The sequence below is a fragment of the Protopterus annectens genome, chromosome 6.part0 (assembly GCF_019279795.1).
Source record: "Protopterus annectens isolate FY-2018-M chromosome 6.part0, PAN1.0, whole genome shotgun sequence".
Lineage (NCBI taxonomy): Eukaryota > Metazoa > Chordata > Ceratodontiformes > Protopteridae > Protopterus > Protopterus annectens.
The window spans coordinates 1,249,569,991-1,249,642,079 of NC_056737.1; positions in this window are offsets into that span (position 1 = coordinate 1,249,569,991).

The window sequence follows — 72,089 nt, forward strand, 5'->3', positions numbered from 1 at the left end:
GCTAACTTTGCAGATAATTGCAAATTAGGAGCAGTCAATGAATTCCACACTGATATAAATGTTCTCCAGGAGGGGCTGATACAGACACACAACTGGTGTCAGCATCATGGACTAAAACTAAATGCCAAGAAATGCATAATATTATCCTTTGGGAAGTCATCCATGTCTGGTAACTATCATATTGACAACACACCCCTTAGAGTTGACCCAGTAGCCAGGGACTTAGTGACACACATAGATAATAATCTAGCCTTTGACAATCGTGTGTCTACAGTAGTGAGGAAATCATTCTATGTTGCGTAACTTATAAACAAAGGTATGGCATCTAAGTCCAAGGAAGTCATTGTTCTACTGTATTTAGCATTCATGAGACCTATCATTGAGTACAGTGTCCTCTATGGTATGTACCTAACCAGGCATATTTAAAACCTGGAACATCCACAGAGGTTCCTCACTAAAAGAATACAGTTCCTCCTAAGCCAATTCAAGTGCAACTTGGATAGTTGGATGGGGAACAGGAAATTCATCCCTGGTTTGGCACCTATGTCTCTAATTGACACAGGCAACCTGTAAATGACTCATCAAATATTTCATCTCCCAAATCCCTACTTACACTTATAAAGGGCATCAGAACATGTCAGAGATTTGAGATGCATGGCTAGGCTTAAAAAGGCCCTTGTGGTTGTTAGCCTAGTAAAAACCTCTGAACCTATGAACCTATAATAATAACTAAGTATAATGATAAATAGATTTTTTTAGATAAAACCACATAAAATAAGCATGAAATTATCACAGGATAGCTAAAACTATAAAATGTCAACTGTAAGATCAAATAAATAAGCATTTAGGGAATTTGTAAAAATGGGGACTCCCTCATCCAACTAAGTATGTTTCAGAGATGCAGACATTAAAAGACGAGGGCACATATAACAGAATATTCAAGATATGGCTCAGGAAAAGTAGTCAGACTCAGACTGGTTGAGTCTAGTGAGCAAACTGGCTAGTAACAAGCAAGAAGGTATCTTATGTAAGGAGGGACCAAAGTCATGCAGAATCAAATATACCAGGACTAGATTTCAAATGGGAAACCAGTGCAGCTCACACAGGAGTGGTGTGATGTGCTGGGAAGTTGACAGCTTTGCAAGGAACTGGGCTGTGGGGTTATTACTAACTGTAGGCTGTAAATTTCATGGTCAGGAAGCCCAAAGTGCAGGCAAAACGTGTGTTTTTAAAACCTCTATAATATATATTTACCATCGCAAATGTGCTTACTACTCTCTGTACTCTTCTTTTCTAGACCTAACACCACTCTTAAGTATTCAACTGCAGTACCACCTTTAACATTCTTGTAAGAAAAGCGCAGTCTGGGTCTGAAATGTCTGCAAACAGCTACAGTTAACTTTGTGTATGTGTCTACCTGTTTGAGCCAATATTCATTTTCCCCTGGAGAGCACTCTGCTTTGGTTGTAAGCAGCCCCCCCCACCACACACACACACACACACACACACACACACACACACACACACACACACACACACACACACGCACACGCACACGCACACACACACACACAAACACACACACACACATCTTCCACTTTCTCTTATTCCCTTCTGTTAGCAAATAGTATCCATAACTGATCAATACTGTGTGTTTGTAAATTTAACCTATGACCACAGTAGCCTGCTGATACAAGGTTATCCTGTTTTTCCACCTGAGAAATTAAGAAATGACTTACAGTTTCACAGCAGTCCTTGGTCAATTGTGATTGTTTCTTAACACATACTTGTCTTTGCTTTGTGATTGTTTCCAGCCCCTCATACGAGCAACTAACAGGGTCTCTACCACTTCTCCCCACCCTGCCCCTATTCCCTCCGCCCCGGTGGTCCCACCTTTATTGTACTCAAACCCCTCCCATCTTTCTAATAGCCAACCACAGCACTAACCCAACATTACCTCCTCCATCTTCCCACTACTATCACACCTCCTCAACTAACATGTACAAGCATACCTTTCCTATGCTCACTGCATGCACTCTTCTTGCATATCTTACATCCTACCAAAGCTCCATCATTCCCCCACTCAACCACTACCACTGTACTACTACTCACACCACCACTCATGTCTCACCCACACTCAGCTCCCCTCCCACCAGCTCAAGAACCATCCCTATGCACCCCCCACATATTCTACCAACTATATTACTCAAACATAAAGCATCCCTACACCTTAACATAGTAACCCTCCCACCATACCTATTACCCACAGAGCACAATTATAAAGTTTCCCTTATAAACAAACATATTCAAAAACTGAGAAAACTAATAATCTCATGCTTATCAAAACTAGCCTTAGTGGAGACATCCACCCCAACCCTGGCCCAACCATCTCCAACCTCAATCTTCATAATCAGACTAGAAACCACAACTTCTCCCATATTACAGCCAATAGAAAGCCAAGTGACTTCCTTCTACTATGCCTAAATATTAGAAGTATATCCAACAAAGTCCATGAACTCCATGCCACCATAGACTTGTACTCCCCAGATATAGTCATCCTGAAAGAAACCTGGCTAAAACCTCACATTATCAGTGAGCAAATATTCCCTACAGGTTACAGCATACTAAGAGTAGACCGGCTAAACAAAAAAGGAGGTGGTGTAGCTATAATATTTAAACAGCATCTAAACATACAGATCTTAAAATCATCAGCTCCACAAATAGGCAATGAAGGAATAGTATACACCAACCTCAAAATTAACCAAAACAAAACCATTAACATAATTGGATGCTACTTCCCACCTAGCCAAAACATCCCTCCCCTAGAAAACCTCCTCAGCTGGTCTACCCACCATCTCCCCCAAGAAACTATCATCTTAGGTGGTTTCCATATTGACTGGCAATCCTGTTCTGGCAACATTCCAACCCATCATGTACACCTTCATGGCTTCACTCAACTAGTCCAGTCACCAGTCAGGAAAAATAAAAACTCCACCAAGCACACTACCCTGGATTGTATACTAGTCAGTAAGAGCCCCCAGTCATATATAACAGGCTGCTTATCAGATAGCCTCAGTGATCACTCCCCAACATTCCTACTCAAAAAATACCTATACCAAGCTAAACCTGTCATCTACCGTCAAATACGTAAAAAACTAAACTTTAACCCACTCACATTCATCTCATCCCTCAAAGAATGTAACTGGCATCCTCTAAAGTACCTCAGTCTAGATGATGCAGTTGAATTTTTTAATACTACCTTCCTGAACATCCTTAATTACCATGCCCCCATAAGATTCTCCAAAACCAAAGCACAACCCTCCCCATGGCTATAGAAAACCACTAAGTCAGAAATGAAAAACAGGGATAAAGCCTGGGAGCACTGGCGCAAAACCAAAACCCCCTCAGCTAGACAGAAATTCCTAGAACTACGCAATAGAGTCAAAACCCTAATAAAAATGGACAAATCCCAATACTACCAGTCTGCCCTAGACTCCTCACAACACAGCCCCAAACAATTCTGGTCCTCCATAAACTCCATCCTCCACCCAGGTAAAGTCAGTACCCCTCCTCCTAACATCCCTCACTCCTCAGAAAATATTGCTACCTCATTCAACACACACTTCGCCCAAACCATACTATCACTAGCTAAACAACACAACCCCCCTCCTCTCCAACCCACACCTTCAACTAGTAATCTCCCCACTGCCTTCTCTTTTTCTCCTGTACCTACCTCCAACATAAAAAAACTCTTAACTAAACTTAAACCCACCAAATTAGCAGCAGACAGCCTCCCAAGTGAATACCTACAAATCGCAGCTGATGCTCTAGGCTACCCAGTATCCATCTTGATTCACTGATCTCCGTCAGAAAGTTACGTTCCCACACTGTGGAAAGTATCACATATAATTCCCCTCCACAAAGGCGGACCCTCCACAGAACTAACCAATTACCGCCCCATAGCTATTCTCTCTCCACTCTTCAAAATACTAGAGAGATGCATACACTCTCAGGTCTCAGACTACCTCCTTACTAACAACCTCCTTTCCAGTACTCAGCATGGTTTCCAGCCGAACCATAGCACCACCACTGCCTTACTCTCCTTTACTAACACTATCCTTCAGCATAAAAACAATGGCTATCTCTCCTCTGCTACTTTCCTAGACCTATCTAAAGCATTTGACATGGTCCCACACAAACAACTTATCTCTGTCCTCAATAACCTATTCTTCTCACAATCGGTCACCAACTGGTTTCAGAGTTACCTGTCTGACCGCCAACAATCTGTTGTATGGCAGAATGACATATCTCCCCAACTACCTGTCTCCATAGGGGTTCCCCAATGATCCATCTTTGGACCCCTACTCTTCTCTGTTTACACCAATAATCTAGCCTCTGCCACCAAACATGGCACACTCATACAATACGCAGAGAACTCGACCATCATCTGCTCAGCCCAGTCCCTACCAAAACTGCAAAAAGTCACACAGGAAGCCTTTTCCTCTGTTGAAACATGGTTATCTCATGCCTTATTAATATTCAACCCAAACAAAACTAAACTACTCATCTTCCAACCCACCAAACATACTCAAAACAACTCTCACTTTAACATCACGGCAAAAGACAACACCACTATATACCCAACTGAACACACCAAATTGCTAGGAGTGGAAATAGACAATAAACTAAAATTTGACATTCACATATCCATGACTATAAAACAAGTCCACAAAAAACTAGGAGCGTTATACAGAAATAAGCAATTTCTCACCAAAGCAGCAAAGATTTCAATAGCAAATTCCCACCTTATCTCCACCCTACTTTATGCCTCTCCAATATATACCAACCTAAGGCAATGTGATCTAAACAAGCTAGAGACCTGCTACAACAAAATCGCCAAATTCACCACAGGGGCATCCTACCGTAGTCACCACTGTCTCTCACTTGCTGAACTGGGCTGGCTTGAACTCCCCTCACCTCCTTCAGTGATATCAACTCTCACTCGCCCACAAACTAGTAAACCATCCACTAAATGTCCCATCCCTCCAGAATCTATTCCAACCCTATCGCACCACCAGCAAAAATCACTTGCAGATCACTAAAGCCAATAACTCTGCTGGTGAAGCACTATTCTCTTGTGCCATAGCCAAATTATGGAACTCACTCCCACCCACAATTACCTCCATACCATCATGCACCCACTTCAAAACTTTACTAAAAGTGCAACTAAAAACATGCTGGCTATGCCCTTGCAACTCCCACTCTAATATCATCCACCCCATCCAACCACTACCTTTCTTTCCACGCCATTAACTACCTTGATTATACCAAGCTCAGATGCACATAAGCCAGTACTTATTATACAGCACAAACTTCTTTTTGTAACATTTGTTAATGTCTGGTATGCACTTCACAGATAAAGATTCTAGTTGTCTACTGATGTACTATGTTCTTCATCTGTAAATATGTTGTAAGTAATTGTTATGTAAATTGTTAATCACTATGTAATCCAATGTAAATACTGTCTGTTTATTTTAACTGTGGAGCTTTTCTCCCCAGGCCTCCGCTGAAAATGGACCTACATCCAGTCGGACTCTCCCGGTCAACAAATTTAAATAAATAAATAAATAAAATAAATAAATAAAAACAATCAGGTAGCCCAAGGTACAGGGCAGTACAGCCATGGGTCCCAAGGTACAGGGAAGTGCAGACAGGGAATCCCAAGGTACAGGGAAGTGCAGACAGGGATCCCTAGGTACAGGGAAGTGTATATGGGGATTTCTAGGTACAGAAAAGTGCAGCCAGGGAGCCCTAGGTAAACAGCAGTACAGCCAGGGAGCCCTAGGTACAGAGCAGTACAGCAAGGGAGCCCTAGGTGCAGTGTACTGCAGATAGGGATTCCAAGGTACAGAGCAATACAGATAGGGATTCCTAGGTACACAGCAGTACAGTGAGGGAGCCCTAGGTACAGGACAGTAGAGACAGGGACTCTTAGGTACAGGCCCAGGCAGTCACGAAGCCCTAGGTACAGTGCAGTACAGCCAGGGAGCCCTTGTTACAGGGCAATGCAGACAGGTATGCCCTAGGTACAGCCAGTAGAGCCAGGGAGCCCTTGTTACAGGGTAATGCAGATAGGTAGTCCTAGTTACAGGGTCAGGCAGTTATGGAGACCTAGGTACAGGGCAATGCAGTAATTCAGGTGGGAGAAGAGCAGGGCATGTACCACTACTGGAATGTCTGCAGAAGGAATAAGGTGTTATATAAGGGTGCTGTTTATCAGGTGAAAATAGGAAGATGTGATAACAGCTAAAATCTGGTTCTTAAGTGTTAGTGTGTTGCCAAAGACTATAGGCAAATGTGTACTGGCAGGCACTGAAACTCAGACAGAGGGAAAGAGAGACAGGAGTTAGGTCAAGGACACTGCTCAGTTAGGTATTCAGAGTAAAGCCTATTCTTGAGTATGGATGGTGTAGGCTCACATCTAGCTCAGCAGCACATATTTCCTGCATGCCGTTCTGTCCAGGCTAGGCCACACATAAGAAGGCAGTTCTAAATGTATCTATTTTATATAAAAGTGTATTATTTCTCAGTTGGAATGAATTGTCACTAATCTCTATATACAATAAATAATAATAATAATAATATATATATATATATATATATATATATATATATATATATATATATATATATATGGATCTAGGAATTTTGATTGAAAGATCAAAAGTCCAAATCCATTATCACCGAACATACTTCACCGAAAACGCTTTCACCGAAAAGCACTTATAGTAAAGTATGTTTAAAAAAAACAACAACATTAAATTTACTTCTATGCAGGGGGGCAAGCCCCCCTGCACCTCCACACCCCCCACTTTAATATTCTCACTCCAAGGTCGCACTACAGTGGGAAAAAGGGAATTTTCCGTTATCCGCACCATAGTACGACCGGCACAATGAGCATACTTATCCGACAGTGCTGCTTCGGTGAAAAGCACTTTCGGTTAAATATGCTCAGTGATTTCTGCTTTGGTGAAAAGTGCATTCGGGGATCTGTGCATATAAGTGACTGAATATGGAGCAATTTATTTCTGCAATAAATACATTTCCCTTAGTGTATGTACAAAAAGAGAGTTACATTCTTTCATTGAGCTGACATAAATCATGCATATTTTATTTAGAAGTTCATATGACCTACATATCTCATGTTCATAAATTATACCAACCATTTTATGTGGCTTATTTTTACAGATTCTGCATTATGTTTACATTCATCTGATTCTTATATCCAGTATCTCTCTTTAGTCTTCTCTTTTTATATTTTTCATTGTTAAAACAACCCATAGGATACAGAAAAATTGTCATCACTTGGTGAGGAATCAATGAGAAAATGTGATTCAAAGAGCTATGACCACAATGAGAAAGATCTCATTACCAACTCATTAGCATATCTCTGAATTGCACTCTAGCTAACACTAGTCCTGACAGACATGATGGTAATGCTCTCCCTAGCATCTCTTGCATTGGTGGTAAAGGCACTACTCATAGACATACACACACACACACACACACACACACACACACACACACACACACACACACACACACACACACACACACACACACACACACACACAACAAACGAGTATTATTAGCCTGTACCCCAGGTTTCTGCATTAGTGTGCAGCTCTATCAGTGCGACTGTCCTCCATGTTAAGGCTGCCACTTGTGGGAAACCTCAGTGTCAGGGCAGTCTAGGAATCAGAAGATTATAGCTAGTAGGAAAACAGCTGTGCTAAGGCTTCTACTCATGGTAAGCCTGTCTGAATACCAGCCTGTATAATTTTTCTTTCCTATGCTTTTACATACATCTATTACCTTGTAATCACAATCCTTCCACCAATACTATCTGTCTCTACTCTTTAAAATGTTTAAGGATTCCCAAATGAAACATTTGAAAATGTTAGAAATTGTATTTTAATTGATATAAGCCCTTTATACAAAGTGTATTCCATACTAGGTATATGCTTCTTTAACTGCATAAACAGCATAATTATTTATACATGTTGATACTTTGTAAATACTTCATATTTTGTTTTTATGTTCTTTTTATCTGATTATATAAATGCATTTATAATGACACTGTCTGCCTTTCAGTGTCGACTGGAAGTTCATTCCAACTAGTAGCAAATGAAAAGGTAAGTAAGCTGGTAATTTTAGAACTGGCAAAAGAGGATAATTTATTTCCTTTTCATTTGCTACTAGTTGGCATGAACTTCCAGTTGACATTGAAAGGCAGACAGTGTCATTATAAATGCATTTATATAATCAGACAAAAAGAAGATAAAAACAAAATATGAAGTATTTACAAAGTATCAACATGTATAAATAATTATGCTGTTTATACAGTTGAAAGAAGTATATACCTAGTATTATTATTCTCAGCTGGAATTAATTGTCGGGCGGCCATGGTGGTGCAGCGGTTAGCGTTGCTGCCTCACAGCAAGAGATTCTCCAGTTCGATCCTTGGCTGGGGTGCCTTCTGTGCGGAGTCTGCATGTCCTCCCTGTGGTCACATGGGTTTTCTCTGGGTGCTCCGGTTTCCTCCCAAAGGCATGCTGTAGGTGGACTGGGCATTCTAAAATTGGCCCTAGGTGTGAGTGTGTGCCTTCTGTGGAAGGTTGGGTGCCAGGCTGGCAACTCCACACTGTAAAACTCCACTGCCAATCAGGAGCAGACAGGTGATCTGCTGTGGTGACCCTTAACTGGGAAAAGCTGGAATGAATTGTCACTAATCTATTTTGAAAAGGCGCAGCACACAGGTGGCCTATCCCATCAAACAAATGCAAACAAACATAAATAAAATAAATTAGAAACATAAATTAAAAAAATATTTGCTCTGTGGATTCACAGATGTGCTATAAAATGCCCAAAAATATAGTTTGTTTTCTTTAACTAGTGTGAAAGGAATCCACACTCTACAATGTTACCAATCTGTCTGGATTAAATGATGTATAACAGTGGCCATGCCTAAAGGTAATATACAGCTGCTGATTCTATAAAGAAAACATTTAAAAACAGCAACATGCATGTTTTCATTTTTTTTTTATTTTGCCAGTTAAATCAAGCACACCTGTGACAAACTAATCATCAAATGCACCTTGGTCTATTACCCTGCTCATTATCACTGAAGATGAAAAACATGACCAATGTCCTCTAATCAACTGTACTCAAACACACACGCACACACGCGCACACACACACACACACACACACACATGCACACACGAACACATGCACGCACGCACGCACACACACAAATATTTTAACACTTATCCAAACATTGACGTGAATAAATAGTTCCACATCTGGCATATAGAACAATGCCACAGTACAGTAGCATTTTACCAATGGGTTTTACTCTGAGTTGTTTTACTGAATATAAAGAACAATATCTATGAAGTGAAATGGCTTCCTTCAATCTGTGCAACATTACAGATTAACATGATGTCTAATGAACTTAAATCCTGCCATCATGAATCTTCTTACCAAAGCTGCAGTGTTTCTCCATGCCTTAAACTGAGGCTTATGCAAGTGCTGAAATGGGATCTGGTTGTCTCAGATAAGGATCTCTGTTATACCACAGTGCAGCCTGCTACTTTCAGCAGCAACACCTATCATGCTGTATTTTAGCAAACCCTCTGTGACATGTCGGATATTGCTTTTTTAGACCAAACTGGTTTGAAAGTTGCTTAAGAATTTCATTCAAAGCTTTTTATATAGAAGGCATTTAATTTACTGAAAAAAATGAAAATGTACTAGAATATCTTGATATTTTACTTGAGCTTGTATAATTCTGTAATCCACATTAGTGATATACATGTCTATCTAATTTATTTATTTATTTACATTTGGTAACCAGGAAAGTTTGACTGGGTGTAAAACCCGTTTTCAGCGGAGGACCGGGGAGAAAAGCTCCACATGCATCTCGAAAGTACAAATACACACTATTACAGACATTTTACAGCATAATCAATGACATTTTTCAGGCAATACATAATTCAAAAGACAAATTAAGAGATATGCTGTACAAATTGAGAGATACAGTAAGTACAAGTTCTTTAAAGTAATAACTCAGTTAAATACAACAAACTTAAGAAAGTTTAAATATAGTAATTAGCTGGAAAGAGCTAGAATAGTAAGAACAGTGGGAGTGGTAAGCACTAGGTAACCTATCTACCACATAAGGAGTGGTTCTGACCCAGAAACTGTAGTTATTGGCCGTTTGGGCAGTTTTTCCATCTCTCTCAACTTTCTGATTTAAAAGCCCACATTTGCACTTGTTTCTTTCCTGTAACTAGCCTAGTTCAGATACAGATTCTTAGTTTTAGTACTTGAATTTGCTTATTCTTGCTCAGCACTTGCTCAGAACTTGTTGTAAGCACTAAATAAGCTACAAATTACTACAGCACTTAACCTTCCTCATTACCTAGAGGAAAACAGTTTTTGTACTTACTTTCCTCACTTGCTTAGAGAAAAACAGCTCTTGTACTCACTTTCCTCACTTGTCTAGAGGAAAATAATTTTTTATTCAGGCATTTTTCAAGGGTCAGCTCCTAGTGTTCTCTCCTGTCTATCTGATGAATCTGGGCATCTTGGGGCAATGTAGCAATTGCCTCATGTACACAGACCACCCTCTCATCCTACCACCCAACACAACATCCTGTGAGCGATGTACTTATCTAGCCAAACTGGAGGAAAACCGCTCTCCAACCAAGACTGAACTTGACAGTCAAGAGGAGAAGATAAACACCTGTACCACAACACACTCATCACATAGTCCCACTAAACCTACACCACCAAAATCCACACACAGAAACACAAAAACATTCATGGAGGTTCTCAATAATAATCTGTTCAAGCAACAGAGATTTCCAAAGCAGAAACGCAAGCAACCTCCAACCCCCAACACAACACAAATGACACATAGCACACAGACTCAGTGTGCCACTCAACCACAGCCCATAAGGCAAAACAATGTACCCAACATACTAGTCATAGGTGACTCTATAGTCAGGCACACTGATGTCCCACTCACCAGGCTAAACAAGGAGAAGGTTACTGTCAGCTGCCTGTTGAGTGCCAGGATCTGCCACATAACCCACGCACTCAGGTCACTCCACAACAAGTACAACTATGACTCTGTGATTGTCCATGTTGGTGTGAATGATCTGAGATGTACCTCCCTGGACTACATGAAAAGAGACATGGAAGAGCTCTCCGATCTTGTAGCCCAGACAGGTATAACCCTACCCCTGAGGAGCATTCTGCCATCATTCAGAATGATACCAGAGTACAAGGACAAAATGACTGGCTTCAACAATTGGCTTAGCTTCTGGTGTCATTCTAAGGGGATCCAGCATCTGTCTGTCTGGGATGACATGGCTGACAGACCATGATGCTTTGCCAGAGATAGCCGATACCTGTCACCCCTGAGATTCAAGATACTGGCTAAGGCTCTTGCCGCCCCAATAGTGCCTTTTTTAGGCAAGGTTCAAATGATAAATTCACCACTGTAACAGTAATGTGACTCAATGCTAGAAGTCTAAATCTCAAAATGCACTCCCTTGAGGCACTCCTTACAATGGAGAACATCGATATCTGTGCAGTGACTAAGACCTGGTTCAAGGCTCCAGAGACCACCCATGCATTACCAGGCTATAACTCATACCACACTTTTCGGCCACCTAACCTGGACTGGAACACCAAAGGTGCAGGTGTGTCCATATTCATTAAGGATATCCACACCTACAGGCTAGTTGCCCAGCATAATGCATCTGAGGTTATCCAAGTCCAACTAACTCTGGGCAAAACTGCAATCCAAATTGTAGCTTGCTACAGATCCTCCACCATGCCCCAGGATTCCCACTCCCCTTTTCTTGATATACTGGAAAATATTAGGGTTCAACCAAACACTCTAATAATGGATGATTTAAACTGCCCCACCATTAACTGGGAAAACTACTCATGTAGAAAACTCCTTCATTCAGCTTTTCCTGGAATTCATAAACTCCAATGCCCTGGATCAACTTATCCACATCCCCACTGGAGGCAACAATATCCTAGACCTAGTCATACCAACATAAGTGACCAGTGTTCCACACCTGAAGTCAACTTGTCATTGGTCAGATCCGACTATAAGCTAATCACCCTAGATATCCACATCCTGCCCCCACCCCCATTAAGGAAACAATGGTAAAAAATTTCTCCAAAGCAAACTTCATGCTTCTTAAGACAGAAGTGGCGAACTTCATGGCACCCATGCAGATGGACAATACAGTTATGACTGCTGAATCCTACACAAATGCACTCTATAAGCACTTACATGAGTGCATGGATTATGCTATCCTAAAAAGAACCAAGACGTTATCCTCCAAAAAAAAGAAGCCATTTTGGTGGTGCCCTGCCATAAACAAACTCTACAACAGAAGAAAGAAACTGTTGCATAAGAGAGTAAAATCCCATGAGTGGAGAAGATCCCTGGTCAGCCTCAATAAGAAGCTGAGATCCCTTATAAGATCCTCCACAGCTAGCTATGAAAACAAAATCAAAGAATCTCAATGGCAACACCCAGATCTGCTCTGAGTTACAGCACAACAGCACGAAAATTACAGAACCAACTGATATTGCCAACATCCTAGCAGATAGATTCAGTGCTATCTTTAACCCCCCTCTCACCCTGTATAGGGCCTGTATCTATACAGGAAGAATGCAGAGTCCCTGTAATCACAACTACACAGGTAAAGGCTGCACTCTCTAAAGCCAAAAGCACAGCATCCATGGGACTGGACAACATCCCAGGCTGCGTTTTACATGAACTTCAGAATGAACTGGCTCCCCACCTAAGCACCATGTTCAATCATAGCCTCACATCAGGCTTTGTGCCCACTGAATGGCACACAGCAACAATTATCCCACTCCACAATGGGTTGGGAGGGTGGCCTAATGGTTAAGGTGTTTGCCTTACAAACACAAGGTGCAGGGTTTGAGTCACAACAATAGATAACTAGTTAGGGCTTGGCTCACTCACAAGGGCAGTTAGCTTAGTACTAATCTATGAGCCTATGAGCCACCACTGATCCCAGGAACTATTGCCCTATTAGCCTGACGAGCCTGGTCTGTAAGGTCATGGAACGTATCATCATGGAACTCATAAACAAAGACATTGGTAACCTCCAAACTCTGGACCCCACCCAGTTCAGGTTTGTGAAAGGCAGATCATGAGTCCTGAACCTGATCGACTTCTTTGAGGCAGTCACCAAAGCTGTAGATGAGGGTAAGGTGGTTCACACAGCCTATCTTGACCTCACCAAGGCTTTTGACACCATCCCCCATTCTGGAATTATAGCTAAACTCACTAAACTAGGTATAAATCCCTACATCGCAAGATGGGTTGCTAACTAGCTCACTGACAGAACCCACACTGTAAAAGTTTCAGACTCCAAATTTGACTTCAAACCAGTGACAATTGGAGTACCGCAGGGTTCAGTCCTGGGACCTCTCCTGTTTAGTATCTGCTTCTCTGAAGTACAGGCTAACACAGAAGGCCTTTGGCTAATGAAGTTCACAGATGACTGCAAACTAGGAGCCATAGTCGAGTCCCCAAATGATGTGGACATCCTACAGAAGGGCCTCACTAAGACAGATGCCTGGTCAGAGCCATGGCCTCAAACTCAATGCCAAAAAGTGCATTGTCATCCCCTTTGGTAAAGACTCTGTACCCATGAACTACTATATAGGTGGCAGTCTACTTAACACCGAATGTGTGATAAGAGACCTTGGGATACAGGTGGATCGTAGTGTCTCCTTTGATAATCACATCACCACAGTAGTCATCAAATTCTGCTACATGGTGCAGCTCATCAAAAAAGGTTCTCATCCAGGAAAAAAGTGGTCATTGTTCCCCTCTACTTGACACTCAGACCCAATATAGAGTATAACACCCGTTTTGTAATGTACCTCCCAAGACATCTGCAGCAGCTAGAAAGGCCACAGAAGTACCTCACAAAGAGGATTACTGGCCTCAAACAGATGTCCTACACTGACCGTCTCACAAAACACCAGCTTTACTCCATAGCATATCAGCTACTCTGAGGTGATCTCTGCCTAACATATAAAGCTATGTCAAACTGAGAACTGTTGGACATGATACACCCAAAGAAATCCCAATCCCTCCAAGCTACACACTCTAAGGACCTAAACCTTGTCACCACAATAAACAGGACATGTTGGAGGGATAGATTCCTGTCCTAGAGACTTCCTATACTCTGGAACAAGCTACCCATCTATGTCAAGCAAAGTTCCTCATTAGCACTCTTCAAGAAGAATCTTGATGAGTGGATGGGAAATAGGAAATACACCCCAGGGATCAATTCTGTGGCTCTGCTCGACAGAGGCTGGCTTGTACATGAACAGGAAGTGCATGGTAGTCAATGAACTGAGGCATGATTGCCCTACTGAAGGTTGTAGGTAGATCTAAACCTGACATGCAGTTTGTATGAAGTGCTTTATTGCTGGTGTTAGAATAGATATAGGCTAGAGGACAACCCAAGGTTTCACTTAGTAAGCAGTGACAAAATGAAAGATAGTCCCTCTTAGAAAATTAAGTTACACAGCCATTGTCTGCTGCACTTTACAAAGGTCATAAAATAAAGTGCTTAGCACTGAACTGATGAAAGAACGCAGAATCAGCTTGGTTATGGCATCTTTAATTATTACTTCACATGTAAGAAAATTCTCACCGCGGTGGTGGTGCTCGCTGGTGTCACCTCAGTCAGTATGCTGTCAGTTCAATTCTCAGCTAAGCGAAGCGTCTTAGCGAGAGACAGATGAAGTACCTTCATTCCTTCTTCTGAAGGTTGTGCATCAGGCTGCTGTAAGCTGGTATGTAAATATCAACTGCCAATCATTAGCGGACCGGAGTTCCGCTGTGGCGACCCCTAACTGGGAAAAGCTGAAAGACACAAACAAATGTAAGAAAATTCTCAAGATTATAGACACTTCTTATAGGTTTTCTATACTACACTGCTGATGAGCTGACACTTGGTGTAATAATGATTTAGAAGGAAACCAAAATGTTTAAATTACATGTCTTCAGTAACAATGTTACGATGATTGCTAATGTGAGACTTAATGCATTTGCTCATTAGGGATGATAATACTAGGAAGGCTGGCATTGAGAGATGTAAGGGATTCTCTTTAGCAGGTTACAATAATACTACCAAGCCTGATGATGTAAGGCAATGCGATCTGTTTAGCAGGGATTAAGTCAAAGAATGTTGAGCTTCCAAGATGGTTAAAATGAATGCTTTTTAAAGCATGCAAGGTGTTTTTCACACCTGGGGTGGTAGAGATAAAACAAAGTACAGACAGCAATCACTGAATGTGGGAAAACAGGTTTGTAATATGTGCTTTACCATGGGTAACCTTAATTTTAGATTAGGTAATGTCTCTGGGTGCAGCCATTGATTTGTGGCAAGAGCTCCAATCTGGAGAGTTAAACTTCATGTGGTGAAAATGTACATAGTTTAGTGTGTGTGTTCTAAAGTGATGGAGGGTTCTGAAAATTTATTATTGTTATTTTGCTTGTATAATAGATCAGCCTGCTAAACAGTGTGTGCATGCAAGACAGATGTTAGAAAAACATATTCAAAAGAACCATCATGTATAATAGGAGTCATCAACGGCTTTCTAACATAATGGATACTCTGCCCATATTATTTTGGATTATAAATAGCCTAACAGGTATAAACAAAAAGGAAAAAGTATTGAATTATATTAAGAAATGAAGGATGCAAATAGTTATGTTGTAGGAGACACATACATATCTCTCAACCTCTTAGTGTAAGGAATCTGGACAAAGCCTGTCAAAATGGAGGGACAAAGGCCCCAAAATAGGGACATGGTTTCAATATTACTCTTATAAACGTATAAAGCTGCTAGAGTAACAAGGTTTGTTTTAACATACATTTTCTGAAGGATTTGAAGTTTGAAACTCAAATGTATGTCATTATTTAGTGACTTTAAACCTCAGATTATCCCAGTAATTTGCCAGAAAAATGCAAATTTTATGAGGAACAGATCAAAAATATCTGGGCATTCTACAAAAATCTGGACAGTTGAGAGGTATGGAGACAGATGGATATAAATGAGCCTGTGAATTTGACAAATAAACAATTTTGGGATGGATATAGAGCAAATTATTAGGGACAAAAGAAAAGGAAGAGTAATAATACTGATTTCTAGAGGGGCTCCAACAGTGACAGAAAAGGAAAAAGACAGTGATGGTAGATTTGTGATAGTAGGGGGCTATTATCATGGGAGGAGGGTTATACTGACATGTATTTATATTCTGCTCAAAACTATTATGAAGCTTAGGGAAATTTTGGAAGAAGTAATTGGCTTTCTGCAGGGAATATTATTTATAGTGGGGACTGGAACTTGATTTGCAGTAGTCATGATGTTTCAGTGGAACCTAGAAGGGAAAGTATAACAAATGAGGGTAGATTTCTATAGAAATTTATGAATATATTTAGTATGGAAGATAAGAATTCAGTAGCTGGAAATCAGATAGAGTTTACATATTATTCCCTAAGGTACAACAACTGAGCTAGACTGGATAGAAATTATATTTCACAGGAGCATCTGCATTTAAATGAAAGCTTCAACATACATTCAGTAACTATTTCAGCTCATGCAATAATGAGATCTGCAATACAAATGCAGGGAAGTCTCCAGGAATGCATGGAATTCCTGTGGAAGTATGGAAGTTCAGAGGGAAGAAAGGGATAAGGATTTTGAAGGTTTTGTTTAATAATATTTTAAAAGGAGCAAAATTACCAGCATCTTGAAAGAAACCTGTGGTGGCTATATTATGCAGAGGATAAAGACCCATCAGACCCAGCTTCATATAGACCCATTTCAATGTTAAACCATGATTATAAAGCTAAATGTACAACAAAGAATAAAAAGAAGTTATGTACTCACCATAACGTTCCATGTTTGTTGTCTGTCTCACCGTTCATTCTTACAATGATGGGTTCAGAGCCGGTCCTCGGCTCCAACTCAGCCGAATACTTAGCTGAAAGTCTCAAACCTGGCTTGTGGCAAGAAGGTATCCCACAATGCAGTGGTGTAATTCCCCAGATCTTGTTTGCTGCTAATACTGAGCAATATGTACACTATATACATATCTACAAACATATACATATAAACATGTATCCAAGTCTATACTATATGTACTGGAAGGAGAAAACAGCTGAGACAAAGAACTCCTGAAAGTAGTAAAATATCTACCAGGTCCACAAGGAGTCTTTGGTAGGGGGAAGGAGGGAGGGTTCGGAAGAATGAATGGCGAGATGGACAACAAACACGGAACGTTATGGTGAGTACATAACATCATTATGTTATGTTGTCCTATCTCGCCTTCATTCTTACAATGATGGGACAGCGTCCCTAGCACCTTTTCCCTGAGTGGCTCACTGGGGTACACCATTCAGCACCGTGGAACCAAAGGATGCCCTGTCCCTGAAGGCCAAATCCACTTTGTAATGAGTGATAAAAGTATGTGGAGTAGACCAAGTAGCTGCTGCACAAATATTATCCATGGGAATTCTGGCTTGAAAGGCAGATGATGTAGCCATTGCTCTAGTGGAATGAGCCTTCACTTTGAAAGGTAAATCTTTGTGATTTGAGTTATAGATGAATGTAATAAATTTGAAAGCCAATTGGAAAGAGTAGTTATTGAGACTGAGGATCCTTTTTTTTTTTTGCATCAGAGAAGGATACAAATAATTGGTTTGATTTTCTGAAGTCTTTGGTTCTATATAATTAGAACCTGAGTTGCCTATGCACATCCAGTTGATGTAATTTGTACTCTGCCTTGTTGCTATGGTTAGGAAAGAACACTGGAAGTTCTATGGATTGGTTTATGTTGTTTGGAGAAGAGACTTTAGTTAGAAAGGATGGGTTTGTACGTAAGGATACCCTATCCTTAAGAAAAATCAAATATGGCGGTTTAATAGAAAGAGCTTGCAATTCTGACACCCTTCTAGCAGAAGTTATAGCCACTAGAAACAAGGTCTTCCAGGAAAGGAACTTGAGGTCTGAAGATGAAGAGGGCTCAAAGGGAGGTAACGTGAGATGAGACAAAACAAAATTTAGATCCCAATGAGAAAGGGGTTCCTTAAAGGGAGGTTTTAATAAGGAGGAACCTTTTAAGAAGGCTCTACACAACCTATGTGACATTAAGTTGGAAGTAGACTCACCGATATGAAAATCTGAAATTGTAGCAAGTTGAAACTTGATTGTTGCTGCAGCTGAGCCTTGTTGAAAAAGTTCCGCCAAAAATTCCAAAATAGAATAAATAGGTGCAGAGAAAGGATCAATGTTCCTATCTTGAGCCCAAAGGGAAAACCTCTTTCATTTACTAGAATACAACTTTCTAGTGGAAGCTTTGTGCGAGGACATTAAAATATTTCTAACTGTAAGAGTGAGATTGTGAAGCCTGACTAAATTAGGAAGTGGAGCAGCCAAGCTGTCAGTTTTAGGGTGTCGAGAGAAGGATGAAGCTCCCCTGACATATGAGTCAGCAGATCTGGCACTGGGTGCAGAATCCAAGGCTTCTCCTGAAGATGAGGCCAAAGGAAGGGGAACCAAACTTGGCGAGGCCAGTAAGGAGCAATGAGAATTATCCTGCTTCCCAAGCATTGTGCTTTCTGAATTACCCTGGATATAAGAATAAACAGTGGAAAGGCTTATAGAAGTCTCAAAGGCCAATCGTGAGCAAGAGCATCTCTCAGTGTCTCTCCCAGAGGGGATTAGGGTAAAGCAGGTGCTGCATGTAGCATTCATGGGAGTTGCAAAAAGATCGTAGCAAGGCTGTCCCCATGTTTGGAAAATCATTTCCGCTACATTGTGATTGAAAGACCACTCATGAGGCATTAGGATTGCTCTGCTCAGCTTGTCTGTTATCATATTGGACTTCCCAGGAATGTGCATTGTAATTAGAAAGCACTGGGAAGAAACTGCCCATTTCCATACTCTTAGGGCTTCTCAACAAAGGGGGTAAGATCTGGTTCCCCTCTGCTTGTTTATGTTCCAAACCACAGACATATAGTCTGACTGAATCTCAATAGTCCCTAGTGGGAGAGAGTCTTGAAGTGCTTGCAACGCAAGGAGCACTGCTCTCATCTCCAGAACATTTATATGTAAGTGAGCTTTGTGTTCTTGCCATGTACCTTGGACTGTTCTTCCCAGATAATGCCCCCCCCCCCATCTGGGAAGCGGCCATGGTCACTGTAGCTATTGGTTGATATGGAACGAAAGGTCTGCCTATTGTCACCTGAGTGGAGTGTATCCACCATCTTAAATCGTTCTTGCAAGATTCCATTATTCTGATCAGATGAGACATCGGAAGCTCCTGAAGTGAGTATTGGGAGAACAATAGCCATTGAAGAATCCTCATGTGCATTCTGACAAGAGGGACTAATCTAATCGTGGAGGCCATTGTGCCTAGTAAGCTTAGAATTATCCTTGCTTTCACTTTGGTCTTGGGAAGGAGGTGAAGTATTTGCTGTCTGAGTGCTATAATTCTTTCTGTTGGAAGATATGCATTGCTACCATAGATGAAGTGTCTAGATCTGTGCCTATGACTGTAATATGCTGACAAGGCAGCAAGGTCGATTTTTGAAAATTTACTGTAATGCCTAGCTGATTGCAGATATCCAAGGTTAGATCCCTGGCTTGTAGGAGTAGATGCTTGGTGGTGGCAGATAGGAGCCAGTCATCTAGATAGGGAAACACTCGGAATCCTAGATGCCTCAGGTGAGCTGTGACTGCTGCCATGTATTTGGTGAACACTCTGGGGGCTGTAGTGAGACCAAAGGGCAGAGCTCTGAACTGGTAATGGCTGGCTCCCAGCCAGAAGCGTAAGTACCTCCTTGATGTCCTGTCCATTTTTATGTGGTAGTAAGCATCTTGAAGGGCTATTAAGCACATCCAATCATCTTTCCCTAAAAAGGGAAGTATAGAGTGCAGTGTCACCATTCGGAACTTTGACTTCTTGACAGATTCATTTAACTTGCTTAGGTCTAATATGGCCCTCTAGTCCCCTGTTCTTTTCGGCACCAAAAAGAATCTTGAGTAAATTCTGAATCCTATTTGGTCTGTGTGGACTTCCTGGATGACTCTTTTGTGGAGCAACGTTTGAATCTCTATAGTTGCTTGCTCCTTTATATTGGGTGGAACATCTGGGATTGTTTTGGTTTGTGGAACAGGTTTGGAAAAAGGGATGGAGTATCCTCTGAATTTATATTTAGTACCCATTTGTCATTTGTGATATTTTTCCAGGTTTCTGGGTACATTGATATACGTCCCCCGACTGCCTCCAGAGTAGAGCAGTCGGGCCTCCTTTAAGGAGCGCTGATAAGGGCATCTGTGAAAGGAATCATGGTCACCTTGGTTTTGCGGGTCCCCTCTGCCTCTGGGGTGGTATCTACTTGTTATTACCTCCCTCTCTGCCTCCGGGGAAGGTATCACCTCGTGCGTCTTGGAAAAATATCTGGGATCTTTTGAACCATATCTTTCCACTCTTCTGACCTTTAGGATAAGGTCTTGAAGGAACAGAAAAACATACTCCAATGGAAGAGAGAATTTTCCCTTCCTGCTCACACCAGGTTAGAGTGTCTTTTACTTTAGATCCAAACAGTGAGGAACCATCAAAAGGGGCATTAGTAAAGGTAGATTTAAAGGGCTCTGCAAAATTGCACAACTACATTCAGGAGTGTCTCCTAAGGAAAACTCCAGAACCCGCTGCCCTGCTTGCTCCATCTGCTACGTATGATATGAGCCTCATAGAGGAGTTGACAATGAAATTTAAGGTGGACAGCTGGAAGGAGACCTTCTCATTCACCCCCGCAGCTAATGAACCTTGTAGAGTATCTCCAAGCTCTTTCAGGAGATCTCTTTGTATCCTCGTAAAATGGGATAAGTAGTTCAGCAATAGCAGTGAGAACGTTGCTGAAGAAAAGATATGCTTCCCATATCTGCCCATTGTTCAAGAGTCTTTATTCAGAGGATGAACAGATGAGGAAGTCTCTGCAAGTTCCTTCTTGATGGCTGCTGCCACCACCATAGCATCTACAGGTACCCCTTTGTTAGATGTTTCCTGCCTGAAGGAGCTGACAAAAATTTGTTTGGCCTGCGTGGGACTGGTTCCATAGTGTCAGGTGACTCCCATGCCTTTTGACTAACCAGTTCCATTAGTTCATCAAAAGGCGGAGATGCCCAGGAGGCTGAAGGTTGAGACCCAAAAGCCTTCAGGTATACTGACTCCTCATCATAAGGGGTGGTGGCCTGCCAGCCACCTCTTTGCCCGAGGATCTCTAGAATATCTGCAAATGAGATATCATCAGAGGATGACCATGGGGACCCTTCCGACTCATCGAGGTCAGTGTCTGAAGTGATGGACTCATCTGGGGAGTCAACATGCTTCCTCTTGCAGGTTCTCTTTTAAGGTGGTCCTCAGAAGGATATTCTGGGTAGGCCTCAGAAGAGAGGGGTTCACTCAATGGGGGATCCTGAGGCTCTAGATCTCTGCTGTCTTGAGGAATGGGTGGAGCTGAGACAGTAGCTAGTGCCTGGGGGGATGAGTACTAGTATCCCTCTGTGGTGCTGAATCGGTAGACAACACACTCCTCATCAGCTCAAAGGCAGATCCTGGCTCAGAAGACTCCTCCAGCTCTAAGGAGACAGAGGAAGGAAATGGAACCAATGAGATCAGACCCGAGGCTGATGTAGGAGCTGAGCTAACCCGGCTGATGCTCCGAGGAGTAGACTCAGCACTGAAGAAGATCTGTGCTGAAACCCCCCCCCCCCCCGAGGCTGACCAGGGAACCGCAGCTCCCAGACTCACCGGACAATGCCAAGAGAGTCGGAGCAGATGTCGGCTCCATGAACACCGAAGGGAGTCCTAGAACAGACAGGTCCACAGTAAGTGGTACCAAGCACCCTGGCTCTGAAGGACCAGCTTGTCTCAGAGGAGGAACAACAGTGGACACAGTAGGCTCTGAGACCAAATGGGTGGGAGCCGAGAATAATTTAGTCAGCGCCGGTGACTTGAGGAGTCTACGCACCACCCGTGCCACATCACCATCTGATAAGCTCCTTGTAGACCTGAAAGCTAGGGAAGGAAATCAAGACCTATGGAGGATTAGCGATCTCAAAGTCAGAGAAACCAGCAAAATCTCAATGGACCGGCTCCGAGTGGAGGTATTTTGTGACTCTGAAGGCTTTGGAGCTGAAGAACCAGGACTATTAACCAAAAGGACTTCTGATGGCTCCCAGGACTGTGGAGCCAAGGAGGTAGTGGCCTTTTCTGAGGAAAGGAGATGAAGAAGAGGGGAAAGAGCTATGAACGGCTTCCTCAAAAGAAGGCTTTAAGAGGCCTTTTAGAATCAACTTGTTTCTCCTTTCCTGAAGAACTCTAGCACTAAATGAATGACAGAAGGTGCAGTCTTCTTGGAGATGAATGGCACCAAGACAATAAACACAAATAACATGTCCATCTGTGATGGACATTTTTTGCGAGCACTTTTGACATTTTTTAAAGCCGAAGGCTTATGCTCTCTCTCTTTTAGGTCTTTAGACATTTTACAGATAAGACCCTAAAGGCGATAGCAAAAAAAAAAAAAAAAAACAACAGCAAAGTTTTATTACCTAAAACTAATATGCTAAAGTTAAAAGCAAAGGTCACTACAGAACAACCCAAGGAGCAACAACCAGGGGAAGAAAAATAGAACCTCTAACTAAAACAGTTTTATTTTTCACACAAAACAATAAAACAATACAAGCCCTCTAACTTAAATGGGCGTATAGCTCTCTAACTTAAATTAGCTATAAAGACACTAACAAACGAACAACAACCACTACACGGGATACCAAGAGGGCCTAGAAAGCGACAGCAAAAGCCATGCTAAAGGGGAAAAAACTATCACTATTTAACAACAAGCAGCAAGGAGACACAACGAGTTAAACCTAATATGACTAAAGCTAAATATATGCAAAAATAGCAAATTTTGACAAAGGTAATAGAAAAATATATCACAACTTAGCCACGGCCAAGATGAATGCATCCAACTGCATTGTGGGTTACCTTCTTGCCATGAGCCAGGTTTGAGACTTTCAGCTAAGTATTCGGCTGAGTCAGAGCCGAGGATTGGCTCCAAACCCATCATTGCAAGAATGAAGGCGAGATAGGACAACATAACAGCAAATGTTTTGCCAAAATGGAGAGATATGAATTGGAGTGGTTTTGTGCAGGAGAGGCAAACATTTGGCAACATTCATAGAACAATGATTTTCAAGAGGGGAGCAGAACACAAGAAAATACTGTTGATGTTGCTAGGTTTTGATGCAGGGAAAGCATTTGATAGAGTAAGCAGGGATTTTATGAGCAGAGTGGTGGAAGCATTTACATTCCCTGATACAATAATAGGGTTAATTAGGATGATATATGAAAGATCGAAGGCAAAAATAAGGTGGGAACAGTCCCCACCGGTAAGCTGTGTTTGAACAGAGGAACCAGTCAGAAATAGAATCTTTCCCCTTTGGTATTTGCTTTATAGTTATAGTCAATGGCAAAACAAAAGTATGGGGGGGGGGCAGATTTATGGATATAATTGGTACGGTAATGAAGAAAAGTTGGATTTAATTTGCAGATTATATTATTTTGTACTTGTTAAATCCAGAAAAGAGCATCTCATTCTTGTGAAGCATTTTGAGACAGTTTGATGTCTTTTAGGGATCTAAAAATTAATAAAGATAAAACAAAGGTTATAGTCATAAATTATGTACCCACACACAGATTGGTTCAGCAATAGTCATACTTATGGGGACACAATAATACAAAGCATTTAGGAGTATGGATTAAAACAATTCCTGTTATGGCAGTTGATATGTAGGATGGGACAAAACAAAAGATAATACAAACACTGTGAAACTGGAAACTCTTGTCTAAGGATACAGACAGTAAGATACAAACAGTAAAAGTGTATTAGTCCCTTTAGTTTTATACACTTGCTTATTTTTATCAACCAGAGAAGATGTTATGGACAATAAATAAGAAAGAGTTGAAGGGGTATTTTTGTGGGGGAAGAAGGCAAGAGTTATATGGATTAAGCTGATTCTCCCTATAGAACAAGGTGGTTTAGGATTATCACATTTGAAGGGATATTTTAGAGCTTTATAGTTAAGGCTCTTATACATAACACAAGCAGAAGGATATCATTTAAAAGAAAAATGATGATGATGACTAAGTGGGGGATCAATAAATAAGACGATAGTGGGATTGGGATGCAGATCCTTAAGGAAAATAATAACAACATGTGTCGGAGAAAAGAGATTTTACCGGTGGGGATAACTGCAAGTAGGAGTGCAGAAAATAAGCAAGAGGGGACTGGAATTTTTTGGAGAAAACCAGAAAATGATCCACGGTATTGAGAAAACAACTAGAGAGGAAAAGGTAATAGTGTGGGATGGTTCCATGAAGAAGATGTTTGGACTACAGATCAGCATATACGTAAAGAAAAGGAGACAGGAGAGACCTGTGTGAAAGAAATGCTCTGGTAGAGATTTCAGTAGAATTTAGAACAAAATCTGCTGATAAACAAGGATAATTGGGAGAGTATATAAAACATTGCATGACTGAAATAATAATAATAATAAATCAGAGGAGGTTAGAAAAGATTGTGAAGAGACTCTGGGAAGATAATTTCCAAGGGAACAATGGAAGGACATATTCATGTCTCAAGAGTATACAACAAAGTCCAGAAGGTTTAAGATTTTTTGCTTGGAAGTGTTTGCATAGGTATTTTTCCACCCCCAATTAAATGCCAAATATTTTTTTCTCAGGTTAATATAAAATGTTGCAGCTATCATGAGGAAGAAAAAGATTTTTTTTTTTTGGGGGGGGGGGGTATAACAAGTTTATAGATTAAAAAAAAAATCTCTGTACTCTGTCAGAAATATTGCAGTAGCAAATAGCTATAACTAAGTAAATTATTTTTTTTGAGCTGGGAAACAGGATCTGAATTGCCAAGACATAGTAAGACCTTATAAAGTTTAATTATATCGGCTGTTATAAAGCTGTTACTACTAAATGGACATCAAAATCTAAACCAAGTGTATCTGAAGTATTGAATATTTCAAAACAGATAAAATAACTGGAAGTGGAATTGTTAGAAAGGGGGAGAATCAAATTAGAAGGAAATAAATGAATTTGTGGGAACAGCGCATGCAGAATAATGTTCAGTAGGAGGGGGTGAAGTTTAAAGGAAGGCATGAGTTAAGCAATTTATGCAAGGTTGGACTGAATGACACTAGTCATAAAGAACGAAAACATATATGTAATGTATAATATATATAAATGACAAAAATGTTAATATGGTTTGTTTTATTTCATTTTCTTTTCTATTAATGTATGCGTGTGTATGTCTTATGTGATAATTCAATAAAGGTGTTTAAAAAAGATTAAACAGATTTAGGAGAAATTAGGTTATGGGTATGTGGTATTTGAAACTTGCAAGAAGACATCCTGGAATATTGCAGGGATCTATGCGGTTAGTGTTTTTAGTTTGGAAAAGAGCAGAAGCAACTTGAGGAAGGTTGATAACATGATATAATTAAGGGAGAATTAGGGCGAAGCAGGAGTACATCTGTGGCATTAAGGTGCAATTAAATTTATGAGCAACAATATTAGCTACAGTTTCTCAGCCAGAGTTTGACACAATTCTTGCAAACACGGTGTTACTTCTGAGTTCATAGGTTAGTACTAAGCTAACTGCCCTTGTGAGCCATTGTAAGCCTAACCAATTATCCTTTGTGAGACTCAAACTCTGCACCTTGTGTTTGTAAGGCAAACACCTTAACCAGTAGGCCACCCTCCCAACCCTTACAGTTTTCTGTTATAAATGAAAAGGACTTGTCATTGTTCTTATTACTGGAAGCAATTCTAAAGTCGTAACTGGCTTTGTACTCTCAAATTAAACACCATAGTGTCTTGCCTAATATTTTTGATTGCTTTCTTAGTCTGAGAGAGGGAAGTTTTGCAAAGTCAAGAGACTTTTATTTTTATTACAGACTTGATTTATGTGGGTATGCCACTGCACTGGTGTGTTTCTGAATATACCGCTGTTCCTACAATCGATGGGAATGGCCTCTTCTCTACATCTGTCCTGGGGTATGCTAAAACAAGCGCAGCACCATAAAAAGGTTCATTTGGAGGACTATATCAGCTTTGTATGACTAGAATATCTGAACATAGTAATAAATTGGCTTTAGAATAATCACAAAATACTGTTAGCTTTTTTAACAGTTGATAAGTCTTGGATTGAGGGGAGGGTAATGGCTAGGTGATCGGATTTTAACCAAAAGAAGAAATAGACAAGTGGTGGTGGAAAGAAACCCAGATGGAAGCTGTAACAATTTGCCCTTTAGAGCCTGTATTCATAAAATAAACACATGTTGGGGATATTTATTGGACGTGTATTGGTTTTCCACTTGACAGAAGAACAATTAAAGTCTCCCTTAAAATGCTACTGAGAAGAGAAGCAAAGGAACCAAGAGTTAACAATGATATAGCAGGAAGTTTTGTTGAGGGACACTAGGACCTAAATTCTAGGCTGATAGCATGCCAAATATGTTACGAGGAAATGGGGCTCCTCATAAATTCAGATACATCCTTGAAGTTTCCAGTGGCCTTGAGTCAGCAATGAACATAATACACTGGAAAGGAATGGGTTCTATCATTATTATGAAAACAGGTCTCAATAATTACCCAAATACTGATGTCTTAAAGGGTGACATAAGTCTAAAACCCTAACATTTTGTTGTTTAAGAGTCCAGCATTCAGTACAGTAACCCTGGTATTCTTCAAATTGGAATTTACTATGTGGCTGGGCTGACAATCTGAACATTGTTTATAAAAGGCACTAAGGGAGAAGGAAAGGTTATAGCCAGCATGTGTAAGCCATAAGCCAAGAGGTGCAGGCCACCACTAACAAAGCAGGAGGGTCTGTTGTTTATCTGGTCCCAATCAGACAGAGACTGGATTCCTACAGAATGATACCAGTTAGCAAGCTAATTATTGTACACAGTTGTCTTGTCTCTGAATTTAGGCATCATTCTTTAAGAGGGATAAGCATTGCTCAATAGGGATCTATACTACATGCACGAAAATGCTTCTAAGCGAATACAGAAAGAGCGACACGTATTCATTGAATCGCATTTAAGCAATTCGATGAATATGTCATAGGGCAAGAACATGGTTGGCCAACTTCACGGAGCTGCCCTTTCCTTCCCTATAGTGCGATCTCGGAGTTGGTATATTTAGTTATGGGGGTGTGGGGCCTGTTTATGATGTTAAATAATTTTATTTTAGGGAATGACCATATAAGTTTTTCCCCGAGGGAAAAATTCACTTATGTGGCCATTCGCTATTGTTAGTTTTCGTGCATTTTTGTGTCGACTTTTATGCAGTCACACATATGCACTTTCATTCTTATAATATAGACCCGCTCAGTAGTAGTGTTTTACCCTTAGGGGCATAGGTGGGAAAACGAAATGTATCTCATTGCATTTCCTTTAGGGTAGACTGAATAAGGTCATTCACTCCCACGTGGGTGGTAACAAGGCTTGACTGATATTTACAGTGGTGAAGGTCCTGGGATGTTCTCACAATGTCCATGACCCTAATGTCAGAAAGTCTGACAAGAACTCTCTCCTAATGCAGTCTGGAAAATAAAGTGTTAGCACATCTTACCATGTAATGACTTATGGCCAGAATATCAGTGTTAGAAGCATGTCTAAATGACCACAGAGATGCATACATGCAGTCATGGGGATTCCTTTTAGTAGTATATGAGGGTGTAGGTATAGATGTTTCTATACATGGCAGCAGACTTCTGTGTGTGTACCCAAGAAACTTCAGTAAGGAATGTTTGACTATCTCCGCAAGTAGTGTTATGAAACTGTTTATTGACAGTGATGGTGAGAGGAGTAGACAGATGTTTCTCCAGACTATGTAGCTAGATGCATCTCTCATAGGTAAAACTGGAAAAATCTGGAGAGTAGTCTGTTGTCAGTAAACATGAGGTATTTCCTCTACTGCCCCAGAATGTCTAGTGCAAACAGACTGGTCATGTGAGAAGTAAGAATAGCTTGCAGCTGGATAATGCGAAACACGTGCTAAAGTTAGTTAAGTTAGGGATGTGATAATTGCATTTGGTAATGCTAACAGGTTACAGGAAGCACGGGGATCATTTGGTCATAAGTCCCTAAGGTGGTAATGGTAGGTTTAGAATATATGGCTATGGATAAAATGCCCACTTTTTTCTGTTTAGTTATATTATTTCTGGTTAACAAGGTGTCACAAAAGGAAATATTGTCAGCCTAGCTATCTGGAATTTTGCAAATAATTATATGTCAGTTGTGAATGTCAAAACAATTTATATTCTTGTGTTATAAATGTATTAGAACTGTATGTGATATTGTATAGACGTGTGCTGAAGAGATATTTTTATACACTACTGTAACTGTTTAACAGAGGAGACTTAAACACAGGAGATTAACTTGCAAAACTTCATAAGAATGGTTGAGGTTAAGTTACTTTATAGCAGGGCCATAATTCCCATAAACAAAAGATGTTCTCTCACAGTTTCAGTGTAGTAACAGACACAATGTCTAGAACTAAAAATTTTTATTATTGTCTTTACATGTGGAGGAATGTAAACTATTTTGCGACTTCCACAATTTGCCAAAAGATCTAAGAAAGGCCTTGTTTATGTGTTTTCACAGAGAGATGCTAAATGCTGGTAGTTTCTAACAATGGGGGTTTAGCCTGGCATAGTCAGATAACAAGAAGTGATGCCATGCTGCAAGTATCCCAGCAGCAATATTTGAAATATTAATTTAAGAACACTCAGAGAGAGAGAGAGAGAGAGAGAGACTGGGAATTCTGTACTTGTCTTTGACCTGACAAGAACATCCACCATACATCTCAACTGTACAGATTTTTGCAGAATGTCCATATTTTTGGTCCATTTTTCATAAAATTGTGGCTTTTGCAAATTAGTGTGAAATCATTAAAGATTGAAGTTAGAAAAAAAATGACAGACATTTGAGTTTTAGACTTCATACCCTTCAGAAATTTCATGCTAATGCAAAACATGTTATTCTATCAACTTTCTAAGTTTGTAAGAGCAATATTTCAAAATTGTCCCTATTTGTACCACTTTTTATGGCTTTGTCCGTATTACTTAGTCTAAGAGGTTATGAGGTATGGCATCCACTCACCACACTTGCCTTGCTATGAGGCAATAGGTTTAAGGTACAGTAATTTCTATTAGATACAGTTAGGAATATAGTGAAGTATACCTTACTTCTTCTTCTTTCGGCTTTTCCCGGTTAGGGTTTGCCACAGCGGATCACCTGTCCGCTAATGATTGGCAGTGGAGTTTTACAGTGTTGAGTTGCCAGCCCGGCACCCAACCTTCCACAGAAGGCACACACATGCACACACTCACACCTAGGGCCAATGTAAAGTGTCCAATCCACCTACAGCATGTCTTTGGGATGTGGGAGGAAACCGGAGCACCCGGAGGAAACCCACATGACCACAGGGAGGACATGCAGACTCTGAACAGAAGACACCCCAGCCAAAGATCAAACCAGAAAATCTCTTGCTGTGAGGCGACAATGCTAACCGCTGCACCACCGTGGCCACCCAGTGAAGTATACCTTATATGTTTTCTTTATTAATTTGAGACTGTCCTGCAATGTTGTTTTTAAATATTTCCTGTTATTTTCATGATGATGTCAGTTTGGGGAGGGAATTGGCCAGAAAACTACCTGTAGTCAGTGACCTTGATGACATCAATGAATTGGAGACTTTTTCAGGGCAGGATAAAAGTTTTTTTGAAAGGGAAAGCACCACAGTACAATAAGGTACTGTTCTAGTGGAGAGAAGCAGTTCATTTAAAATATTTTAAAAGCTGTGTTGTTGTTTATTCATAGCAGGGACACTAAATAGGGAGAAAAAGGACAGAGAATGTGAGCATTTAATAATAGAATCCCAGTGTTGTCTTTTAAAAACTCTCTGTGAGAGAGACTGGGCATTCTGTATTTATCTTTGACCTGACAAGAATATCCACACACCACACTTGCCTTGCTATGAGAAAGTAAGTGTAGTATACAGAATTTCTCTTAGATACAGTTAGGAATATAGTGAAGTGCCAGGGCAATTTTTTGGGCTAGGCTTGTAAAGGCTCTAGGGCCATTAGCTTAGTAAACACCTATGAACCTATGAAGTATAGCTTAGGTGTTTTCCTTATTGATTTGAGACTATCCCGTAATGTTGTTTTAAATATTTACTCTTATTTTCAACTTTGAAGTAACTGTGTTTGTTTACTGAGTATTTTCTTGTTCTTTTATTATTTATTATTAAATATATTTAAACCTTTAAATTGTGGCTGGTCTGTCTAGAGATATTTAAGCTCTTAGAGTACTTGCATATCTATTTGGTGACACTGTGCAGGCTACTCCTAACAGTCTTGCTCTTGATCAAACCACCATTTGGATTAATAGTAACATGACACAGTAAAAGTGGACACTGTTTGTTAAGGGCCTTAAAGTATCTGATAAGTAGTTACTGGTGGCAGTAAAAACTACCTTATAGTCTGGGCAGAAGGAGGCATAGCTAGTAAATGTGTGTGTGTGTGTGTGTGTGTGTGTGTGTGTGTGTGTGTGTGTGTGTGTGTGTGTGTGTGTGTGTGTGTAAATCAAATCTCAAAGTGTGTGTGTCAACTATTTGGGCAGGGACACGAAGCACTAGTTGGACAGAGAGGGTGCTGGAGATATTGGCTTGGCCACTCAGCTGAGATCTCAACTCTATAGCTGCACCAGTGGGGAATCTTATTGCGGATCTGGAGAAAGAGGAAGAAACCAGCCCCAGACTGACTGTGGTCTCTGTGTGCTCTTAAGGGAACTTATACTTTACTGTGTGCGTGTGTGTGTGTGTGTGTGTGTGTGTGTGTGTGTGTGTGTGTGTGTGTGTGTGTGTGTGTGTGTGCGCGTGTGTGCATGTGCGTGTGTGTGTGTGTGTGTGTGTGTGTGTGTGTGTGTGTGTGTGTGTGTGTGTGTGTGTGTGTGTGTGTGTGTGTGTGTGTGTGTGTGTGTGTGTGTGTGTGTGTGTGTGTGTGTATACTTGTCGTCCTCCCAGTGTGTACGTCCCCCACTGTTGCCAGTGGTGAGGACTGAGGCTCCTTAATTACTGGGCCAGTGTCGGGAGGACTGATAACCACTTTTAAATTAATTTGTATTCAGTGGGTTATGTAGTGCAATGACACATCATGTGTTAAATATACACATAATTCAGGAACTCATTTTAATTTTCATGTACATAGTAAGTGCTATAAACTTTACAGCTGAGTCACCTCTGACAGTGACAGCTAAGGACTGCAAGAAAAGGTACACACTTGCTGTTATGTTTGAATAGGAATTTACAACGTGGGCTTGCTCATGAATTGAGCATTGTCTATAAAAGACTAAGAGAAGCAAATTCTAGTCAGTGTGTGAAAGTGCAGGGAAGTGGAACAAGTGGGTCACACTTGTATAGCTACTGATAAGGGTTTTCAGTGACTTAGGTATGTCTGTACTACATTTAGTTATCTTGTAGTGTTACAACCTGAGAAGCTTGTCACACCTCACATTGTGTTACCAGGAGTTGTACATTTAAGTACTTCACGGTGGTATGAGACAAAACAAAAATTAACAGCATCATACAGATGCAGCCTTTGTTGTCGGGAGACATGCTGCTAGTGTACCCAGGCATGCTGTAGTCAAAATAAAAAAGAAACTCGTGTCATCCCTGAAATTAGCTTGTGTGCTCTGTGGTCCAAAAGCCCTAAAGAGGCAAAAGAACAGGGTTGGCAAGACGTCATAGTGACTCTGAATTAAAATGTTAGCTGAGATGGCTGTTATAAAAACTAACTTGTGATGCTGGGCCTCTGAAGTCAAGGATCCATAATGACATAATGTCAAATCAGATGTATGAAACTTCATTATAAAGATCATTGCTGAAGAAAAAGTTAGAGATGAGGCAGTTGCTGAAACAGTGAGATGCACACAGCAAATCAAGAAATCAGAAAGCATACATGAGTGGTTTAAGCACCTCAACATGGGTTCAAAGGTACTTACTAGACTATTGATCTATGGGTATCTTAAGAAGCCGAGCTCTGCAATCCCATGGCAGTTACTAGCCCTTATATTTTGTAATAGGAATCTCCAAAGACAGGCTGCATGAGTATATGTTGGGTACTTACAAGTTTCCCCTATTCATGACAGCCATTGGTGCTAAACCAGGGGTGAATTTGTTGTTACCCATCCATTCATTTAAGTTAAATTTGGACTGAGTAGGAGAAATATTCTGCTTAGTGTGCAGGGGAAGCCAGGTCCACAGAAGTGTTATTCTCTGTAATACATATCTGTCATTCCAGTACGTTTTGTTAATCTTGCAGAAGAAATTGAGGTCCCTTGTTTCTGATATCATTGGACTTTCAAATGTGTAATAGGTCTGACAGAAGAGAGTCTGTTAAGGTTCTAGGTTCAAGGCCAAGGTCATCTCTCCATAGCCTGTATGACACTGAGAAGACAGACAAGGCTTTGAGATGGTCTGCATAGTTTTTTATGATTTAGACCTAGAAATGTTTTAATGAGGTCATCATGTGCTTGTTTCAGATGCAATAAGTATTTAGACCAGTACATACCAAAAGGGGTATTGTACTCAAAAATCAGTCTAATGAATGCCCAGTGCAAGGAAACAATAATGCCCCTGGGTCTGGGCACCATATCCTTCAATATAAGGTGTGCAATGAAAAAGGACTTCCTTGCAATAGTGGAAATGTGGTGATCAATGGGCAGGTTATTGTTATATAGGTTCATAGGAGGTTACAAGTCTACAGCCCTTACAAGCCTAGCCATGTTAATCCCAAGTTGTCCTGTCTGTTCTTATTAAGTGAACGTATTTTGCAAGCCTAGTCTATGGTCAAAGCTAACTCATCCTGTCCATGAGGGACATGGGTGCCACCCCCGGGGTGACTTTGTGGACTCCCATCCATTTGTCCAGGTTGCGCTTGAATAGGTTCAGTGAAGAGCTCTGCTTCACATGAAATGCAAGTTTGTTTCAGAAAAGCATCGGTCTCTGGGAGACATATTTGTCTGTCCAGTATGTTCTGTTAATATCACAGGCTAAATTAAGATCCCTAGAGTGAATGACTCTTGTGCTGTTAGATTTGTGTTTGTGAAGCATATCCATCAGGGCAGGGTCAGAGACTGCTGTGTAGGTCAGGCACAAGGCTCTTCTCAGCAGCCTATAGGATACACAGTACAGTGACAGGCTTTTTAGTCTATACATGTACGTCATGGTTTGGAGGCCCTGTATTTTCTTGGTGAGGAACCTCTGTGGTCCAGCTGCTGCAGGTGTCTGTTGAGGTATATGCAGAAGGGAGCATTGCACTCTATTAGTGGTCAGATGAGGGTCAAGTACAGTGGGGCTATAACATCCTTAGACCTAGACGTGATGCCCATACTTATGAGGTGTTCAACATAGAATGCTTTCCTTACCACAGAGGAAATTTGGTGGTCAAAGTACAGATTGCTATCTACCTGTGTTCCTAGTTCTCACACCACTGGGTTTGAGCTTACGGGGTTGTTGCCAATACTGTAGTTACCAGGGAATTCTGTTTTGCCAAAGGGAATAATAATGCACTTTTTTTGCATTTAGTTTTAGACCATGGCTTTGGTACCAGTCATTTTTCTGTGTTATCCTTTCCTATAGTATGTTAACATCATTGGGGAACTTAATGATTGCACCCAATTTGCAGTCATCAGCAAACTTGCTAAGCCAAAGGCCATCTAATTTAGCCTTGTTTTCTGAGAAGTAGATTCTAAACAGTAAAGGAGCCAGCACAGAACCTTGTGGTATGCCACTGGTGATGAGTCTACTAGTAGAGGTGGAGTCACCGACTTTGACAGTATGTGTTCTGTCGGTGAGCCAATTGGCTACCCATCTAGTTACATAAGGGTTGTTCCCTAACTGAGAGAGTTTTTCAATGATACCTGAGTGGGTGAATCTGTCAAAAGCCTTGGCCAGGTCAAGATAGGTGGTATGCACTGTCTTACCTTCATTCAGGGCTTTGCTGACTTTCTTGAAGAAGTTGACATGCTTTAATAAGCATGAGCTACCCTTAACAAAGCCAAATTGCATTGGGCTTAGAGTTTGAAGGTCATATGTCCACTATGATTCTTTCCATGGCCTTGCAGATGAGACTAGTTAGACTTATGGGTCTATAGTTTCCAGGGTCCACTGATGGCCTCCCTTTGTGCAAGGGGATTACTGCTGCTGTTCACCACTCTGCTGGAACAAAGCCTGGTCTCAGGCTATCATTAAAGAAAATGTTAAGTGCGCCTGCCAGGTCCTGTTTTAGATTGCTTAATAAGCATCCTGGGATGTTATCTGTTCCCACTAATGCCAAGTTTTTGGCATTGGTGAGCACGGATAAGACCTGATCTCTATTATTACTAATCAGAGGACTGGTGTCAGGTATGTTTTTGGGGTATGGCTGGTGGGGCCACCAGGTGAAGTCTGCACCAAATCTGTCAGCTAGCAAGTTGGCGATATCCTCTAGTGCAGTATGAGTGGTACCATCTATTACCTGTTCTGCACAAAACTGGGCATTCCCTTTTAGGTTTCAGTCATAATTAAAGAATGCCTTATGATTATCCTTAGTTAGGGATGCTATTTTTGCTTCATACTTAGCTTTAGAGGATTTCACAAGATTTCTAATTGGCTTATTCAAGGTGAGGAGGGAATTATTCCTGTGCTGAGTTAGTTCCCTCTTATTTGTAGACATCAGTTTCTTCCTTTTGTTATATAACCTGTTTATACTTGATGTCCACCAGGGTGGACCTGGTTTTGATCCAGTCAGGTACATTCAAGGCTATACAGCTGCTCAAATGGTTGTACAGGGCATCTGAGTACACCTCTGTATAGGATTCACTGTTGTCTATGAGTGCAGGGGGTATAAAACTTTTTATACCATCACTTAGCAGTCTGAAGTTAGCTTTGGAAAAGTTCTTCAGTTTATTTCTTCCTGTGGGAGTGTCAGGTCCAATAGTTACTTGAAATGAGACAGTTTTATAGTCGAACCTTATGAGGAAGGCATCACACAGGGGCAAATGCAGTGACTCCTGATGTTGGTGAGTACTACATCTATGACATTTGAGCCCCTTGTGGGGGTTTGGACTATCTGTTCCAGACTATTTGAATTAAAAAATCCAGGAACCTCTGGGCAACTGTGTTTGCACTCTTATATGTCACACAGTTGATGCAAGGATAGTTATTTACTTGTCCTAACAACAACATTGTATTTGTATTTACTTGATTTATTTGTTGTAACTTATTCATTGTATTGGTTTAACTTACCATGATCCTGGAGCTTTTCTCCCCGGGCCTCCACTGAAAATGGACATGTATCCAGTTGGACTAGCCCGGTCAACAAAAGTAAAATAAAAAAATAAAATAAAAATAAAAATAAATTAAAATTACCCATGGCTAAGGTGTTGGACTGTGTGGAGGGTGATTCCAGTAAGTCTAGATAGTTGGTGTGCTTTTCTTAGTTCATGGTAGGGGACCTATAACTAGCAATGATGTGGTAGCGTGTTTTACCTAGAGTTAATTGGATATGGAGTAGTTCAAGAGAGTCATAGTGTTTAACCAGTCTCAAGGTAAGGTGTACTTGGCTTTAATGAAGACGGATAACCTAACATCTTTGGTTCTTTCATGCTCATTTTGAGGTCTGAATGTGTGGAACACATAGCAGCCTTGCACAGCTGGGGTGTTCTCCATGACCTTGAGCTATGTCTCAGTGACTGCAGAGACATCAGCATCTTCCAAGATGAGGAGTGTTTCCATGCAGTGCATCTTCATGTTTGGACATCTAGCATTACGCAGCAGAACCATGCATTTGCTTTGGGTGGATTTTATTACATCAGAAATGTTGTTGCTTTGGCATTGCCTAAAAAAAGGTACTATGGGGAAGCCAAAAGCCTTTGCCAGTATCCAAATTCCTAGAGGAGACAAGTGCAGACCATCTCTGGCAAAGTAGCATGGCCTGTCAAACATGTAATCCCAGGCTGACAGATACTGGATCCCCCTGGACTGACACCAGAGGCTAAGCCAATTGTTGAAGTTGATCAATTTTGTTTATACTGTTGCATCATCCTGGGAGAAAGTATGCTGTTTAGGGCTAGGGTTATACCTGCCTGGGACACATAGTCTGAGAGTTCAATCGTGTCTCTCTTCATATAGTTCCAGAAAGGTATGTCTCAAGTCATTCACCCCAACATGCACTATGACTGAGTCATAACGGTACTTGTTGAGTGACTTGAGAGCATGCGTGATGTGACAGATCCTGGCACCTGACAGGCAACTGACTGTGGCCTTCTGAATGAACAAATCATTAGACCTAATGGTTATTTTACATGTAATTCTGTGGGAGTTGTTTATGCAGCCATATGTAACTCCAATAAAAGTTACTACACTGGTAAAACACAGAGAAATCTCAAAGATATGAGCATTTGTTGGATATTAGGAATAAGAACAAGAAAAATGTTCTATTTAAATATGTATAAAGTTTCCTTTACATAATTTTTCAATTTGTAGTTTTAGAAGTAATAAAAAGGGATCCTATGGGTGGCCCACGGGCTGGCATGATGGAATTTCAAGAGCTTTGCTGGCAAGTAAGATTAAAAGCTCTGGTACCCCCAGGTCTTATTGATTGTCTTTCACTAGCTGGTGTACTAAGACTGAGCTCATATATAGTTTAAACACCTTGTTATCTGTACTTCTTTAAAAGGATGGTCGTGCTTCATTCAATATATTTTGCAATATATTTTATAGCACTAGAATAACAATTTTTAGTATGGGTTTTTTGAAAATAATATTTTGTTTTATTTTTGCAAATTATTATTATTATTATTATTATCATATTTGGAAGTATTAATAATGGGAAAGTTTTGATTGTTTTTAGAGATCATGTGATTTTATGTGGGGGATGTTTCATATGGTTGAATTGTGTGCAATGTCATTCTGAAAGAGTCTAGAAGTATAAGCAGATGAAAGCCCTCAATAAACATTTTTTATTTTTAGTCCATGTTTAACTTTCCCTTTTAATGGAACAGGATATTTTTTTTATTTTAAGTGTGTCTTTTGGTTACCTACTTGTTTGGTGTAATACCTTCTCCTTGTCCAGCCTGGTGAGGGGAACATCTGTGTGCCTCACTATGGAGTCACCTATGACCAGGACATTTGGTTTAGAGGTGTTTTGCCTTACGGGCTTATTTGTTGAGACACATTTGTATCTGTTATTATGTGTAGTGGTTTCTAATTGCATAACAGTGTGTTTACTTTGCTTACTTTTGGGAGGTCACTGACGTTTTGGTAGACTTCTAGTGAGTACCTCCACATATGTGGGTCTATGTGTCATGTCATTGGTTTGCGTTAGAGGTGAAGAGTGTGTACTGACAACCTGTTTGGTATCTGGTTTGTTGTTACATGTGAGAAGTAATTCCAATTTCATCATCACATAGGATATTTGTTAGCTGTATGAGTGAATGGTTGTCAGTATACATGAGGCAATTACAACATTGCTCAGTGTTCCCATGTCAGACTGGCCAGAGAAATGATGGGAAACTGTCTGTCCATTATAGCAGGTTTTTACTGTATGAACTATTAGGGAAAGGAGTGGGCTAGTTTGACCAGTTTTTGCATAAGGAATATCAAGCTATTAAGGAAAGGAGTGGGCTAGTTTGACCAGTTTTTTGTGCTAAGACTATCAAGGATTGTTCAGTTGAGGGTTGTGAATGATAGGTGGGGCAACGCTGCTCAGTGGACAACAAAAGTGCCTTTAGTGCAACAGAGAAGCTTGTTAGGTTTCCACGGACAGTTGTCTAGGGAAAAAATTGTGTTTCAAGGTGTTTGCATCTATACAGGGCACAGCTAACCCCCATTGTGTGATGAGCAGTGATAAGCAAACACAATAAGCTAATCTGCCAGTAGGAAAGTACACAATGAACCTTGTTCCACCAATCCCCAGCTCAGGCAAAGCGGTATCCGCAAATTTATTAGAAAGCTGCATTTAAAGCATTATTTTAAAAAAATAGATATGTATGAAATGTTGGTGAATTGCAATGATAGTATGAATACTTCATGTGAGAGTTTTTTACATGTGATTCTGAAAGCTTGTTTAATGCTTATTGTGGGTTAGACACTAGCAATCTTTTTACTAAAAGTGTTTTTTTACCTCCATTTTAAATGAAGAAGTAGTTCATTGTTCTAATATGTTCAATTATGCTATTGAAGATGCATTTAATAAATTTGTTAAAAATAGACAGCAGGTTGAATATAATCTGTCCATTGCAGAATGGAAAGCTCTTCAAACTTTAAGTCAAATCATCATCATCTTCTTTCGGCTGTTCCCGTTAGGGGTCGCCACAGCAGATCAACTGTTTCCATTTCTTCCTGTCCTCTGCATCATGCTCTTTCACACCAACTGCCTGCATGTCCTCTCTCACCACATCCATAAACCTTATCTTAGGCCTTCCTCTTTTCCTCTTACCTGGCAGCTCCACCCTTAGCATCCTTTTCCCAATATACCCAGCACATGTCCAAACCAATGCAATCTCGCTTCTCTTGCTTTGTCTCCAAACTTTCCAACCAGAGCTGACCCTCTAATATACTGATTCCTAATCCTGTCCATCCTAGTCACACCCAGTGCAAATCTTAACATCTTTAACTCTACCACATCCAGCTCTGACTCCTGCCATTTCGTCAGTGCTACCGTCTCCAACCCATATAACATAGCTGGTCTCACTACCCTCTTGTAGACCTTCCCTTTCACTCTTACTGGTATCTGTCTGTCACAAATCACTCCTGTCACAAATCCTCCTGTCTAATCTCATCTGTCAACCTGTCCATCACCACTGCAAATAAGAAAGGGCTCAGAGCTGATCCCTGATGTAATCCCACCTCCACCTTAAACGTATCTGTCACTCCCACCGCAGTCCTCACCAATGTCACACTACCCTTGTACATATCCTGTACCACTCTTACATACTTCTCTGCCACTCCCGACCTCCTCATACAATACAACAACTCCTCTCTAGGCACCATGTCATATGCTTTCTCTATGTCCACAAAGATGCAATACAACTCCTTCTGACCTTCTCTGTATTTCTCCAACAACACTCTCAGAGCAAATATTGCATCTGTAGTGCTCTTTCCTGGCATGAAACCATACTGCTGATCACTAATCATCACCTCCCTTTTTAACCTAGCTTCCACTACTCTTTCCCATAACTTCAAGCTGTGACTGATCAATTTTATCCCTCTGTATTTACTGCAGCTCTGCACATCACCCTTATTCTTAAAGATAGGTACCAAAACACTTTTTCTCCACTCCTCAGGCATCCTCTGACTTTCCAAAATTTCATTAAGCAATCTGGTTAAAAATTCCACTGCCATTTCTCCTAAGCACCTCCATGCTTCAACTGGTATGTCATCTGGGCCAACAGCCTTTCCATTCTTCATCCTCTTCATAGCTGTCCTTACTTCCACCTTGCTAATCTGCTTCACTTCCTGATTCACTATCCCCACATCATCCAACCTTCTCTCTCTCTCATTCTCTTCATTCATCAGCCCTTCAAAGTACTTTTTCCATCTACTCAACACACTCTCCTCACTTGTGAGTATGTTTCCCTCACTGTCCTTTATCACCCTTACCTGCTGCACATCTTTCCCAGCTCTGTCCCTCTGTCTAGCCAATTGGTACAGGTCCTTTTCTCCTTCTTTAGTGTCCAATCTCTTATACAACTCTCTATATGCCTTATCCTTAGCCTTCGCCACCTCTCTCTTTGCCATGCGCCTCATCTCCTTATACTCATGTCTACTTTATTCATCTCTTTGACAATCCCACTTCTTCTTCACCAGCCTCTTCCTCTGTATACTCTCTTGTACTACCTAATTCCACCACCATGTCTCCTTGTCCTTCTGCCTCTGTCCAGATGTCACATCAAGCACCTTCCTAGCAGTCTCCCTTACTAGCTCTGCTGTAGTTACCCAGCTATTCGGTAACTCTTCATTGCCTCCCAGTGCCTGTCTTAACTCTTCCGTGAACTCCACCTCACAATCACCCATTTTTAACTTCCACCATTTAATCCTCGGCACTGCTTTCACACTCCTCCTCCGCTTCTTGATCACTGACATCATACTACAGACCACCATTCTATGCTGCTTAACTACACTTTCCCCAGTCACCACTTTACAGTCTCCAATCTCCTTCAGACTGGCCCTCCTACATAGGATATAATCCACCTGTGTGCATCTTCAAATGCAGGATGTAATTTTTAAACCCTCAGACAAAGCAAATAAGCTTGTTGTTATGCATTACACACAGTATATGGCCATGTGCAAAGAACATTTAGAGGATGATAAAATTTATGAAAATACTAATATGTCAGCATATAATGAAGCAATTACTAAATATGTTGAGCTATTACAGAAAGGCTATAGACTTGGATATTTTTCAGAAATAGATGTCAAGAAAAAGTTCAATATAGATGGATGTAAAATGGCATATTTGTATTGCCTCCCCAAGATTCACAAAAATCTTAATAGACCATTGGGGAGGCCTATAGTCTCTGGGTGTGAATATTTCACACATAAATTAGGTCTTTTTTTGCACAGTTATTTACCATCTGTAGTTTATACTCTGCCATCTTACATACGGGATGTATTTAATTTTTTGGAGAAGATTAAAGACATTAAATGGAATAGTAAAATGCATTTTTTTCACATTAGATGTCAAAAGCCTCTGTACGAATATCAGCCATGGCTTTGGTATTGTGGCTTTGAGTTTTTTTCTAGTTACTTAACCAGTGGCAGAGTATATAATAGAATTTGTGCATTTTTGTCTCACACATAATTTTTTCGAGTTCAACAATAGTTTGTTTAGACAGAGACAAGGTACAGCAATGGGGGCTGTCTTTGCCCCCATGTATGCCAATTTAAGTATGGGCCTTTTTGAGAATGAATATATCTATAGGAATATTTTTTTTTGTCAGTATGTAATTGGGTACTATAGCTATATTGATGATTTAATTTTTTTTATAGCTGAGGGGAGTCAGGAATTAGTAACAAAGTTTGTTAGCTCCTCTACATAATAATACACATGGTCTACAATATGATGGTCTTAATGTGGGAATACAGGTACCTTATTTAGATGCAGTTATTGGTATTTGGGATGGTTCTGACTTATTTACATCAGTACATAGAAAGTTTGATCAAGGTACACAGTTTGTTCATGGACAAAGTTGTCATCCTTTACACACCATGAAAGCACTTCCTTATGGTGAGATGCTGAGAATATCTAGGTTGTGCAATAATGCAGATGATTTCAAACAGGAACTAGGTAGAACTGCCGACATATTTGTTAAGAGAGGTTATAGTAAAAGTTTAATTGAGAAAAGTTGGAATACATTTTATAATAATTCTGAAAAAGGAAACTATAATGTAAATAAACAGCTTTTGGGTTCCTATAGAATGACTGATAGAGAACAAAAATACACTATTTTGTTACAACATTTGGGTGCTTTAGTTCTGAAGTTATAGTGCAAATGAAATATCATTGGAGATATTGATGTTCTTTAAAAAATCTTTTCTACATGGCTTAATGATAAGCTGGGAATTTCCTACAGAAGGGGTAAGAATATACAAAACTTTATAGTTAGAGGAAGATTCTGCATTCCGTCCATGAATTTAAGACAGAGGTTAACCACTAGGAGTACCCCTAGCTGCAGTAAATGCAAAGCTTGTAAATTTGTAGTAAGAAACTTCCCAAAAATTAACAACATCTCTTTTGAAACTTGGAATAACTTTACTTGTGACACTGATGGTGTTGTTTACGCCCTCAGATACCTCTGTAACTTATTTTATATTGGAGAGACTAAGAGGACATTTAAAGTCAGATTACTAGAACATGTAAGGGATATCCATAATAAAAAGGAAGAAAGCTCTGTAGCATTACATTTTCAGAAATGTCATGATAGTAATAGTGAGGGGATACAAGGAACAGTTTTAGAGAAAATAAATGTGTCATGTTTTGACAAGCCCCTTCTTAAAAACAGCTTTTAATTAAGGAATCAGTGTATATTTTGAAATTTAATACTTTGTACCCACATGGGTTAAATGAAGAGTTAAACTGGAGAATGCTTATTTAAATATTTAATTGTTTAATTACTAATTGATTATGGTATTTTAGGCAAGTTTTGTATGGTGTTCTTTACTCCTTGAAGACTCTTGGACCGAGATGTCAGAGACAGAGATTTTTACAATAAACCTGTGTTGGATTTACTGGCTGGTCGTATTTTGTGCAATTCTTCATTCTGGTGGTTGTTTAAGGCTGTATCCACACTCTGTTGCCAAATGAGTGCAGCAGAGCCTTTCTGAATGTAAGATGGCTGGTTTAAGGCTCGAGTGTAACAAAAACAGGCGAGATTCAGCAGGTCTGAATCTAAACTATGCTATCTGGGCTGAAAGTACAGTTGAAAACAAGTGCAGAACATATGCAGTTACAAACTTATATTCTAACCCTCATCTGCCCATCTCTTTCATCTATCTTAACCCCTTACCTCCCCAGTCACACTCTTACATCTAAAACCCAAAACCTCCTTAAAATCTATAAACCCCTTCACCCTCCCGGCCAATTACTTCTATCACCCTCCTTAGCTAAACTATGGAATCCCTGTACCACCCCTCTGCTGTACTCACAACCACTCTAATTTCAAATCTCTCCTCCATTCTTACCTTACCTCAAACTGGGACTGCTCCTGCTCCCTTCCCACCTAAATTACACTGTTGTCTCTTTCAAACCTCCCTTCAATATCATCTACTACCACCTCTGATCTCTTACATGATTGTTAGAACAAACACTAAACTTGTATTAACACTTTATGACTTGTACTTATCTGTATTACTTTTGATTTTATCTATATTTTAACAGTTGTGTTTTTTAAACATATACTCTCTGAGTTTGTATTTGTATTTTAATTGTATATTTATGCTTTTGTATACTGTATATTCCATACTTTACTTATGTTATATTCTGTTAACTGCTTTTGGAGCTTTTCTCCCTGGGCCTCCACTGAAAATGGGCTGTGCTTGGCCCAGTGGACTTCCCCAGTCATCAAACTGGTAATAAATAAATAAATAAATAAATAAATAAAAGAAATAAATAACATTTGTAACATTTTACATAATTTAGAATGCACTTGAATAATACAAACATGCATTAGCAAAATTATAAGCCTTCTCAGAATTGCTGAATACCAAACATTTGACTTTGTGTAGCAACTGTAAACATAGTGCAGGCACTATACAATTGTTAGTTGCTAATGGCATGCAGCTGTGAATAATCAGTCTGTGAAAGAAGGAAAACACAACAAAACACTACCAAAGCCAAAGCCAAATTTGAGGTAAGTTTGACCTCCCAGGCCAAGGACAACCACAACATATTGTTTAGCTTTGTCAACAGCCTCAAAGGCAATACACAGTTGTGTGCAGAGCTCATTATAAATTGAGCCACCTATACTGAGCCAGAAGATATAGCAAACCTCCTGGCTGATAAATTCAGCTCCAACTTTACTCCACACTCCCCCTCAACCTTCCCTCAGGAAATATCATCAAATATAACTCCCCCTTCTATCACTAGGGAACAGGTCCATAATGCTCTCTCTAAGACCAAGAACACTGCATGAATGGGCCCAGATAATATCTCAGGATGCCTTCTAAACAGCATGAAACATGACCTATCAGGGTCTCTGGAATTACTATTTAACTGTAGCCTCCAAATAAGCTTTGTGCCTCATGAATAGAGAAAGGCAACAGTAATCCCTCTACACAAAGGTGGGCCATCTACAGACCCTGGAAACTACTGACCCATAAGTCTCACTAGCCTTATATGTAAAGCCATGGAAAGAATTATCATGGAGATGATCATCAGAGATATAGTAAACCTCCAGACACTGGACCCAACCCAGTCTGGATTTGTCAAGGGCAGATCATGTCTACTCAGCCTGGTGGACTTCTTTGAGAAGGGCACCAAAGCAATGGATGAGGGCAAAATTGTTCACACTGACTACCTTGATTTGGCCAAGATATTTGACACCATACCCTACTAGGGCATTATTGATAAACTCAAGAGGTTAGGTACAAACCCGTATGTCACCTGATTGATAGCCAGCTGACTCACAAGCAGGACCCGGGAAGTTAGAATTGGAGAGTCCACCACTACAAAGAGGCCAGTCACAAGTGGAGACCCTCAGGGATCAGTCCCTGGACTGCTCCTTTTTGGCATTTACTTCTCAGAAGTCAAGGTCAATGTCAGTGGTCTCTGGCTGACTAAATTTACAGATTATTGTAAATTAGGAACTGTCATTGAATCTCACACTGACACAAATGTTCTACAGGAGGGGCTGACACAGACAAATAACTGCTGTCAGAGCCATGGACTAAAACTAAATGCCAAGAAATGCATAATAGTATCCTTTGGGATGTCATTCATCCCTGGTACCTATCATATTGATAACATACTCCATAGATTTGACCCAGTAGTCAGGGACTTAAGGACACACATAGATAGTAATCTGGTCTTTGGCCATCACGTGTCTACAGTGGTGAAGTAATCATTATATATTGCGCAACTTAAAAAACAAAGGTATGGCAGCTAAGTCCAAAGAAGTCATTGTTCCACTGTATTCGGCATTTATCAAAGCTATCACTGAGTACAATGTCCCCTTTGGTATGTACCTAAACAGGCATATCCAACAATTGGAATGTCCACAGAGTTTCCTCACTAAAAGAATACAGGGCATAAGTAATATGTCCTATCCAGACCACTTCAAGACCCTATCCCTGTATTCTGTCTCCTACAGGCTTTTGAGGGGAGATGTATGCCTGGCATACAAGGCATTGTCAGACCCCACTCTGATGGACCTCCTGCATATCTACAAAACAAAGAGCACCAGAATCACCCATTCAAAAGACTTAAACCTTGCTTGTGATATATATAGGACTTGTTGGAGAGATAGGTATGTAGCCCAGAGACTACTAATGTATGGAACAGGTTCCCCATCCATGTGAAGCAGAGTTCCTCCCTAACCCAATTCAAGTGCAACTTGGACAACTGAATGGGAAACCAGAAATTCATCCCTGGTTTGGCACATATGTCTCAAATGGACACAGGTAACCTGTAAATGGTTCATCTCCAAGGCCCATGCTAACACTTATCAAGGGTAGCAGAACTTGTCAGAAATTTGGGGTGCATGACTAGGCTTAAAAAGGCCCTTGTGGTCATTAGCCTAGTAAACACCTATGAACAGTAAAAAAAAAAAAAAAAATGCAGTGATCAGATACAATGCAATTTAAAAAGTCCAATAAAGACACCGAATATACTTATTTTCTTGAGGAATAAATCTTACATGCTTCCCTAACCTGAACAGATCAGACTACTTCCCAGTGCACTAGATGGAAAATCCACTGACCTATTCATGCAAAAAGAAGTGCTTGCTATAGTGTAAGAATACACTACTTATCCAACAGCTAGCTAGAAAATGAATTCAGATCAAGTAAATTAGTATAACAGACAATGAGAGGCAAAATGCCCTTTTTTAATACAAGCACAAGGATAGGCAAATAAATAAATATTATCAACAGCAATGTAGAAAGAGAGGAGCTTATTAAGCTCAATTGACAGTAGGGGTAGGCAGCTTAAAATCACCAAGTTCAAAATGTACATCAACAAAGAGGAGAGTGGGTGGGAAACACTAGCACAGAATCACCAGCAGTGCTTTAGTTTAAGCAGGCTTGAAATCTTTTCAGCAAAAGACAAAGTGCCGGAAATTCGCTGTGTATTTAAAGTATCACTCAAGAGACAATAAACCAATAAAAACATGTAAAATGTGCAACCTAACTAATTTAAGTGCCTACCTCTCACATAGAACAAAACACCAGGCCAAGCAGATTTCTTAAAACAGAAAACAAAATGGAGTAGGTAAAACTGAAAGCAGCTCTATCAGTCACTGAGAAAAAAATATAGGTTTACATCCTCACCGATCATGGCATCACCAGCACTGCTTTAGTTTATACAAGCTTGAAATCTACTCAGCAATAGATAAAAGGACAGAAATTCACGGTGTATTTAAGTATTACTTAAGAGACAATTAGCCAATGAAAAGACTTGAAATGTGCAACCTAGATAATTTAAGTGTCTACCTCTCACATTAAAAAACACCAGGCCAAGCAATTTCTTAAAACAGAAAACAGAATGGGGTAGGTAAAGCAGAAATCAGCTCTATCAGTGACAGACAAAAAATATAGGTTTACTTTCTTGACCCAACAGGGAATCACCAGCAGTGCTTTAGTTTATGCAGGCTTGATTTTTTTTTCAGCAAAAGACAAACAGCCAGAAATTAACAACAATAGAGACACAAAATATATGTATTTTCTTGATGAAAAAATCTAAAGTGTTTTCCCAACCTAAACCAATCAGGCTACCTCATACTGCACTAGATGGAAAATCGACTGAACTCTTGATGTAAAAACAAGTTGTAAGAATACACTACTTTGTCTAACAGCTTGCTAGAAAATGAATTCAGATCAAGCAAATAAGTAGAACAGACAATTATAGGCAAAATGCTCTTTTTCAATACAAATACAAGGAAAGGCAAATAAATAATTTAGTATTATCAATAGCAGTGCAGAAAGGAGAAGCTTATTAAGATCAATTTACAGTAGGGGTGGGCAGCTTAATATCACCGAGTTTGAAAATACATCAACAAAGGGGAGAGTGGGTGGAAATCACTAGGTTGGAATCACCAGCATTGCTTTAATTTATGAGGGCTTGAAATCTTTTCAGCAAAAGACAAAGGGCCACAAATTCACTGTGTATGTAAGCATCACTCAAAAGACAATTAGCCAGTGGAAAAAAAAAACATGTGAAATGTGCAGCCTAGATAATTTAACTGTCTACAACTCACATAGAACAAAAACACCAGGCCAAGCAGATTTGTTAAAACAGAAAAAAATGGCGTAAGTAAAACACACAACAGCTCTATCAGTTACAGACAAAAAAAAATAGGTTCACTTTTCTCACCTAGAAGGGAATCAACAGCAGTGTTCAAGTTTATGCAGGCTTGAAGTCTTTTCACAAAAAGACAAAGTGTCAGAAATTCACTGTGTATTTAAGTATCACTCAAGAGACAATTAACCAAAGAAAAAAACACATGAAATGTGCAGCCTAGATCATTTAAGTGTCTATTTCTCACATAAAACAAAATTACCAAGCCAAGCAGATTTCTTAAAACTGAAAACAAATTGGAGTAAGTAAAACAGAAAGTAGCTATATCAGTGACAGACAAAAATATAGGGTTACTTTCCTTACCTCATCAAGGATTCACCAGCAGTGCTTTAGTTTATGCAGACTTGAAATCTTTTTCAGCAAACGACAAAGAGTTAGAAATTTACTGTGTATTTAAGCATAACTCAAGAGACAATTAACCAATGAAATACAAATGTGAATTGTGCAGCCTAGGAAGTGCCTACCTCTCACATAGAACAAAACAATAGGCCAAGCAAATTTCTTAAAAAAGAAAACAAAATAGAGTAGGTAAAACATAAAACAGCTGTATCAGTTACAGACAAAAATATAGGTTTACTTTCCTCACCATGCAGCAAATCACCAGCAGTGCTTTAGTTTATGCAGGCTTGAAATCTTTTCAGCAAAAGATAAAGGGTCAGAAATTTGTCAAGGGTTCCTAAATCTCTCACTATAGGATCAATGTTTAGGAGTGTGGTCTCAATGTGGTAGTTACAAAAGGAGTCATGCTTGCTGAAAGATATGATCATACATTTCTTGGTATTTTATTCCAGTCCATGGTTTTGGCATCAACTGCTTGTTTATGGAAGTCTTCTTGTAGGATCATGTTTGCCTCTAACTAGTGTATGATGGCATTGAATTTGGAGTCATTTGAAAATGGTGGACCATAATCCCTTAACATTAACTTTGACTTCTGAAAAATGAATGCTGAAGAGAAGTGGTCCAAGGACTGAACTATGGGGGACTTCACTAGTAATAGGTCTTTTGGAGGAGGTAGAGATGGCCATCCTTACTTCTTGTGTTCTATTTGAGAGACAATGTATTGTCCAGCCAGTTTACACAGGGGTTAACATTTAGCTGGGAGAGTTTATTCATGATGCCTGAGTGTGGGATGGTATAGAACACATTTGCAAGGTCCATATAGGCTGTATAAACTAATTTACTCCTCTTCAGTGTCTCAGTAAGTTTTTCAAATAAGTCGACCAAGTTAACAAGGCAGGACCTGCCCTTGATGAATCCGAACTGGGTTGGGTTGTGAGGCTTCTTTGCTATATCCCAGTTTGCTAGTTTTGTAATGATCCTTTCCATAGCCATATAGATGAAGATGGTCAGGCTTATAGCGATGTAATTACCCGGGGCTGTTGTAGCCACCATTGTGAAAGGAATTACTGTTGCTGTCCTCTATACATCTGGCACAAAGTCTATTTAGATGCTAATTTTTAAAAGATTCTCTAGGATTTCTGCCATTTCTTATTTTAGGCTAGCCAGTAGGTAGCCTGGTATGTTATCTGACCCCATAGACATAGTGTTCTTGGCTTTAGATAGCACATTGAGAAATTGTTCTTGGGAGATTTTTTGGGGGAGGGTGATTCAGTTATTTGATATGAGAACATTGAAGGGGAAGGGTGAAGTTAAAAATGAATATGACTATTAGTTGATTGATTCTGTCCTCTGAATTTAAGTATGTGATATCATTTACTATTAGTTTGCAAAGTGTTAGGCTTGTTTCTGAGATTTCTAACAAAAGGCTTTGTGGTTATATTTCACCTGGATGTTTTTTTACCTCATATTTTACCTCATATTTGCCTTTGGTTGATTTTATCAAGATTCAGAATTTTTTGTTTAGTTTAGCAAGAGAGTTTTGGCTTCTAAAGAATAAAATTTATTTCTGCATGAAATTAGTTTTTTTTATTACAGAGTCTCTTTGTATTAGGAGACCACCACAGGGGATTATTTTTGAATTTTGTGTTATATTTATTTTTGAAGGGCTCAGATGCATCTATGTAACTATTAATGTGTGCATAGAACATGGCAGTAAAGGAGTCATCGTGGCAGAAGGGGCTTTTGAACTGAATCAGGTTATCACTCAGTTTTAGAAGATTAGTCTTTACATAGTTCCTGAATAACAAGGCATTGGAGGATGCATCAGGCTCTAATCTTAAAGTGATTGTGACTGACATGTCCAACTTGACCAGGAGGAGAATGATGTTACAACTAGTGGGGATAAGAGCTATCAAATGCTGATGAGCAAGTCCAGGATTTATTTCTTCCCTTGTTCATAGATTCATAGGTATGTACTAATCTAATGGCCCTGGAGCCTTTACAAGCTTAGCCCATAGGATTTCCCTGGCATCATGCTACCCAACCTTAGTTCCTAGTGCCTCTGTCGAGTAGAGCCACTGGAGTGATCTCCGGGGTGAATTTTCTATTCCCCATCCACTTGGGTGTGGTCCAGGAAATTTGTTTATATGAAATCCAGAAATCTATTTTTTTAAGTTTTTATTAGATTTTAAATAAGCAAATTAATCATGATAGTAGTTGTAATTACACATTTGTGAGCATAAAAAAAGAGCCATATAAACAAGAACAAACAAGAACAACTGTTTACAAAAATGTCTACTAACAATGAAAATTCTTAAAAAATTCCTATATATTACAATTGATATGAGTATATCTATTTTTGTTTATCAAGCAGCTCCTTGAAATTTATACATGTATTATAGTAAGAGGTGATTCTAGTAGATCTTGATTTAATGGTGATAACTTCCAGATAATATACTTCAGTTCCAATATTTGTGAATTCTTTAAAAGAGGGTGTGGCTTTAATACAAACAGGAATAGGAGTATTAAAAAGAATTAATGACTTAGATAAAACAAAATTGTCCCCAAATAAAGCCTGTAAAAAAGATTAATGTTGTTCCAATAAGGTGTAAGTACAACAAAATTAAAGAACACATGTTCCCAATCTACTTCCTGTTTACACCTGTGACAATCTTGCTTCTTTTTAAACATTAATTCAATTTTATGAGGTGTGAAGAAAGATATATGCAAGACTTTCCAATTAAAAGTTTCCATCTAAAAGACAAAGATGTCTGGAAGATATTCAAATTATTTTTATCCTCTTCATCTGTAAGTCTGTTAATAATACAAGTAAAATATTTCCAGTAATTGTCATTAAAACTTTTAGTTTCTTTCCTTACCACTCTATATAATTTTCCGCAGTATGATTTGTTGTATTGATAATATTAAAAATTCAATTAATTTGGGATAAATTCTCTTACCCTTGGTTGCCTTAACTTAATTTTACCTTCTACATTTTGTCTGCAAGATTGTATATCCACCACATATCTTTGCTTAAATCATATTTGATTATGATATAATCAACAGAATGCAGTTTTTCATTATTCATTAATTGAAACCAATGTATCATGTTTTCCTTAAATGTAATCACTGTATGTAACTTTGAAGTGAAAATATTATTTTCAGTGTATGCTATAGGGAAAAGGAGAAAAATCCATGCCTTATATTTTGGATTTCTATAAATAAAATTTCTAAAACTATTTAATATAGTAGAAATAAAATAAAAGTCAGTTGTTTGGCAACTCCTTTCTGAAAAGCAATCTTTTAGCAATTAATGTCAATTATTTTGTAGTATAAGGTTATGATTAGACTTCATGTTATGTTTATTTTTATGAAAAGGCACCCTAGAAACTCTTTGCACCAGGCTATGCAAATATTATTTATTCAAAGAGATATTGTTTTTATAATTGATGATAAAGAATATAATTCTAGAGCTGGTAGTCCAATCCTTCCTGCTGTCCAGTCACTTATATGATGATTTAAGGCAATTCTTGGTTTGTTGGGGAGCCAAAGAAATTTTAAAATTAAAGTATTAAATTCGTTAATACATCTTTTAGATCAAGGTAAAGATTATGATTGAATAACATGTAAGATTTTGGTAAAATAATAATTTTGATACTATATAGTCACTCTTCCACTGTGAAGAAAAAATGTTCCATTTATTTATTAAATTCTTTATATTGATTATGCTGTTAGTATAATAGAAATTTATTATATTGTTTATGTCTATTATGTTGTCTATTATAATTATCCCTAAATAGTCAATTTTCTCTTTTTGACAATATACTTAGTAAATCTATCATTTATCTCATCAATATTGGCATTTATGGGTAGTATTTTTGTTTTATCATTAAAGGAGAGAACAGATTTTTGGAACATATATATTGCCTTAAAAAAGCAGAAAGGGAACTATCACTGTCACTCAGCATCAGAAGAATGTCATTAGCAAATAATTAGTTTTAGAAACCAAATTCTCATTTATGCTAATGCCTTTTTTGTCTACATTTGTCCTAATAAAATTAGCAAAAGGTTCCATAATTAGAGTGAAAGGCAGGGGTGAAAGAGGACATCATTCTTTAGTTCCCTTCAAAATTTGTATTGAATCAGAAGTAAAAGTACCTACTTTAACATATGCAAACCAACTTGAAAAATTACATTACTCTAAGACTAACAAAATATATTCCCAATTCACAGAGGTTCACAGAGTCAAAAGCATTATTAATGTCTAAAATCATTAATGTTAAATGATCTTTTGTTTTGTTTACATAGTCAATTACTGTGATTACTTTTTTGACATTTTAAACAAAGAAAGTGGAAAAAAGTGCCAAAAGTAAACTGATAACCAAAAATAAGGCACTGGTAGGTTCACCAGAATAAAATCCACTGTTTTATTGATTGCACATGAAATTAAAAAAATGTAAAACACATCCAGAACGCATTAACTGTATCACTGTGTTTTCGTTACAAAAACTTCTTCAGATGAGCATACCAACTTCTGAAACCCCTTTATATACAGAAACATCCCCAATTAATCAATTAACAAACTATATACTTTTAAAAACACAGTGCAAAAAAACTATATACATAAACAATGAAGCACAATAAATACAGAAGTGCATAGAAAATCACTTGTTGGTCAAGCAGGAATCTTGTAAAGAACTTACATTATTTACAATTTGTAAAAACTTATAAACAAAAAATGTTTAAAAATGTTTAAAAATATAAAACCTTTTTAAACCCACATTTAAAACACTGTTGTGTAGGTCATACAAAATGTAAAACAGCACCGTCTACTGGAAAGTCACATAATTTAAGGTTTAGCTGACCTAAGCTTTAAGACTGGCTACAATTAAACCATCTCATTCAAACCAGGATACCTAGTAGCTTCACAAACTAGTTGCTAGTAGTTCTCTGTATTCTAGGCGTGTTTCCCAAGGGTCATCCCTAGGATCAATGGGCAATATTTCTATTACATAAAAATGAAAATCAGCTCCTGCACAGTTCAGAGTCTGTTTATACTGAGACTTGTTACTGTTCATTTTTTTTATATTGTACCTGTGTTCATACATTCTTGACTTTAATTTTCTCTCAGTTTTGCCTATATAGAATGCTTCACATTTGTTACACAAGGCTAAATAAATAATTCCGTTAGTATTGCAATTAGCAAAACCATTTGTCTTAATAAGTCTGTCACTACTTTTCAGATGAACCATCTCTCCAACTTTGACATAAGGGCATTGGGCACAACAACCACATTGTGTGTGCCCCTTTTGTTAGAAAGGTGAACACCTGTCCTAAGGGTACCATTCTCCAAAATGTTTTTAATACAGCATTTCCTTCTGTAAATACACTTAAAGGGTTTATCAAATATATACTGCAGGTCTGATGTACTAGCAAATCTGTTCCATTCTCTTTCTATAATGTTTCTGGCCAACCCAGCATCCCCGTCATAAGTAATAACCAAAGCACTGTTGTACCCATTATCACCTGACCTCTCCGATGTTTGAATATTTTCAAGGTCCTGATTGTCACTCCTGAAAATGGGGGCAAACCTAGATTTTCTTGCTTCCAAAACTTCATTGTAAACATCTGCTAGAAGCTTTTCTGGGTACCCCCTAACTTTGAACAAATCCATAAGAGAAGCAATTTCATTAATAAAATCATTGTCATCTGAGGTCATTCTGGATATTTGAACAAACTGACCCTTTACTACCCCTTTCTTCTGGTGATGTGGGTGTGCGCTGGTATAATATAGGTAAGAGTTTGAAAATGTTGCTTTTCTGTAAACTCTAGTTTTGAAGTTCCCTCCAGCCTTACTGATAATGAGGTCCAAGTATCTCATTTCATCAGAATTTATTTAATACGTAAATCTTAAGAAATCTGTGGTGCTAGACAAACAGTTAAAGAAATCTAAAAACCTACTCTCGGGTTCTACCCAAAATAAACAAATGTTGTCCAAAACACGAGCATAAAAATTCCAACAACACCTGAAATCACAATTGAACACGAATTTCTTTTCCTAGTAGGAAAGTATAATGTTAGCGTAAGTGGGGGCACAATGGGCCCCCATAGCAACACCTCTTAATTGTTTAAAATACTCACCCTCAAAAAATATAAAATTTGACATTTTCATAACTATTTCTATTTAGAATAAAACTAGTTTGATCCTCCTTAATCATGGAAGGAAGAATATATTTTAATCTATTAGCATGAATTGCCATGAATAATTTATAATCTACGTTTAAAAATGAAATTGGTCTGCACTAAGAGCATTCAGTTGGATCTTTGTTAGTTTTAAAAATTGGGGAGATAAGTATATATTTCCAGGAGGGATGAACTTTTTGTTAAGTCTTTAACTATAGAAAAATGTGTGTAATATGTTTAAGCCTTTTTTAGGTAGTAACTTGTAGAGTTCTGGTATAATTCCATCATTACCTGGTGGTTTGTTAGGTTTTAATTTGTTATTTTGAGTTTGAATTTCAGATATTGACAGGTTTATCAATTAATTTCACTTGGTCATCAGATAATTTATATTTTACATTTTTTGATAAACATTTTGATTATCCCTTCTGAGTCTGTTATTGCATTATATTGATTGATTTTATTGTCATAATTTCTAAATTATTTAAAATGTGTTTTATTTCCATCACTTTTCCTTTTCTCATGTGATTATATTGCATTCATATGGTTAGACTAAGTATTTTTTCTGTTAGCTAACTTATGCATAGATTTTAGGTTAATAGAGAAATTAATTATCTTAAACTTTCCCAGATTAAGTCTAGTTTTATGATTTAAACTTTCCAAATACTTATGTAGACTATTAATCTCTTCTACGTTATTATTGTTACCTCTCTGATTTTCCAGTTTTAATTTAAGTTTTTCTTGTATCTCATACAGTTCTTTGTCCAATTGTTTTTTCTTTATTGATAGCTAATTGGTGACTTTACCAAAATATAAGTTTTTAATCCATCCCATAGATAGATTTCTGAAATATCTCCTGTATTGCTAATTTCTATAAAAGAAAGAATTTCTTTAATAAAAAGTCCTTAAAGTCTTTTAAACAAGTTATATATGCTGGTATCCTCCTGATCTTAAAGTTATTGTTAGATTTTAAACACAGCTCCAAAGTGATTGCATTGTAATCTGAAAGTGAGTAAGATACAGCTTTAACTTTGCCTGCTTCATCAACTCATTGGAGAGATATACTCTATCAATTCTGGATTTTGTTCTGTTGCTATGTGAGTAATGAGTAAAGAAAAGTGATTCTGGAGCTGAGAAATCATTTATATCCTTAAGGTGAAATAGTTCAGTGAACTTTAACAGTGCCTTTGCTGATGACTGTAGTTTCTTATACCTATTTAATTAGTATATTTTGGTTATAATATACAATTAAAATATCCTGCTAGTATGATGCTGCTTTTTGAAATTTGAATTATTTGTTCTAGAAGTTGTTCAACACTTTTAATTCCTATTCCATGAATCCATTATTAGTTAATAAGGGTTAATATTCTCTTATTATATTCTAGTATAACAGAACAAGGCATACCTTTATCATCCTTATATGTGTCAATGATTTTAGACATGGGCTAAGAATTTTTCCATAGTACTGCAACTCCTCTTTTTGTTAGTATATTGTGAAGTACATAATACAGAGTAATTCTTAGTACTAAGTCTTTCTTTATCTTCTGTCAGTAGGTATGTTTCTTGTAAAAAAATAACTTGAGAGTTAAATAACTTCAAATATTTGTTTAGACTACCCCTCTTGCAACCATTATTCAATCCATTGACATTTATTGAAATACAATTAATATATGTCATTTGTTGTATAGGGCAATAGTGTAGATGTAACTCTCTTAAAATTAACCATAAGGATCCGGTATAATATCTCTTCTTTGTTAAAGAACTTATTAATAGCCATACTGACATTAATACTTAAAAGTTTAATTAGATACAAAATAATTGTTATTGCAGACACCCACAAAAACAAAAAAACTTTTAATGTAACTAAACACTTACTTTTAAAATCCTTTAAACCCCTCATGAACTCTAATACTCCCTGCTTGAATAGTTTAACCATCCAAGCAAACACACCCATCTACTATTCTAAAAAACCCAAACCCCTCTGCTTCAATTAAACAAAATTGTCATTAACAGCAAAACAGACACAAGTCTGTATCCTTTAAAACTGGTATAAATGTGTGAAAAATAAGAGAAGTATTATATGTCCAAAGTTGTTTAACTTACATATTTCTCATTTGTATATGTTCATTAAAACACTAAGAGATAAATACAATTTCTTATTACTGTTTGATAACAATATACACTACTGAATCTCATCTACTGTCATTTTGAAAATGTGAGAAACTGCTGTATTGCCATTAAGGATTCCTATTATTTGCCTCACAAAAAAACTATTTCCTTCCCAAATCATCTATTTTCATTCTGTGAAAATGTAATAATAATAGATAAATAGATTTCTTGAAACATTTAAACAATAATGTATTGGTATTTGTGCTGAGCAGTTTACTAAAATAAACAAACACATCTTATGTCATCCCTATTAAACATAAGGTTTGTTTCTTTGTTTTGTATATGATAACTTCAAGTGTAATGATAACATACTCATGACATTAACATCAAGCTTCTAATAAAAATATCATATATATGTCTCTGTTACTATTAGTGTAACGTTTCTATGAAACATCTGAATATGTACACTCAAATATGGACTTCAAGAAATGTACTCAAGAATATATTGCAGTACATGCAGCCAGGGCTGATGCTAGCATTTTGGGGGGACCTAGCAAGTTTCAGGTTGGAGGCCCTACCCAGGAGAATATAAAGTGTGACCACATTGCTGATGCACCACCTTCCCTGTCAAGCTCATCCAGCACGATTTCACGATCACCATAGTGTTACTACCTTCAGATCATTAGGAATTATTACACACTGACTGGCATTTAGTACCAATGTTATATTATGAAAAGCCCCTGTACCACAGCAAGGTAGCTACTAAGAGGTGCATGGACACACTGACTGGCATTTAGTACTAATGCTACATTATGACAAAAGCCTGCACCACAGCAAAGTAGCCACTCAGAGATGCACACACACACTAACTACTTACTCCTCAATTGCCCAGATTTTCACAGAATGTCCAGATTTGACTAATTTTTGGTCTATTCCTCAAAATTTGTGGTATTCTGGATTTTTTGTGGCAGGGTTGAATTCACTAAATAATGACAGGCATTTGAGCTTGGCTTCATATCCTTCAGAAAATGCACGTTAACACAAAACTTTTTATTTTAGCAACTTTTTAAGTTTATAAGAGGAATATTTAAAATTTGTCCCAATTTTTGGTGCTGTCCCCCCATTACTCTTGGCCTGCTCTAGATTTCTTGTGCCAAGAGTTTTAGAACTGACTGACATTTAGTAGTAATGTTGCTACATTACGACAAGCCTCTATACCACATCAGGGTACCCAGTCTCACAGAGGTACACAAAGACACCCACACTGACTCCCATACACAGCACAGAAGCACAAGACAAAGACAACAATACAGAAAGGCTGAACAATGATACCCACACAGACTCCCTCACACAGAACAGAAGCACACGAGCCAGACAGCTACACAGAGTCACACACAGGACTGACACCCACACATGATAAAGACATTACTATAACAAGACTAAACAGACAAGACAGACAATTACAGACTCTTGCACACAGGACAGACATGATAAAAACAGCACTACAGCAAGACTGAACACCCACACAGACCCCTATACACAAGACAGAGACACACAGACAGCTACACAGACTCCCACACACAGGAAAGACATGCACACAAGATAAAGACAGCATTATAGTAAGACTGAACAGACAAGACAGACAGATACTGCTACATACTCTTACACACAGGACAGACATGATCAAGACAGCAAGACTGAACACCCACACAGACTCCCATACACAGGAAAGAGACACAAGACCAGGACAAAACCACTGCAAGACTGAACAGAGACCCACATAAGTTGAAGGCAGCACTACCACATGACAGAACTGAGACATCACTGACTCCCAAACACAAGATCATGACAGCACTATGGCAAAACACAAGCAGCATTAGATAAAGTGACCTCATCTCACTAGACAATTACTGACATGAAGAACCGTCACTGCAGAGGCACACAAGACAGCCATGGGACAGACATAGAACAGACTACAGACACTAGACACACAAGGCAAAGCCATGGGGATTACTGAGCCTGAGGCAGAGAGACTCAAACCCAAACAAACCCAAACAAACACAAGAGAGAGAACAATGGGGATTACTGAGCCTGAGTCAGACAGACTCAGTCCCGAAGAGAAACAGGTGAGGTCAGCATCAGACTTATTTATCTTCAATGTGCAGTTAGCTCCTCTGCTTCTGATTGCTGCCACTTTTAGTCATTAGCAGTTCGTTCTTCCTGTGTTTGTCTTGGCTTCACAATGAGTCCTGCTGCTGCCAACTATCCTGGCCTCACAATGAGTCCTGCTGCTGCCAGCTATCCTGGTCTCAGAATGAGTCCTGCTGCTCCCAACTATCCTGGTCTAACAATGAGTCCTGCTGCTGCCAACTATCCTGGTCTCACAATGAGTCCTGCTGCTGCCAACTATCCTGGTCTCACAATGAGTCCTGCTGCTGCCAACTATCCTGGTCTCACAATGAGTCCTGCTGCTGCCAACTATCCTGGTCTCACAATGAGTCCTGCTGCTGCCAACTATCCTGGCCTCACAATGAGTCCTGCTGCTGCCAACTATCCTGGCTTCACAATGAGTCCTGCTGCTGCCAACTATCCTGGTCTCACAATGAGTCCTGCTGCTGCCAACTATCCTGGTCTCACAATGAGTCCTGCTGCTGCCAACTATCCTGGTCTCACAATGAGTCCTGCTGCTGCCGACTATCCTGGCCTCACAATGAGTCCTGCTGCTGCTGACTATCCTGGTCTCACAATGAGTCCTGCTGCTGCCGACTATCCTGGTCTCACAATGAGTCCTGCTGCTGCCAACTATCCTGGCCTCACAATGAGTCCTGCTGCTGCCAACTATCCTGGTCTCACAATGAGTCCTGCTGCTGCCAACTATCCTGGCCTCACAATGAGTCCTGCTGCTGCCAGGTATCCTGGTCTCACAATGAGTCCTGCTGCTGAGAGAAGAAGGGAAGCCACTTTTGAGATTTTAAGTATTTTTTCTCTGTTTATTTGCTAAGTTTTTCTGCATAGCTGCCTAGCTTGAGCATTTTCTGGCTTGTTAAACTTGATTTCTGTATTAGTAGCTGTATTTAGAGCACAACCAAAAGCTGTTTGCTGAATTTCCTGTTTGCACTTAATTTTAAATCGTTTTTTTCTTAAAACTTGCTTATTTTCTGTCCTTCACCTAGCACTCTTGTGTGGGGTCATTTACTGCACTGTTATAACTTGATATTACTTGTGAACCTCTGCTATCTCTGTAAAAAACAAAAACAAAAAAAAAAATCTTGCTTTTTCCCACTTTTCTGAGAGTTAAAAAAGTTCAGTTACAGGCTTGCTGTTCCTGAACTGTTTGAAAGTTTCTGTGAGGCCATTTTTGCTTGGGCTGAAGGAGGGTCTCTGTGTTCATCAGTGGCAGTGACTAACATTGAGCAGCTTCCCTGCCCCCCGTAGAGGTGGTTACTGACTTGAAACTGTAGTTTTATTGGCCACTAGGGGTCATTTCCATAACTCCTTCATCTTCCTCTCTTAAAACCTAGTTGCCTCATGGTTTGAGCGTCTTTTCAGGCTTGTTGGCTGTTGGTGAAGCACCCTCCAAGAGGAAAAAATGCTGAGAGAAGAAGGGAGCCACTTTTGAGATTTTAAGTATTTTTTCTCTGTTTATTTGTTAAGTTTTTCTGCATAGCTGCCTAGCTTGAGCATTTTCTGGCTTGTTAAACTTGATTTCTGTATTAGTAGCTGTATTTAGAGCACAACCAAAAGCTGTTTGCTGAATTTCCTGTTTGCACTTAATTTTAAATCATTTTTTCTTAAAACTTGCATATTTTCTGTCCTTGACCTAGCACTCTTGTGTGGGGTCATTTACTGCACTGTTATAACTTGATATTACTTGTGAACCTCTGCTATCTCTGTAAAAACAAAAACAAAAAAAAAATCTTGCTTTTTTCCCACTTTTCTGAGAGTTAAAAAAGTTCAGTTACAGGCTTGCTGTTCCTGAACTGTTTGAAAGTTTCTGTGAGGCCATTTTTGCTTGGGCTGAAGGAGGGTCTCTGTGTTCATCAGTGGCAGTGACTAACATTGAGCAGCTTCCCTGCCCCCCGTAGAGGTGGTTACTGACTTGAAACTGTAGTTTTATTGGCCACTAGGGGTCATTTCCATAACTCCTTCATCTTCCTCTCTTAAAACCTAGTTGCCTCATGGTTTGAGCGTCTTTTCAGGCTTGTTGGCTGTTGGTGAAGCACCCTCCAAGAGGAAAAAACGCTGAGAGAAGAAGGGAGCCACTTTTGAGATTTTAAGTATTTTTTCTCTGTTTATTTTTTCTGCATAGCTGCCTAGCTTGAGCATTTTCTGGCTTGTTAAACTTGATTTCTGTATTAGTAGCTGTATTTAGAGCACAACCAAAAGCTGTTTGCTGAATTTCCTGTTTGCACTTAATTTTAAATCATTTTTTCTTAAAACTTGCATATTTTCTGTCCTTGACCTAGCACTCTTGTGTGGGGTCATTTACTGCACTGTTATAACTTGATATTACTTGTGAACCTCTGCTATCTCTGTAAAAAACAAAAAAAAAAAATCTTGCTTTTTCCCACTTTTCTGAGAGTTAAAAAGTTCAGTTACAGGCTTGCTGTTCCTGAACTGTTTGAAAGTTTCTGTGAGGCCATTTTGCTTGGGCTGAAGGAGGGTCTCTGTGTTCATCAGTGGCAGTGACTAACATTGAGCAGCTTCCCTGCCCCCCGTAGAGGTGGTTACTGACTTGAAACTGTAGTTTTATTGGCCACTAGGGGTCATTTCCATAACTCCTTCATTTGTCCTCAGAGGAGTGGTTTAAGGCAGTAACTTGTAGTTTATTGGCCATTTTGGGTCATTTCCTGTCTTTTCCAGCCCCCTGCTATAAAGCACGCTTTAGCGCGATTTAGCCTGATTTAGCGCGGAGTTGCTACCGTTGCACACTAGGGCAGCGCCGGTTAAGCAGGTTTAAACTATTCGGGCTACCTAAAGTCCACTCTTCAAATTTTCCCTTAAAACTACCTTCCTCGAACTATACTACTGATCTAATCAGCGTATCCTATAATTAAAAAGATCATCTCTACTTGACTCCAAGTAGACTATTCTCTATCTGTTAAACGTAGCACTTGCTCCTACAGTACTTATTACCTTGATACGGCACTCTTGTCATAGATAGTACCGGAAAAAAGGCAACCGGCCATTTCTCGGGGACCCACGTGCCCCGGAATCTTTTTAAAGTTTTTTGTCTATCCTTCTAGCATGTCGAGGGATCAGTTGCTAGTGTCCTCTCCTGCTCAGCTGGTGAACCTGGGAATATTGAGGCAATGTTACAATTGCCTCATGTACACATACAACCCTCTCCTCCTCCCACAAAACACAAATACATGCGAGAGATGCAACTATACGGCCAAACTGGAGGCTGAGCTCTCTCAACATAGGACTGGCAAGACCAGTCAGGAGGAGAAGGTTACCACACACACTATAGACCCAGTCTCACATAGTACCATTACAACCTCAAATCATACACATAAACACACAAAGACATACTCGGAGGCTCTGATCAAAAATCTACCAAAACAGCAGAGGCCACCAAAGCAGACACCCAAACAACCACCACCTCAGAACACAACACCTGCAACACATAGACCTCACAGTCAGAGTGTCAAACAGTCACAGCCCTTAAGGCCAAACACAATGCCAGACACACTAGTCATTGGTGACTCCATAGTCAGACACACTGGCGTCCGCTCACCAGACTGAGTAAGGAGAAGGTCACAGTAAGCTGCCTGTCGGGCGCTAGAATCCACCACATAACGCAAGCACTCAGGTCTCTCAACAGCAGGTACAAATATGACTCAGTCATTGTCCACGCTGGTGTAAACGACCTGAGACGTACCTCCTTGGACTACATGAAAAGAGACATTGAGGAGCTCTCTGATTATGTAGCCCAGGCAGGTATGACCCTGACCTTGAGCAGTATCCTACCTTCACCAAGAATGATGCCACAATACAGATATAAGATGATCAGCTTTAACAATTGGCTTAAACACTGGTGTCATTCAAAGGGGATCCAGTGTCTGTCTGCCTGGGATGACATGCTGGACAAGCCACGCTGTTTCCAAGGGACGGCTTGCACCTGTCACCCTGGGATTCGGATATTGGCAAAGGCTCTTGCCACCCCATAGTGCCTTTTTAGGCAAGGCTCAAATTCTAAACCTACCACCCTAGAACACAAAAAGGAAAAAACTAAGGGTAATGCTGCTCAATGCCAGAAGTCTAAATCTCAAAATGCACGCACTCGAGGCCCTTCTCAGTATGGAGAACATCGATGTCTATGCTGTGACAGAAACCTGGTTCAAGGCTCCTGAGAGCACCCCAGCGCTATCAGGTTTTACCTCATATCATGCATTCCGGCCCCAAAATCCGGACAATACCAAGAAAGGAGGGTATCCATATTCATCAAGGACACCCACACCTCAAGACTGGTGGCAACGCACAATGCATCGGAGACCATCCAGGTGCAATTAACCATAGGCAAGACTGCTCTGCAAATTGTAGCATGTTACAGGCCACCCTCACAAACTCAGGAACCTCACATGGCCTTCCTGAAAACACTAGAGGGATAAATGTATCACCAAACACCATCATACTAGGTGACTTCAATTACCCTAATATAGACTGGGAACACTACTCAAGCCCAAACACCCTAGCCCAAAAGTTCCTGGAATTCATAAACTCAAATGCCATGGAACAGCTAGTCACCATCCCCACAAGAGGAGATAACATACTTGATCTCATCATCACGAACATGGGAGCACAATGTTCAACACCGGAGGTGTACCCCTCACTGGTGAGATCAGACCACAATCTAATCTCGCTGGAGGTCCTCATCCCACTCCGACCTGAAATAAAAAAGACCACAGTAAAGAACTTCTCAAAAGCCGACTTCACACTTCTAAAGACTAGTGTGGTCTCCTTTAAGGCCCCCGAGTCAGCGGAAAACAGTACTCAAGCCGCTGAATCACTTACAAATGCCTTCTACCAGCACCTGCAGGACTGCATGGATAAGGCAATCCCAAGCATAACAAAGACTCTTTGTACCAAAGGCAAGCGTCCAGTCTGGTGGACCCCAGCCATAAACAAACTCTACAACAAAAGGAGGAAGCTACTACAAGATAGAGCAAAATCCTTAAAAGGTAAGACACCCTTGATCACTATAAGTAAAAAACTAAGAGCTCTCATAAAATCATCCAAAGCAAATTTCGAGAGAAAAATAGCTAAAGACTCAAAAGACAATCATAAGGCCTTCTTTAGCTATGTTAGAAACCTGGGTGGAAACTCCCAGATATGCTCAGAGCCAGTTCAAAATGATGTGAAGATTACTGATCCTACAGACATTGCCAACATACTGGCTGACAGGTTCAGTGCAAACTTCTCCCCCCCTCCCCCCAAAAGGAGAGATATCTATACCAAACGATTGCAGCCCCCCAAACATCTCCAGTGCCCAAGTGAGAACTGATCTCTCCAAAGCAAAAAACACAGCATCCATGGGACCTGATGGTGTCCCCGGCTGTGTGCTCCATGAACTCAATGAGGAATTAAACCCACAGCTAGGACAGCTGTTTAATCAAAGTCTTACCTCTGGATACGCACCCAGGAGTGGCGCACTGCAACTGTGGTACCACTTCACAAAGGCGGTGCCTCCACCGACCCTGGAAATTACCGGCCCATTAGCTTGACAAGCCTTATCTGCAAAGCCATGGAGAGGATCATAATGGACCTCATAAATAAAGACATAGGGAATTTGCAGACTTTGGATCCAACCCAGTTTGGCTTTGTCAAAGGCAGATCATGCCTTTTAAACTTGGTTGACTTTTTCAAACAGTCACCAAAGCCATTGATGAGGGAAAGGCAGTCCATACAGCCTACCTCGATCTGGCTAAGGCCTTCGATACAATACCCCACTCGGGTATCATTGAAAAACTCATCAGCTTAAATGTCAACCCATACATCACAAGATGGGTTGCAAACTGGCTGAGTGACAGAACCCACAGGGTCAGAGTTGCTGGCGCCATGTCAGACTCAAAGCCTGTCACAAGTGGTGTCCCACAGGGCTCAGTCCTGGGCCCACTCTTGTTTGGCATCTACTTTTCCAAAGTACAAGCAAACACAGGAGGGTTATGGCTGACAAAGTTTGCAGATGACTGCAAACTGGGCGCCATAGTAGAAAACACATCTGACACAGATATCCTTCAGAAGGGTCTCACAGAAACGGATAACTGGTGCCAGAGCCACGGCCTAAAGTTAAATGCCAAAATGCATAGTCATACCCTTCGGGAAAAACAAGGTTACCCCTAGCTACCAAATAGGTGGCAATCCACTGAGCACAGAAGAAGTTATCAGGGACCTGGGGACCCAGGTTGATAGTAGTCTGTCATTCGACACCCATGTAGCTAAAGTAGTTAGGAAGACCTTCTACATTGCCCACCTTATCATGAAGGGATTCTCATCTAGATCAAGGGAGGTCATAGTCTCCCTTTACTCATCACTCATCAGACCAGTGATTGAGTACAATGCCCCATTCAGAATGTATCTGACCCGACACTTGCAGCAGCTGGAGAGGCCACAAAAGTTCCTCACCAAAAGGATAAAGGGTCTCAAAAATCTGTCCTATGCTGCCCGACTGAAAGAACTCCAGCTCTATTCAGTCACGCTTGCTCAGAGGTGACCTTTGCCTAACATACAAGGCCATGTCAAACCCAGATTTGATGAATATGCTTCACCTCAAAAAATCTAGATCCATCAGAGCCACAAGGGCAGGAGACTTAAACCTTGACACGGCTATTAATAGGGCGTGCTGGAGGGATAGATTCATCACCCAAAGACTCCCTATGCTGTGGAACAAAATCCCGGTACATGTGAGGCAGAGCACCTCGCTGGCCTTGTTCAAGAGAAATCTTGACCAATGGATGGGAGATCGCAGATATACCCCAGGGATTACCTCAGTGTCACTGCTCGACAGAGGCACAGCAAAATAATGGGTATAGTTCCCCATACTAAAGGGGTGGCGTAAGCCACAAAACGATGGGCTAGGCTTGTAAATGCCCTCGGGCAGATAGCCTAGTATGAACCTATGAACCTATGAACCTATGCTGGCAACTATCCTGGCTTCACAATGATTCTTGCTGCTGCCAACTATCCTGGTCTCACAATGATTCCTGTTGCTGCCGACTATCCTGGTGTCACAATGAGTCCTGCTGCTGCCGACTATCCTGGTGTCACAATGAGTCCTGCTGCTGCCAACTATCCTGGCTTCACAATGAGTCCTGCTGCTGCCAACTATCCTGGCTTCACAATGAGTCCTGCTGCTGCCAACTATCCTGGCCTCACAATGAGTCCTGCTGCTGCCAACTATCCTGGTCTCACAATGAGTCCTGCTGCTGCCGACTATCCTGGTGTCACAATGAGTCCTGCTGCTGCTGACTATCCTGGCCTCACAATGAGTCCTGCTGCTGCCGACTATCCTGGTGTCACAATGAGTCCTGCTGCTGCTGACTATCCTGGCCTCACAATGAGTCCTGCTGCTCTCAACTATCCTGGCCTCACAATGAGTCCTGCTGCTCCCAATTATTCTGGCCTCATGATGAGTCCTGCTGCTTCTCACTGCCTTTATCTCAAACCCTGCTAGTTTCATCCTCCTTTTACTACTTGGTCCTACCTGCTGGAGCAAGCAGAACAATCATTGAAAACACAGCATACTATACAAGCCAGGGGAAAGTGCTACGTGAAATTTACTGCCATACAGCATTATAAAAGATAACTGGAAAGGAAATATGAGCACATACCTAGAGTTTTACTGGGATCTTATGAATTTTCTTCTGGACAAAGTCTTCAGTGAGTCTGCCATGTGATAAACCTTATCCCACTTCCTGCTCAATTGAGAGCACAGATAAGCCTGAAAGCCTCTCCTGACTCATTGATGAATGCAGTTATGTCTTCATGAGTTTCAGTTTAGAAAAGCTGCATTCTACAGTAGCCACTGTAACAGGTGTGGTCAAATAAATGTGCAGTGAAACATAAGTATTTATATAGATGTCTTGCAAGTGGTTGTGAATGAGGAAATTTAACAAAATCAGTGGTGATGATTTAGTATCCATCATGCGAGAAAAGGTTTTCAGTTTGTGTCCAAGGTCAGAGTCATGAATGCCACAGTGGTCATTTATCCTGTCAGTCAGCTGTTCTTTCAGACCTTTGCATTGTTGGATTAATGCGCCTTCTGTAACTTCACTCAAGGCTTTAATATTTGATAAAAATCCAAAGGCCTTATCAAACTCTAAAAGCTGCTCAAACTAGTCAGTTATTGATTGTATTATCATGCCCAGCAGCACATTGAAGAATTCTGCATGTAGTTTTACCATTGGATCCTGTACTGTCTCATCTCCTCCTTCATAGTCAAACAAGCACTTTGCTTTCCTCTGCCTCTTTTCCTGAAATGTGGTGCCTACATCCAGTTCTTCTGCTATTTTGGAGGCTTCACTCATGGCATGTTGAAATCCTGTCTCTCTGTAATTCTTCAGCAAGTTCATAGTCGACGCCAGCACTTTGGCACATAGAAATATCAACCAATGGACTCTGCAAAACTTTGCTTGCATGATTTATCTCTGTTAGCACATCATACCGAACCACTAAATGTACAATGAAATGATAGGACATAAGTTCCAAGCATTGTCCCCTTGCTTGTTGATATGTTGCAGCATCACTTGTACATAAAGCTTCACCTGTCTGCTGTAATGCTTCCATGACTCCCTTCAACTGAAATTGTACTGCTTTGACAGAGTCTATCCTGCATTCCCAGTCAGTCTCAGACAGTGGCTTCACAGTGATGTTTATATGCTCTTTCAAGATCTGCCATCAGCTTTTTGATGCTGAATAGAGTATGTAAATGTGCTGCAGCCCTCCAAAGAAAAGACTGCTGTAGTGATGAATGTGCTCCATCACTATAAGATTTAAATGATGGCAGGCACACAGCACATAAAGCCCTTGCGTTCATCTGTTTTATCTAGGCCTGCAGCCAAGCTCTTTTCCCCTTCATTTTGCTGCTATTGTCATTTCTTTGTTTTTGACAGTCGTTAATGTCCAGCTGATGATTTTGCAAAGTTTGAAGAAGTGCTTCTGTGAGTCCTGCTCCAGTTGTATCATTCACAGGCACAAATCCCAGAAAGTGGTCCTCAACCATGGCTGCAGTCCTTGAAATGTCCACATACCTAACTACTACAGGCATGCAATCAAGAATCACAAAAAAGTACCTAGCATCTTTCACCTTCCCTACAATGGTTCTTAAAATAGCATTTGCACTCAGGTGGATAATTTCATTCTGTATGTCCTTCCCAAGATAATGATTTATTGCTTCTTTATTCCTAATATGATGCAAATGTTCAGCCGTGATGGAATCAAACTGTGACAATAGCTGCACTTGGCCTTAGCAATTGGCATTGACATAGGTGTATAGGCCATTACTTGTACAGTGGAATGCCATGTTCCATTCTGCCAGGTATTGGGCAATAGCTAAATGCATTCTAACACACCACCCCTGTGAGTTATCTCTTTTTCAAGCACTGATTGCCTCCTATCACCCATTGTCTGCCTACTCTTTACTCTGTTGACCAATTCCTTCCACTTCAGCATGCATGCTGCATGCTCTAGTGCTCAGTCATGGCTGTGTAAAGCTTTGGACATCTCTCTCCATGCTCTGTAACCATCTGACCTGAAAAGATGGTTTGAATGTCCAAATAATTTACATGCAAAGCAAAACAGTGCATCTTTTGAGACTGAATATGTCAATCAAGTTTGTTTTGCTCTCTCTCTCCATTAGGCAGAATATGGAAATAATTCTCTGATGTAAATGTTATTTTCTGTTCATTGACTGGGATGTACGGCAATGACACTTGCACATGTCCATGCTGAATGGCAGCTACCCTAAACTCATCCCTTATCAAGTCTGGCCAAATTCCTAGATCCCCAAAAGATACACATGACACTACCTGCAAGTCATAGGCCAAATCTGTTGTCAATGCAGAAGTATGGGCTTCTTCTGTATCCAACTCTGGTGATCCAGGCAGCACTTCTAAGTTGAATCCACATTTCTTGACTTAATTTTTCCCATGGTAATGGCTGTAGGTTCACAGGACGTAGACAGTGGTGCAACCACAACACAGTGGTCACTTTCTATGGTAAGGATGCTGGGCTCACAGTGGGTAGGCTGTATTGCTAAACCACTGTGTTGTCCTGAAGGCAGATGTTTTGCTGAATCTCCACTCTCTGATGACCCACAGAAAAAATTCTTGATGGAACCCTGTCTGTTCACATCCTCATTCCTCTGCTGCTGAAGCTTTTGTTTTGCTGCTCCTGACAAATATGTCACTTCATCTCTAACTGCAAATGGAAGTAAAGCAGAATTACTACGCATGCAGACACTCGGTCCTTTTTGTCATAATATTAGTTACTCCACTTTCTCTCACCTACTCAGGACTGCATAATGACAAACATTAGTATTCTGAACACATTTTAAGGATTATATTTCCCAGACAGAATCAGCTCCCATGATAACAGAAGAATGTTACCTACCAGATTTACATAAATGGACCCACTGAGGCAAACCCTCAACTTTGAGGTGCCCATTGACATAATAATGTGAAATACAAACTCCAAGCTAGCCAACCAGTGTCAGCAATAAATCCCTACAAACCTACAACCTTTCCCTTAACACACTGACACTTGCCTCCTCTGCTTACAAAGTACAATCACTAACTATGTCACTATTGTGCATTGTTCTCCAAGCATCCTGTACTGCATTTCACTACTACTTCTACAAAAAGTCATAATAAAAGGAAATAACCCTTAACATATGGTCTATAACCAGGTAGCACTACATCTTTCAATCATAGGATCATAGGATTATAGGAAGTTACAAGGCTACTGGCCCTGAGGCCCTTACAAGCCTAGCCAAGAATTTAGCCCATGTTCCAACAAGTCAGCACACTATGCCACTGTCCAACAGGGACACAGGTGGAATGCCAGAGGTGTATTTTCTGTTTCCCATCCAATTATCCAGGTTGTGCTTAAAAAGGTTTAATGCAGTACTCTACTTTATGTGGAGAGGGAGTCTATTCCACAAAAAAGGGAGTCTCTGAGACACAAATCTGTCCTGCCAACAAATCCTTTTGATGTCACAGACCAGTTTGAGATCACACGTGAGGGTTACTCAAGTCGAGCTTGACTTGTGGATATGCAGCAGTCCTATCAGGCTGGGATCTGAGATTGCTTTGTATGCCAGACAGAGGTCACCTCTGAGGAGTCTGAAAGAGACTGAGCAGAGGGACAGGGCTTTTAGCCTAGCTGTGTAGGTAGATGGATTCTCTGAGGTGAGGGACCTCTGTGGTCTCTCCAGCTGTTGCATGTGCTTTGTGCGATACATGCCAGAAGAGGAATTGTACTCAATAATGGGTCTAATAAGGGAAGAATACATGGAAGTTTTGACCACCTTCTCCCTGGATGAGATACCCTTACTAATGAGGTGGGCCATGTAGAAAGCTTTCTGTACAATGGAGGCAATATGGTGGCCAAAAGTCAGTTTGCTATCAACCTGGGTGCCCAAGCCCCTCACGACTGATTGAGTGCTTAGTGTCTTATTATCAATGTGATAATTTGTTGGGATGTCACACTCCTCAAAAGGGATGAAGATGCATTTTTTGGGATTCAGTTTGAGGCCATGTTTTTGTCACCAGTCATTTGTTTGGGGGAGACCCTCTTGGAGGATGTCCACATCACTAGGGGAATTGATGACAGCACCCAGCTTTTAATCATCTGCAAATTTGGTCAGCCATAGCGCACTAGATTTAGCCTGCACCACTGAGAAGTATATCCCAAACAGCAGAGGCCCCAAGACTGATCTCTGGGGTACACCCTTTGTTACGGGTCTACTACTTGAGGTGGCTTCCCCTTATTGTAACTAGGGGGCTTCCATTAGTGAGCCAGTTTGCTACCTATCTGGTAACATATAGATTGATGCCTAGTTGACAAAGTTTACTTATTATACCTGAGTGGAGAATAATACTGAAGGCCTTGGCCAGGTCAAGGTAGGTGGTGTGCACCATGTTCCTCTTGTCTATGGCCTTGGTGACTGTCTAAAGGAAGTCGACCAAATTTAACAGGCATGACCTCCCCTTGACAAAACAAGACTGTGTGGGCACAAGTGTCTGAAGGTTGCCAATGTCCCTGTTAATGAGGTCCATCATCTGCTCCATGGCCTTGCAGATCAGGCTAGTTAGGCTGATGGGTCTATAATTTCCTGGATCGGTGGATGCTCCACCTTTGTGAAAAGGGATGACAGTAGCTGTCCTTCACTCAGCTGGGATGAAGAAAGTACTCAGGCTTTGGTTGAATAGGGTGCCTAATGGTGCTGCAAGTTCCTGCCTGAGTTCATGTAGGATGCAGCCTGGGATGTTATCAGGTCCCATGGAGGCTGTATTTTTTGCTTTTGAGAGGGCAGTGATGAGTTGCTCCCTAGAGATAAGGGGAGTGGGCAGGTACTGGGGATGTCCTGTTTTACTGATGTGGGACAGAGGAGTGAAGTTTTCACTGAACCTGTCTGCCAGCTGGCTGGCTATATTTACAAGGGTTGTATATGTGGTGTCCTTGACCACCGGTTCTGAGAAGATCTGAGTGCTTCCCTTGAGATTGCGGACATATGTGAAGAAAGCCTTATGACTGTCTTTAGTAGATGTGGTCAGTTTGGACTCAAAGTTTGCTTTGGAGGATTTCACTAGAACTCTTATCTGGGTCTATATCACATAATCGAACTGTCATAAGTTGAACTATGTAAATATCGAATCCCAACTTTGAAGTCTAAAAACTTTGAACACTCAGAACAGCGATGTTTTTTACAGGGAAAAGAATCGCTGTTCCGGTACAAAAAGTAGAAACACATGAACACTACATACTGTTGCTAATGTGGGGGGGCTTCACCCCCCACACCCCCTACTTAAATATACCAACTGCGAGATCACACCACAGTGGAGGAAATAGCAAAGCCACAGAAACGGCCCACCAAATTCTTTCCCTGGGAAAGAATTTGATGGTCCATGGCTTCGTTATTTTCAAACTTTCCAGTTTGATGTTTCAGCATTTGGACACTTGTGCATTCGAACAAATTATATCATCATCATCATCATCATCCCCTTTTTCCCATTTACATGAGGTCGGGGTATTGCATTAACTGTCACCAACTCTCTCGATTCAGTGCCACTCTCCTGCCTTCTTCAACACTCATGCCTGACTGTCGCAGATCTTCTTTCACACAATCCATCCACCTCTTTGCTGGACGCCCTCGCTTCCTCTTACCTTCTTCCTGTCTGTCCCAGATCTCCCTCACCAGATTGTCTTCTGCTTTTCTACACATGTGCCCATACCATTGTAATCTGTTTTATTTGATCTTTTCTGCAAGTGGAACTACTTTGGCTTCTGCTCTTATGTCCTCATTTCTTCGCCTGTCCTGCAGTGTACATCCTACCACCTCTCTCAGGCACTTCATTTCCATCACCTCTAGCTTCTTCAACTGTTCTGCCGTTACTGCCCAATCAAACAAATTATATAGACCCCTCTTATTTGCTTGTTCAGCCTAAGGAGAGATTGCCTCCAACTAGACACCTGATGCTTCTTGGTCCTGGACAGCAATATTTTCCTTTTATTATAGAGTTTATTTACTGTAGATGTCCACCAGACAGGTTTACTCTTCTTTGAGGAGGAGGATTTTGTCCTGTCTCTTATTCCTGATTCTATGCAGCTATATAAATGCTCATATAGTACTTTGGTGTAGGTTTGGACATATGTGCCAGTTCCTGTGGGGGGGGGGGGGTTGTGAAGCTGTTTGTACCTTAACTCAGGAAGTTGTAATCAGCTTTGGAGAAGTTCTTTTGTTTGACCATAGCTGGGGGGGTAACTTCAAAAGTGACTGCTTTGTGGTTTGATCTTACCAGGGATGATGACACTGTAGGGCTGCTGCAGTGGTTACTCACGTTGGTTAATACCATGTCCAAGATATTATCACCTCTTGTG